Raw genomic sequence first — 70,684 nt, forward strand, 5'->3', positions numbered from 1 at the left:
GCTCAAGAGGTCAGAGCCTTACTGGGAGGAGCAGGATGCTGGAGCAGGCAGGGGAAAGAGGAGCAGCCAACGTTTGTGTCATGCCAAACCTAAGTTAGAGATAAAGCAAGGGGCCGAGGACCGCCTGGCCAAGGTTTGGTGAGCAAGACTCCTGCATCCCCTGAAACAGAGCACTGCGTGTGTCAGCCCGTGCGGCACAGGGCGTGGGGCCAAGTCAGAGAACGTTCACTACAGCAAGAGGAGAAAATAAGCTGTATTAACATGACATGAAGGGCCGTGAGCACAGGGTCTCCTCGGGCAGCACAGTGCGGGTCGTGTTCCAGCGGGGTGGGAAGGGGGAGGAATCGGGAGAAGTTCTTCTCTTGGTGAGCTGAGAAAAGCATCCGCAAGTCCGAACACGACCTCCCGCAGGATCATATGCTCAGGGGGAGCATGCCAGGCGCTGAGGATGGTCGAGAAGCTCCCAGGCCGGGGGGACCTTGATCAAAGCCGTTTACCGCCCTGAAAAACAAGAGACAGGCCGTTAAGCGACGAGCATCCCCAGGAGATGGCACCGCTCACCTCTCCCCACCACCAGCAGCTGGAAGATAGACCAGAGCCCTCTCCTGCCTCCTCGCTGCGGTACAGTGGCTGCTCGAGCAGGGCCAACATATGACCACCTCCAGCTGTGAGGATCGGTGCTCACCCTGAGCTGGGGCCAGGCACAAGCGGGTGCTCAACGCCTTGCCCAGAGCAGGCACGTGCTGGCCGAGGTGACCAGCCTGGGAGGACAAAGGGCTCCTGCGCAGACCCTGAGCCCACGGAGGCTACACAATGGGGGCCGTGCAGCTGAAGGCACCAAGGCACAGCAGTGGCCCAGGCTTGGTCGCCACCGTCAGCTCCCCTTCCCTCTCACTCGCTGCCTGTTCACCCGGCGCGGCCCTTTGCAGATGCCTGCGAGCAGCGCGCAGCCCCCGGCGCCGTGCAGGCAGTGCTGCGGCACCATCACCCAGGGGTCTGCAGTAGGGCCAGGGACGACTTTGTCTGCATCCTCAGGTCCTTCACGGCTGGCTCTACGCACGCTCTGCCCAATAATGGGGACGGACACACCCAGAGCAGTGGTCCACGGGCTCCGCGAGAGCGGGCAGGCACACGTTAAAGCACCAGCAGAGCTGCTCGGTGCTACGCTACCCCCGGCTGAGATGCGGCGGGGGGTCCGTGTGCCTCCGCACCCCCAGGATGCATGGGTTCCCCTCTTCCCAAGGCTGCTGGGAGGGGTGAAGGCGTGGAGAACCTGGCTTCCTGGTGGGCTGGGAGAGGAGCGCGTGGGTCTGACAGCTTTTCCATCTCTACTCTGTTTATGGCTTTGACAGATCTTCTGTCATTAGGCTCAACACACAGCGTCTGCCCAGGCTTGCCATCTGCTGATCGCCATCACCACAGCCTCGACAGCCAGAAACGACAACACCCCTGGATCAGGACAGCATGTCCACCCCCGCTGCTGTCCCAGCCCCAGCCCCCTGCCCTCATGGCCGGCTTTGTAATAGTGAAGGTGGGGGAGACACCCCCCTCCCCCCACCCAGGCCCCTGCAAGGCAGGGCAGGTCCCCGCCTCCATGGCTGCCTGCTCCCAAGAAGTGTCTCTGCAGCACTTCACCAGCTCTGCCCGAACCACCGGCACCCCAGGGGACGCCATTCGGATCTCTCCTGGCGCAGCTGTGCTTCTGAGAAGGGACACTTCAGGAGACAGCCTTTGCTCCTTACAGCCGGGAGCTGCAGGCGGCAAAAGCAAGAGAAAAAGGAGTGTGAGGGCTCCGGTGATGTGGAAAAAAAGCCAAGCCGGGAGCTGGTGGCTCTGGGGTCCCAGGCTGCAGCTGGCGCAAGTGCTCAGAGAGGGGAGCGTGTCCCTGACTAAGGGACCAACGTGCCAGCAGCTCACTCACAGGTGGCTCGCGGCAGCGTCCCCAGGACAGAGCAGGGCTGTTCCCACGCTGCCTCCCGTGTGGCACGCCGTTCCCGTGCGGCTTACGCTCACTGGCGACCTTGCACCTCCTGCATCAGGGATGCAAAACCCTGCCAGCGAACCCCGAAGGCTGCTGCCGGTGCACTGGGCAGCTAAAAAATCCTCCAGGAGAGCAGATGAAGAGAGAAATTCTCAACACTTGCTAGCAAGGACAGATTCCCATGGTAACACGGCTCACTGCCGTACGGAGCCGGCTGCTTCCTTTCCCTCTGTTCAACACCCTCACTAGCACAGCCCGGGTCAAAGCAGGGAGAAACCACCTTTCCCACCTCCTTCCCGTTAAGCTGGAAACTTCAGCTCCCATTCGAGTGTGCCTCCCTGGCTGCAGGTAATAAAAAGCTGCTGGAAGAGGCTTAGGGGCAGATGTATTTCGCTCTTGGCATTTGGATGAAGGGGCATGAAGCCAACCTGATCCCGACATGACTCTGCAAATTAGTTATCAGCTACAAAGCACCTCTGCCAAGTAGGACAGGGGAAAAAACAAACAATCAAGCAGACCAAAACAGGATTAAAATGTGGTAGTTTGCTCCCTTTTGAAAAGGTTAGAGAAATTCAGCATCAGCAGCCTGGAAGCGCTCGTGTTTGATGAGTCACGTTAAAGCCCAGCTCTATGGATTTATCACGTTTCCTGCACTAAATTCAGAGCGGCTCTTTGTGATGGACACCGCGGGACGGCACTTGGTCCCTGCTGCACGCAGGACGTGGCCCAGCCAACACCAGCGCCCTGGACGCGCTGGCCGGGTCCGCAGCTCGGCTGAACGAGCACCGGTCTGCCCCGGGACCTCCCGGCCGTGCTGCCCCCGGCACAGCACGGCAGGACGGGCAGGCTGGGGAGGACAACTGAGCCCTTTCAAGCCCGTAGCAGGTGCCATCGCTCCCCGCGCAGCCTGTGCTCGCAGCCCAGCGCTCCCCCGCAGCTCAAGCTTTGGCGCATCCCTCCCCGCCGCACCACGCCAGCTGCCTTCCCCGCCACCAGGCGCCTCCTCGCCGCCGCCTCTCTGCCTGCCTGACGTGACGTATTTGAATCAAAACCCAACGCGTGGTCTTAGCACATGGCGCTACACCAGGGACAGGCCGAATCAAGCAGCAGAAACTTCTCAAATATTGCAATTTCTGTGGCACCAACTGCTCCCAAACTGGGTTTCCAGCACCCAAGTTCTGCCTGTGGGGAGAACGCCTCCCTGCAGCCGTCACCATTCAACAGACCTGCCTCTGCAGGTAGTTTTTTCTTTTAAATGAAGCAACGCCATGTCTAACCCTCCTCAGCTCCTGCTCAGAGGCACCTTTTCCACCTCCCAGAGGAACACGAAACAAGTCCAGCAGCCAGGCAGCAACGAGGCGCTCAGCACCGATGCCACACGGACATGGCAGCCCTCTGCCGAAATCACCAGTGTTGCAAATGGCCCAGCAACGCGCCCAAGGCAAGAAGGGAGACGAAGCCCCCCCGCAGAGCTGGGGCAGCAAGAGGATGAGCGCCCCAAGTGCTAAGGGTTACAAGTGTCAACCAGCACAAGACGGGGAGCGCTCACAGCACCACAGTGCACAGGGGAGACACGAGCAGGCTTTCTGCTGAAGATGGAAAAGACAGAAACCCCATTTAGAAGCCTTTTGAGGTTTCCCCATTGTTTGCTAATTAAAGAAAAAAAAAAAAGAGAGCAGGAAGGCAGCGCAGAGCGCTTCTTTGTGGCAGCTTCTCCCAGGATCAGCTCCTGGAGTCAGTTACCTGCATTGTTCTTTGCATCCTGCCGGCCCAAACCCGCCCTCGCTGCAGAAACAGAGAGATAAAGCAGCGGTTTTGATTTGCTGAAAGCTGCTTCATGAAGCGGGGCACAGGAAAAGGCTTCAAATAGTAGCAGCAACTGGGGGGGATACTGAAAGCTGGCGTTATGGCTGAGCTTACGGACGTCTTACCCAGCTGTGGATTTCTGTTAGTAACATGAAAATGCACAAAAAAAAAAAAAAAAAAAAAAGGGAAAGAAATCAGCATCACTGCAGTTAGAAACAAAGTGAAAGGAAAATAAATTACATTAAACAGAGCAACTGTAAAAAATAGCAAACAAAATGCGCTGGATGACTCCTGCCTGCCCTCCCAGGAGCAAGCCGGGAAGAGAAGTCCTTGTGCGCGGTCCCCAAGGTCTCAGACAGCACCGGGAGGAGCACACGCATTGCTCCAGCCTCCAGCCTCTCTGGCCAGGCCCAGCACGCGTGCGGGGCTGCTGCACGGAGCTGACACTGCCCAACGGCCCGGAAACCTGCCCGCAGTAATTAATCCCAGCCAGCTCACTTGCCTCCTGCTTCTGCCTGGTTTCCCCGTCCCTCAGACCCGATGTCCTCTGCGGAGCCTGCGCTGTGCCCTTGCTTTGGGCTTCCTGAGAAATTGGGCTCCGGTGCTTCAAAGGGAGCCAAAAAGCACCAGTTCCTGCTGGAAACGTCCCCTGCAGCGGTTTCTGATGGACGTTTCTGCCTGCCTGTTCCTGCAGCGGCGTGGATTTCATGCCCGTTTCCAACTGCTCTCTCTGCCCTGTCATTGCTAAAGATAAGATTTTTTTTTTTTTTCCTACTCCTTAATCTTTATTTCAAGCTGTATTTTATACTTAGCACCTTATCTCCAAGACTCTCTCAACTTTTAAGTACCCAACAAAGTCTCAGGAGAAGATTCTTCTGTAGCTGAGCAGCCCAGCCTGGGGATGTGGTCAAAGCCCCCCCAAGGAAACAAGAGCAAAAGTGAGTTTCCAGGCAGGTCGGTGCTTTGAAACACACCACTCACTCACACAAGCAGCAGTAACGGCACAAGACGGCAGAGGAACACCCAGCACGGAGATGTAAGGAGCAGAACGGGGACAAGGCTGTGGCAGATTAGGCTGGTGGGGACCTGCACTGTTCGACAGCATGGGGAGCCCTCCCCGCTCCCTCGAGAGGTGGATAAACGAGATGAGTCCGACCCCCGGCGCCTGCTGGCTGTTACCTGCACGGAGCCCGGGTGCCGCAGGATCCCCTCCTGCAGAGCCCGCGGCCCCGGTACCTGCGCAGCCTTGCTGGGGTGACCGTGCCACCACGGGTGCTTCCAGCTGGCACGGCAGTGCCAGGCAGGGACGGTGACACCGAGCAGGAGCACCGCTGCCTCCAGCCATGTGCTTCAGACCACGCTGGCCTCTCCCCCTGCTCTGTAACCCTGGCCGGCTCTCAGCACATCCGTGCCTTTGTTTGCTTTCCCATTAGCCAGAACCAGAGCAACCGAGCACCGCCAAGCAGATAGCCAAAAGAGGTTGAAGGAAAAACATGACCGAACACTACCTTTCAAAATTAACTGAATTAACAGCTGCGATACTTCATCCCTTATCTCTGATGTGGCCAATTAAATCAGAAACATGCATGTATTTGAAGAAATATTAGTTAGATCAAGAAAGCAAGCAGCACTCTTATAGTTGCGACAGGTCACAGCACCAGAGAAGTTTATCTAAAGTAAGGAGAAAGAGAGAGATGATTGATAGCCTCAGGCTTTGATCAGGGACTATTAGTTTGTAACGCTAAGAGAACTACCTCATGCAGTTAGCACAACCATCAACTCTGCACCTCCCTCCAAGCACCCAGTTAAAAACGCATGCAGCTTATCATTGCAAATGAATTCATTTACCCATGACCAAGGTGGGGAATATGACCTTTTCACGCCTAGTGGAGAAAAATTGAAACAGGTTATGCACACAACACAGACATAACCCTGGATGCAAGAAATGGGGCAGAGCAAAGGTGTGAAACTAGACCTCACCAGACCTCTGTATAACGAGACTCTGCTCGGCATGGGCAGGTGAGGGGTCCTATTTCAGCGACAACCAGCACTCCCACCACGCTCCACTGCTGCAAGCGCATGACCCAGATAGAAGCCTAGAGCATTGCAAAGCACATTACAGGACATGGGATTACTCACCTGCATCTGAGTTACCTACAGTTCCCTCTTTTCCAGGGAAACTTTTTTATAAGGTGGACTAGGGCAATGGAAAGAAGACCCTGATTTCACAGTCGGAGGCGTTACAATCAGGGCTGTGGATAACGGTGTCCACTGTGTAAATATACCTACATGCTTGACGGGACTGCTAGAAGCGTGCAACCAGAGGCACTTCTCACATTCGAACTTTAGCTGGTTTTATTAAAATAAAGCCCAACAGATTCACAAACACACCCTAGGAATAGACATCAACTGCAAGGACTTTGACATTCAAGAGTGTAGGAAGGGGAACAGTGAACAAGGAGTTAACGCCCCAAGGAACAAACACCCAGTGCTGGCTTAAATGCTGTCTCAGCTCTGCTATTCCAATGCCAGGCCTCTGCGGAGTCCATCAAGGTCAGAGCCATTTTGTTCCCCCAAGTGGATCGAAGTTAATAACCAATTAAGAACATTTACAACAGCAAGAGATGAGTATCCATCCGAGAACATCCTCAGGTGCTGTTCTACCGAGACCTGGCATCTGGACAGAAACAGCACGTTCCTGAAAGAACAAGTCTGCAGGAAGCTAATCTTACAGCAGATTTTGTTGAGCTTTAAAAAATAAATAAAAAAAAAAAGTAGGTAAATCCTGACTCTTCCAATCCTCCAGCAAAGCTTTGGTGCAAGCCCAGCTGTCCTCCAGGCTTCCCCTAAAGCGATGCTCCCCCGTGCCAGCTCCTGCCTATCACTGTCTTCAGCTGCCAGCTCAGCTCCCCTCTGCAAGGAGCGGGTGTTTGATGGGAGACGGAGACTCGTCAAACATTTTAATCAACAAAATGGCAGAGGAAGGAAAGTAAGTGGAACTGTAATGACGTGGCTGAGTTACCTCCGTCCAAATCCACAACAATCCCCAATCCACCCAACAACCGAGCTGTTCTTTAGGCAGTGGCTGCAGAGTGGATTGGATCAACCATCACATGTGGCTGTTTCAGGCTCCAACAACAATTGGGAGCCGGGAGGAGAGTACAGGGGCTGGAGAGAGAGGAGAAGGAGAGGGGAGGAGGAAGGGCATGCCTCAGCATGGCTGGGAGCTCGGGGGCTGCTGCAGTGTGCGAGCACGACGGGGCTCACCTCATTTAGGCAACAGCTTGGTTTAGCTTACATCTGCAGACAAAATTATAGAGGTTTTACACAGCAGCCGTGGAGACGTGCACACAGCAGAGACACTGCGATCACCCCCAGCGCGCGCAGACCTCGACAGGGGCAGCAAAGGCAGAGCAGGAGAGGTGAGCAGCATTCGGGGGTGCAGAGGAGAGGCACAGGACAGCAGGGCCATGCAAGGATCTCTAATAACTTGCGGATAAGCACATCAGTCATTTCCACCCCCTTTTCTAGCCCACTTATAACCTCCAACTCTGCTGGAGAAGTTATCTTTCAGGAGGCTGGGTTTCTGAGCCTTTTTCAGCTCCAACCTGCTCCTAACTCCAGGCAGCCAGCAGAGATAACAAGTGTGATGACAATCTGGATAATTAAAAGTGACCCCCACCCCACAGAGCAATCAGCTTACTCGTCACACCACAACTCAATATAGCCATGCTGCCTCCTAAGATCAGCTCTAATCTCTCCCTAGCAACTACCCTGACAGCTTGCACCCGAAACACAGCCTGCGCACTGCAAGCGGGAGCACGCTGCCGTGATGCACAGACCCCACTTAGCCTTGCAGTATACAGGCAACCTGACACTGACTTCGTTAAGTCTCCCAACTCTTCCTTTCCAAAAGCAGTAAACAAGAGCAGCTCTAGAAACCCTGAGTGCCGTTTTCTAAGATGCAACTTGCCCTGCTACCCACGCAGCAACACGATTCAGCTCAAACGAGGATGACTGTAGGAAGCTCAGCTTGTCTGCGCTCTATATGGTGCTCTTTAGGTTGGTAACAGCTCGTTTAACTCTCTAAAATAAATTCTGTACTGAGGATGTGCTGAATATTAGCATTAAATTGCACTGGCTTGAGGTTTAGCATGGAAGATCACCACCGTGCGGGGAGCATGGAGGGTGTTTTGCCCAACGACGCCAAGCACAGCTCGCAGTACCACTGTGCTAACACTGGAGGAGCGCTGATGCTTTTGGCCCTGCTCCTCAGGGCTGCTCGTACAACCGCGGGGCCCTGCGCTTTGAGGGACTGTGGGGAAAATCCTCCTGCTGAACCACTTCCCAGTATCCGAGAGGAAGCTCTGACCACGGGCAAGTCACAGGAAACACATGGGGTAGTTTTTCTGTGAAAGCAGTTTCTGGCTTCAGGGCTGACGCACGGCACAGCCAGCATGGAGGCAGCTGCCCCCCTCAATCAACCAGAATTACGCCATTAATGGTATTTTATTTTCCCCTAATAGAGGGGGAAGTAGAGCAAACAGGGCACCAGCCTCCAAGTGTGCATTTGCTGCCTGCACTCAGCTGTTCTCACCAAGGGAATCTCCAGATTTGCGGTTAATGTACTTCCCCACGCACGAGTGCACCAGTAGCTATGGCAACTCCATCACTACTTACTTGAGATCCCTTCAAAAGGGCACGTTCACTCCGCCAGCGGGTTTGCTGACTGGGTTTTTGTATTACCCGAGATGCAGCCGCCAAGAGATTAGGCAGCAGAGAGACAGAACAGGCGCTGACATCCTACCAGCTAAGGGACAACCACGCTCTTTTCTCTTTGCTTTACAGAAATCAGCACTGTCACCTTCCCCATCCCCTTGAGACTCTGGCTCCACAAATTATTTGTCCTGTAGGATGAAAGCTGCGGTGGGGTAAAGACAAGCCAAGAAAAACTTCTGCTCCAAGCAGCATCCTGAAACACACTCCCCTTTAGGGCAAAAATATATCCTTACTTACCCTTTGTCAAAGAAAGAAGTATGCGCCGGATGAGGGTATTTTGTGCCATTGCTGTTCATTATGCCACTGTTAACATTCCCTGAAATGTAGGATTTCCGTGATGCCTGGTCCTTTGCAAAATTTCTGCAAGCAGCTAATTTGGATTCTAAGGCCTGTGAAAGGGGGAAGAAAAAAAAAAAAAAAAAGGTCAAAAAAGTAATACCATTAAGAGAAAGCATGCTCGAGTTCAGGCTTTGTCACGACCACACGATCACGATCATCATGACTCCACTTAATCACCTTTGGCAAAAATCTGAACTAAATGGGAACAAAGCTGTCCATTTTCTCTGTCACCCAACCCCAGAGGAAACCCACACAACGAGATGCTGATGCAGACTGCCAGGCATGACTCAGTTCCATTAGGGCTCAGATTTTAGAGTGTATCAACTCTCAATTAATTTCCTAAAATAAGGAAGCCAACGCCTAGCAGAAGTTACCAAAACTTCTTGCTTCAGCAGCTGCAGTAAGGCTGGCATAAGCTAATCAGAAGACTAAAACAGAGCCTAAAGCAGAATCCTCAAGTTTTGGGAGGGGCTGTATATTTGAAAAGTTGATTTTCTTCCCCAGGACAATACCTTCTACCATTTCTTTCTTAATCTTGGCCTGCAAAACAAAGCCAGTTTCTTAAGCCCCACTGATATGCTTCAGAACAAGAGGTGCTACAGCCACAGCATCAGGAGGAGGAATCAAAAGCAGCAGCTAAGCCCATCTCCATGGTCTCTACCGGTGAGATCTTTTACCCCTATACAAGGTGACTGCCTCTGCCTCATCCACTGACTCCTGGCAGGAGAGAGACCAAAATCCCAATTCTCTCCTTCCCTTCAGAACATCACCTGCCCTTTCTGCTGTCGGCCACAATCTGAGGCTTAACTTGAATATCCATCTGGTCTAGCAGAAAGTCCTTGCAACTACCTGTTGCATCCACCCCGTGCATGGGGGCGTGCACACACTCGTGAATGCATGCACTGGAGTCAAAAACTCATCTCCCCAAACACGGGGTTCGGTCCTGTTCCACATAGAAAAATATTCCATTAATAAGGCTAGCACAAGTAAGTGAACACTAGACAGTCTTCTAGAAATCCACGTAAGCTTACCAAGTGACTATAGAGGCAGATACAGATAAACACCTACCTCTTGCTCTCAAAGCACCTATGAGCTGGAAACAGCCTGTGTGATCCTTGCCAAGGGACTCCCTGTCTCAGCCGCAAGCGAGAAAGCGGAGGGGAAACTTCTTGCAGGAGTCTAAGGCATCCTATGAGTAGCCAAACCCAAAAGAAATCCTGAAGATCCTATAATTGTTACTAAACAAATGCATGAGCTGGAATTTTGTACCAGTGGCAGAGCGTGTGCCTAAGAGCAGGCTGGGAAAGAAGCATGCTTATTTGGCATTTCCTGTCCTTGCAGAGTAATCACACAGGATTGTGATTAAGCTCCCTAAATCCCCTGCAGACTCTTACTCACAATGATCCCATTTTAAACATGTCACTCCGTAACCCCGAGTCATCCTGCTGCCCTTTCAAACCAACTACGAGCTCACTGGCTCCAAATGCGACCAACGAGGTAATTTTTAATTTCAAACTTTGCTAGAACAACTGTGTCTACTGCAGCTATTGCCATTCTCAGTGTTAACCACAAGAGACCAAGGAAAGCCAGCACCGGAGGCTAGACACCGAGGCTATCCATGCTTCCATTCAACACACTAACCACTGAGGCACGTCAACAAGCTTCTCATAACTCAAAAGTCTTGTCTTCGTTCAGCTGGAAAGCCTGGCAGCCCCAACAACCCTGTAACAGATGTGTAAACCACTTCTTCCCTGCTTATAGTGGTAATCCCTTTAAAGACTCACGCATTTCACTTCCCCATCGACAACTACAGATGGGAACATTTGGCTTTCTCCTGATTTATTTTCTCACTTTCTGCTCAAAGGTTTCTAGATTATAATTTTTTTTTTCACCCCCTTTTTCAGCACCTGTTGCAAATCTCCCCAGGCACGAGAGGAGACACTGGCAGCGTCATCTCGGCTCCTCTCCCATGACATACAGTAACTGCAGAGCAGGCACCCAGCGTCTGAGGTCCAGTTCTGCATCTTGCTCTCATTAGAGAGGAAGCCACAGGCTCCATCTGAAGTAAGAACAAGTGGCTGACGGTGTCTAAACCCATATACCGAAGTGCTTGAGAAACTTTTTTCCTCCAAATATGAATTTCATCACCCAAAGTTGGCATCAGAACCTTAGTAACGAGCTTTACAAATCAAGATAATTTAAAAAAAAAATAATTACATTGTCACCTACTGAACACTGAATGTGGATGATTTGGAAACTACAGCATGCACTCGGCATGGGCCAAGGCCTTGTGATCGCGCACTAGGATGACAGCTCAGCGAGAGCAGCACAGAGCTAGGAATACTTCAGTTCAGAGCACTCACCCCCACTTTCCGTAACAGATCTCCCACAATGTTGAGTGCAGATATTCTAGCTGAAGGAGTAAGGGGGCTGGTACCAAATCCATTTGGTATAGCTGCAAACACAGACACTTTTTATTATATGCTCCACTCCTCCACAGTTCATGTCTTTTTTTTTAATTTGAATATATCAGCTTCTACATAAAAAGGTAAATCTAAAATCCTACAACAGATTATTCATGCAATCACCCCACAATAACACACAGGCTACACCATCACTAGCCATGGGAAAACGAAAAAGCTTAATTCCTGTCCAGTGCCCTCTTTCCCGTTAGACCTACACACAGAGTTCACGCACTCTCCATCTGCAAGGCAATCCACCTAATCCAGCCAGAGCTTCCTCTGGAATCTACTCTTTCTAATTTGAAAAATAATGTATTAATCCCTGTGATTGTCCAGAGCCTTCCAGATGGGAAAGGGGACTGGACTAACATCCTGCTGCCTCACAGAGAAAACAGGACCCCTGAACAGTACGTGTGGTAACAGAGGCGGTCTGGATTGATTGAATTACTGCCCACCCTTTACCCACCACTGCTACTCCGCATTGAAGCGGAAATATCAGTCACTGTAATTCCAAACATCTTCAGTGCTCTACTGCAGGCACCCACTGCAGAGCGCAAACCCCCACCTCCCCAAAAGCAGTATCTAAGCTTCACTGTCCTTCTTTTCCATGCTATTTACTCATTATACTATTTAAATGCACCTGACGCTACCCCAGGATTTACTTCAAGTCCACTGACAAGCACCTGGTCTGAAACTGTTTCTTAACAAGCTGAACATACTGCTAAACAACTAGACACATTTTCTACGAATTGTACCTTTTGGGGAAGGAAAACTATTCTCTGATCCTTTTCCAACGGGCGTAGCTGGCAAGGAGAGAGATGCCTGGACAGCCGAATCCATCTTCTCGCAGTCTAGAGTCGGAGAACTGGGCGCTGACTTTCGGGTCACTTCTTGTTGCCTCTCCCGTACGGCTAGCTCTTGCCGTAAGTCTGAGGGTTGAAAGAAGAAAAAAAAACCCCACATATCAGTGACTGATTTCTCAAAGAAACACACTCTCTCTATTCATTTGGGAGGGAGCAGGAGGAGACACTTTGCAACAACACCTTTAATTGCCTGCTGTTGGCTTTCTCCAGCAGCGAGGACCCCCACCTCAGAGCAGGCACAGCGCCATACCAGCACCTCCGTTACAGCAAACGGAGCCCTCCCCCGACCAGAGCCCTGCGTGGCCCCAGCGAGCACAGCAGGTGACCCATGCTACAGACATGGAAAAATATGGAGGCAGAGTCCCGTGGAAAGCGTGTTACAGAAACTGCAGCTGGACACAAATGCCTGCTGAATAACCTTCAGCCCCTGCTCAAACAGAGGTTGGGAAAAGGGAGGAACGACCAATTCTCGCATTTCTGATTCCCCACGTTATTCTTCCAGTTAATAATCCACAGGACTCCACGCTAGCCAAAGACAAAGAGTTGTATCCTGTTTCTTGATGCCTCGACAAATAAAAGAGCAGACAGGAGAGGGCCAGGTATTCCAAACGCCAGGGAAAGAGACCTGAGATTAGGAAACCCGTGTTTTATTCTCACCTCCTCTTATTCTCTTAACTACTACCTTGCCCCCTCCCATTTCCACACACATTTGCTATAAAGGGCATCCAGCACAGCTCAGCAATGAATCTATAAAATCCTTTGAAAGGGACTAGATGCAAATAAACAATACATTACAAGAGGGTTGTTCCTTTTTGGGTAGAGCAACTTAACTTTTTACAGACCTCTTATTCCTTGTCTCAATCTGGTACAATGTGCAAAAGAAAATGAACTGTACATTATAGCTTTTAAATTACCATAAATATTTAGAACTGATCTTAAGTAAAACAGCACAGCTGAAATGAAAATCTGTTTGGGCTCCCAGAAGAGGAATCGTGGCTCTTCAATCCAAAATGTTAAATTGGAGTTTTATACCGTATCAGTCCTCTTAGGAGCTAGTGTTTGTGCTTGCTGTCAGGGGGAGTAACATGTAGCTTTGCTACCCTAGCAGATGCTAAGAATTTCCAAACGCCCCATCTAAAACAAGATGTCTTTTTTACCGATTATTCCAGTGTTCAAGACCAGTCCCTAGGTTTTCCTGGGTTTTCCAGTATTATTGCCCTAACCCCAAATTATAACAGATGTATTTCCTCAGAAAATACTTAATCTCCCTTTGCACATTCATTATAAAAATCCTGTCCTTCCAATAGAGGCCTTCAATTTGTGGGGCACAGACTTGGTTCAAAGGGGTTCACAAAGGTGAACAACAACAGAAAACCCCAGCCTGCTGTCAAGTGTGTTGTCTTACACTCAGATCTAGGCCGTAACTGAGGAATTATTTTAGAAAGCTTCACTTGGGAGACAAAGTTGAAAACCACTAATCTCTAAACTACATTAATGGCAGGCAGCGGCTTAGGAGCAGATCATCCCCACTATTAGAGAAATCAGTTTCCACCAACCATTAAAAAAATGCTTCCACAGCATCCTCGATGTGAAATCCATTGGGGAACTCCCAATTTCTAATCATACCCCAGAACGCTATCCCAAACATCTCTGATCCCAAAGGTCTAACCAGGTCTAAGCTCTGAATATCTTAAGTAAACCAGGCAGTTTCCAAGAGGTTTAGAAGGAACACAGGAAACCGGATTTTTAAAGTTACTTAACCGTTTATCATCTCTTCCCCTATCATTTCCCGTGCTTTCCCTTCCTACAAAAGGCACAAAACCACAGCACGTGGTAACTTTTGGAGCACACTTCCTCAACTCTGGTACATGTGTGGAAGACAGTATTTTTGTACTCATCTGGGTTAAAAATCCTGAATGAATCTGGTATTAGTTTTGCCCTGCATGAGGTAATTTTTCCTCTTAGCTACACTGGGCATACAAAGAATAGAGAACATACTGTTAGCGATACCTAACGCTTACATTACACATCCAGTTCAAGTCTCATTATGTGAGGCTTTCTATAAACATGAGCTTTGGTTGCTACACGTCTCTGTTAGCAAGCCAAAAACGTACCAAGACACAGAACTAATCAAGCAAGCCATACCTCTCGCTTCATCCTTTAATCTCTGTACAGAAACTAGCAACGATTCCTTGTCATCCAGTTCACTTTCTAAAAAGGCATTTCTCTCAATAGCCTGGTTCAGCCTTTGTTCAAAGTCTTCCAATGAAACTATTGTTGCCCTAGAAACAAAATCCAGAATATTAGGTTCTTCAGCTCAGCTAACATAAAAGCGTATTCAAAAACATAATGGAGGAAAAATGTTAGCAAGGTCTATATTCAAGTTAGTCATTTGAAAGCTATGGAAATGCTTCTTAGGAAAGACTAATAAGCTCCAAAGAAACAGGGCAACAAGATGAAAAGAACATGATAGCATCTGGCTCTCGGAGATGTACCAAAGAGCTGGGAAAGAGCCGATCCAGCATACCCACCTCCATTTTTCCCAAGCCATGCTCCAAAGCCATATATTTAATCAGTGCATTAGCTCAGGTGGTGCTGTACTCTCCCGAGCTCGGGACAGGCAGCAGCCCAGCAAGTGCAGAAAGCACTTGGGATATTACCTAAGACCCAATTCGTTCCATGATTTCAGTGGGATAACTCATGTGTGTCAGAAGTTAGTCATGAGGTTAACAGCCTTGTGGAAACAGGGCCTCAGCTCTCAGATCTTTCTGCCAGATAGCCAGAGGCTCATTCCTGGTCCCACTGAATCAATGGCAGAATTCCCATTCAGCGAAACGGAAGCATGACCTACTCCTAAACTGGGCGTTTCTAACAGCAGCCTGTTCATTTTGTGCGCTTATACGGGACACATTTGTTCCCCACAGTCATTAAGCTGTTATGCAAGGGAAGAAGAGACTCCTTTGGCCTGTTTTATTTAAAAGGGACTATGTAAAGCATTAGCTGCTTACTTCAAAGGGGCTTTGAGCCACAAAGATCACAAATATAAGAGTCACCTAGCTGGTAGTATCGAAAGCAGCACTCTGGCCTAGCTTGCTCTGACCCTGCTTGTTTCTCACAAGAACACGAAGCCCTTTGGTCCCCCCGCCTCTCTTGCTGTGGCGTAACGCTACCAGCTGACGGAGGTGAACTCCAAGGGTAAACTGCACTCTTTAAAGAATCGAGGGTCTTGAGAGCTGTTTGGGTTTCTTTCAGTGTGCATTATTTTCCCTTTTAAAGAAAAATAAGATGATCAGAGTAGCAAAGAGAACTTTAAGAAAAGGTTTGCAGCCTTCACCTCTTTGCACGTTCCAAGTCGTCGTTGGCCTGTTCCAGCTCCCTCACGTACTTATGCAGCTGATCTTTAACGGCCCGCGTCTGGCTCAGGTCATCCTCTAACAACGACACTTGCTTGTAACTTTGTGCATACTGGTGCTCCAGTTTCTCCTGGAAGAAAGAAGCAGCGAGATAAATATCAGTCACATACGCTCTCCAAGTCATCAGTAGTAAAACGGGACACAGAAAGTCACATACTCGCTGCACTCTGCTGACGTGGGATTGCTGGTAATAAGAGAGCAAAAGCTGAGAGGTAGAAGGAACAGGCTCTGGACGTCAGAGCTGGACACAGTATATAAAAAAAAAAAAAAAAAAAAAAAAAAATCACAAATGCTGCATTGTGCAGAGACATCTCGCCATGACACAGCTGGCTGCTCAGAGACGCATCCCTGCATCTGTTCCCAACAGCCTGCACTGCCAGCTGCTCTGAGGCCTCAAACATTTAGGAAGCCAAGGAGAAGTCTAGCTGCACAGCCTCCCCTTCAGTGCCTCTCCCTTGACAATAGCCACGCTGTTTCCAGAACTTGCCTGACATCTCCATTAGCAGAAGCGAGAGCCACTGAATCTGTTACAAAACCTCCAGGTCCGCAAGCTCATCTTTGAAAGACTGGAAGAATTCATTCCCAAACACACTCTCACCAGCTCTGAGGGTACAGACAGGGGCTCATAGAAAAACTACTGACCTTATAAAACACATACTGACCTGACAGATATAGCTGGGACTGGATACGCAAACAAGTAATTCCATAAACTCTATTTCCACTCGGTAAGTTTCCAACCTTTGCCTTCGCTAAAATAACCTAAAACTACCAAAAATTATGCTTTTCCAAGATTCCAAAAGAGGCAAGGACTTATTAACATAGAGTCATCAATTAAAAGTCACGTTCTGCACATGCAGATCCTTATGCAATTCCTGTTGCCACAGATACGGCCGTTAAGGAAGACTGAAGAGATTTTCTCTGAAAGACAGGCACAAATCTTCAGCTCTCTTTGAGGTCTCATAAAAATCAAGGAGACCTTCTGAGCAACAAAACTAGTACGCAAAGAACGATGATAACACAGTGTTCTGAAAAAACATGCTTGTGTTGTCCACCCTGTTGCTATGCTGACGTTGCCCATGTAACTAATAAAGCTACTACTTGGCAAAGCCCAGAGAATTCAAACAAACGAGCACAAACTCCATGACAAGCGTTTCATGATGTGAACCAGAAAAATTCTGCCAGAAATTTCTGTGGTAAGTTGCTGGCCTTATTTGGAGTACATGCCATACTCAAGTCTGGATCTTAAACAGACAACTCCTTTACTTCATTTGGATATTCAGTGACCAAGAACAGACCAGACAATCTAAAATCAGATCCAAAACGTACCTGTAAGAAGAGTCAATGCTATTACAGAATAGACCTACCTTTAATGTTTCTACTTCATACTTCAGCCTTTGGTTATCTGCTTGCAAATCTCTATTCCTCTGCTCAGCTTGCACTAACTGTGCCTCCAACTCAGCTTCTAATTCTCTGCTTCCCTCCTGAAATTCAGCCAGCTCTTCGCGAGCTTCCTGGAAGCTGTAAAGAGAGGATTTAATCAGTTGAAAATTCATCCATCTCCCAAGTTAAAACCCACAGCATTTTTAAAATAATAAGCTGAAAAAACAAGAGTTTTGCAGTGCTCAAGTGTCACCCACAAACCTCTACGGGGAAAAACGGGGAAATAGAGAAATTACATCATTAAGCTTAGCTATAAAAGGAAATTAATTCTCTTACATCAAACAGCTACATTAAATGCATGTGTGAATACAAATTTGTATCAAAGCTATTTACAGGATTCATGGGAGTCTGACAACCACTTTATTCTCCATTAGAATTTCACTGCTAGGAGGACAGAGTCAATGACTTTAATAAACATTTAACATGGTTTTGGTCAAAAACTGTAAGAGAGAACAAAGGCTTCTGGATCTCTGCACTACCTGGAAATTTAAGGTTCTTGAAAAGCGTGAAGGTTTGAATCTTGGGGTGATTGAGCACTGCGGCAGGAAGCCAGCACATACCAACCTTATATTACTGCAAGTTATTAAATACTAGAAGTAGCCACTCCACATACTTTGCTTATTAAATTTGCATCTGTAGCATATGTAATAGCTCAGCTCTTAGCAAGCAGCAGAGAAAACTAACAAGGTTTTAGGAAACAACATATATCCACTGGTGTCCAAGAGACAGAATTTTCTGACACCTCAAACCAGCTTAACTTTTTGTCACGTGAACAGGCCCCTCCACATGCCCACCCCCCTGCCCCAGAAAAACACCAAAACCAACCAAACAAGCAACTTGCAGCTTGAGCTCTTTGGTCTTGAGAGAGATTTAAATGGCTTCATCTTGATTGCACATGACTAATACTGAATGCAAGGAAAGCTTTCCAAAGAAAGTCAACCGGGAGCCTCCAATGCCCCCCACTCCAGAAAACCCCCAAACAAACCTCACCCACACAAGAAGCACAGCATTACTCAAGACAACAACTTTCTTGTCATTTTTGGTAACCAAAAAGCCCTGTGCCCCCTAGAAGATGCAAACCACTGGTATGGGCTGGACCATGAGGTACAATCCACTTCAATAAATTGCAGCAGACACCAAATCAGCCACTTTTCATACCAGTACTTCAACTACAAGAACCTACAGGGATGTAATGATACATGGCAAGCCCAAAGGCACCTTCTTAGGATAAAACATCAAGATACTACTTAAGGCAGCACTTTAATTATACAAAGATGCACATGATCGCAAAAGAGCTCTGCTCTTGCTTAAACACGCGCGAAACATAGCCTGGAGATCATGGCACGGTAACGCTGTGCAAGAAACACTCAGCTCCCACAAGGCTGGAAATTTTAAAGCTCGATTTAAAGCTGGAAATGCAAAAATTCTTTCTAAAACGTCTACTACCCATCTTGATGTAGCCTTGCAGAGAAACAGATTAAACAATGTTCTGGTCACTAAGAACCAAATCCAGGCTGCAAATCTACGTCAGTACCTTTGTTTGTATTTCAAGGAAAGCTCTTTCCAATATGCAGTTTCCTCCTTTGGACTCGAAAAAGTTGGGATTTCTTCACTGTCCATGATCAATACGACCTGCAGGACACAAACAGAAGAATACACTTAGGATAAACAGACAGGCAGATCGCCCCCGAAACTGCTGCTAAGCACTGGGCTTCATCGCCACAGCCTTTCTGACAGCGGCACCCAGACTTGGCACCCGCCAGCGGGATGTTAACGATCCCTAATGAGCATCATTCAGCACAGAGACCTGCCGCAACAAGCAACATCATTTTATCCAGCTTCTGGAAACGTTCGTGCAGCAGCCTGAAATGAGACAAGAAATTTTGTCTGCATTTTGTACCTGCCACCGAAACAGTAGTTAATGCCACAAGCCCACTTAGGATCAGAGTTGGTAAAGATATTGAAATTTACAGCTATCACAGTTTCCACTTTCCTTTGTAAAATGTTCTTAAAGAGATGTTTGTGTTGCCAACACAGTGATGTACAATACGACTCCTGTTAGAGTTGCAAAGGCATGTAATGAACAAGGACAAACACTCTGAGGTCAACCACTAACACGCTGTGGAGACTAAAATTCAATTTACGCTGCCTGTGTTGAATCCTAGCTAACTCCTGCTTTCCTGTAAAACATGCAGGTAGCCGAAGTTATCCACGTAATGTTGCTCCCTCTGTCCTCTCAAACAGACACAAGACAGATCAGCCTCTCGTAAAATTCCACGGTCACGTCATACAACAGTGCTTCCAGCCTGGAGGTGTGCAGAGGACCAGCTTCCCACGCCAAGGGGAACCACGCTCTTTGGATGAGGACCTCCTTTCTTCACCTGTGTGGACCACTGGATGCCGTCTGCATTGCTGCTCGGCTCTTGGCCAGTGTAAGAAAAACAACCCAACATGTACTTTTTATACCGCTGCTCAGTAACAGAGGAATACACAGCCCAGGGAGACACAAGACATTCGAGGCCTCACCACACACCAGCTCTCAGAAGCTGATGAAGATGAAGAGGTGGTCGTGGTCCTGCAGGACCAGGAGCAGTGTTCAGATAGGCATGGTTCCTGACCACAGCCAGGAGATGTATCATGTACCATTCTCTCTCCACGCAATGCCCCGACCCACTCACTCGCAGGCATTTCCCCCCCCCTCCCCCCCCCAAAAGCCAAGACTCAAATTCTGTTATTAACATCCAGAAAAGAATAAGCTGAAACCAAACTCTTCTGTTTAAAGCAGAGGCTTTAAACAACGCTTGCATCAAGCTCATCAATCAGAAATAGCTGACCTAGAAGCCCTGACTTTCACACTCTAACAGGCATCAACAGCCAACACTGTCCCTTCAGGCCTAAAATTGTCACACTAATATGTCCTGCATCTCAGTGACCCACATTTTAGACACCTAAAAGTAGGACAAAACAATCCCATGCTTTCATCAGAGTGCAGACAGGCTCATTTCAGAGACTGGCACTTATCTCACAAATGAAGTGCGGCAGAACTGGCACATTTGTTCTTCAGCTGAGACTGCAGCTGCCATAGTCCAAGGGTACGAGATCAAATTTATCCCGAGGGTGCTCAAACCCACCCCAACTCTTGCATTGTGTTTATTTAACTTTGCAGCTTTATTATAGAAGCAAATTTGTCATGAATCAGGGCTCCACGCTGCCTGAGAGAACGGATGGTGTTTCATTTTCTGCATGGCCCTGTACTGGGAAAATAAAACATACCTGTGGAGCCATTGTAATTCCCCCAGCACATATATTTTCAGTCCTGCTGTATCTCTTTGGATAACTATTTCTTTGGGTGTACTTGCTTCAGTAGTTGTACCTGTTACCAAGGCTGCTTCATTACAGCATAGGGACAAATCCCAAATCCTATGCAAAAGACTGTTTACAGTGGAGGTAGAGCCCATGACTCACCTCCCGAACTGTCGTGGTTTCGCAGGCGGGTGCACTAAGGCAAGCAGACATCTGCTGCGGCTCCGGCACGCGTCAGGCAGCTCCTGAACCGCGATTCAGATGGCCAGGAAGAGGAAGAGGTGAACAGCTTGGCTCGGCTACCGCTGCGTGCCGTTCATAACATCAGCCCCACACCCACCTTACTGAAACTGCTGCCATAAAAGCCTTCCGACCTTTCCCTCCAAGGCACTCGGCTTTAAACTGGCACACTCCGAGGGGTTTAGATCAGCAAGAAGCACACCTTCCCCGCAATAAATGAGGCATAGCACAGAACAGGGTCAGCTCCCACAGCTCCAGAGGAGCTGATCTCGAAAGGTAAACAGCCAGGAAGCCACCCGTCAGCAAAATTCAGGATGCATTTAGAGAAAACTTTGTAGAAGGAAGCATCTTACATCATTTCCTAGAAGTAGCCAAGATAAGGTACGCCCAGGCCCACGACTCCTTCCTGTCTGCTCTCCCAGGGCACACCCTCGGAAACAAACACCCCGGGAATCCCTGCACACAGGGGTCTGCAGAGGAGGAGGGTGCCTGGGACCACAAGTACTTACAGAGTCACCAGCTGTCCGTGCAGGAGATTTTTATTTTTCTTTTTCCCCATTCCCTTGTCAAAAGGCCCTTTCCTTTGAGACACCAGAGGGAGGACATTCAGCACTGTGGTACTTCAAGCCCCTGAGCAGTAACTCTTCCTTCCCAATCCCGCCCCGTGGGAGCAAGCTGACCTTTTCCAAGTCTGCCATCCCTTTCCTGCCTTGGTTAAACAGGTGATAATTCATGATCGCCCATGCCCCATGTCTTCCATCATGCCTAGCGCTATCAGCATGGATTTTTGATCTAACTGCACCGTATGAACAGCTACATCGGATATGAATGCCAGCGTGCAATACTAAGCTCCAACATGCGTATCCTAGTTTTTGTACACAGTTACATCACTCGTCTTCCCTCGCATGCATGGGGGACAAGAGAAAAGAGATAATAGCACATATACACACTCTGCAAATAAGGTGGTTCAGGGACGAAATACTGGTCTGAGAGCTGGGAGATGCAGACAGTTTCCAAATCTGCCACTACTACATACACAGCCACGAGTAAATCACTTCACTTCTGCCAACCTTTGCCCATTCCTTCTATTTAAGGCATAGAAACAGAGGCCTGTCTAAGCACACGTACATGCTTGGCAGAAAGCGACTCCTAGGCATTATCAGAACATAACTAGACAATTTCAAACATCTCATGTGTGGGAGAGCGGATGCCCACAGAATACCAAGAGTTTAACAAAAACTGCTTTGCTTCAGCCTGTTGTCCGGGCATTATGTGAGGAGCTGAGAACCAGCACAGCGAGCCCTTCCTATTCACGGGCTTCTTTGCATACGTGGCACTTGCAGAATCAAGCCTTTGACAAACAACACTGAGGCTTTCAGGATACAGACAAGACAATGCAGCAGCGTCTTCCAGGGAAAATGAGAGCAGGCTTATGCGGCTGCCCACTCGGAATTCATTACAACAGAGCTTAGCATTCACACAGCACCCTGGGAAAAACTCGGCTACGCGGGCATAACTCCAGGATCCGAAGCAGCTGTCAAACAAGAACGATGTTCAAAATGCGGTGGCTCCTTTCAAGCCCCCCCTTACACAGTCAGCAGGACAGAATAACTCTCCACTGTTAAAATGAAACAGCTTTTCCACGCTGTGATTACTCCAAAAAACTGCAGCTTGTAAATTAAGAACTCCTCTAAATCCAGGGGGTTTTGTACAGGACAAATCTGGTTTCCCACCAAACCTCCAAAAGCATCCTTACAAGTGAGATGCTCAGTATCCTCCGGACATTACAAGGGCCAACAGCTGAATCTAACATGTAGTAGAAGCAATTAAACTAACATGCAGACAGAATTTTTCAAGTACCTTAAAGAACCTTGCATTCAAGGCTGAACTGAAATCTTTATGGAGCCTCCTTTCAGCTAAGTCATGAAAACACAAACACAGCTTGAAGTGTAACACAGTACCTTAAAAAAGCTTCCTGGGCTCACCATGTGGCTGGAGGCTGCTGCAAGGGTTTGGATCACATATCAGACCAAAACACTAAGCTTGAAATATAACACGGTGCTTTGACCCCTACCCATCCCTTCCCACAGTCAGGAATCCACTCCTCCCCACTCTCAAAGTCAACTCAATTCACTGACACATCGCGGGAAGGATGAGCTACAGACGTGCGTCCCAAATGATTCCGAGTACTGCTCGGAGGCAGCTGCAATTCACCCAGGATGTATCTCAGCATCTCAAGTGGCTGGATAAACCATTCTTCCTGATTTTAACCAACCCGCATTCTCCCATTTAAAACTAGCTTCTAAATATTTGCTGTATAAATGGAAAAAATATTGTTTAATGTTCAGTAACAGATCACTTTTCTGCACATAGGCCACCGGCTTTCTTCCCCACAGTCCTGTTTGCCCAGTGTTCTCAGACAGCAAACACAAAGACTTAAGCAGAGGCAAACGAAGGCCACTCGAGTGCAACAAGCCACAGTGCCAAGACTCCCCCATCCACACTTTGCTGCCCCCCCACCGAAGGCAATGCAAATGTCTACTGACCTTTGGAATTAAACAAGTAACCACCTAAAATAGGACTTGATAAAGAAATTCTGCCAAGCTCACATCTGGCCTGCAGCTCTTGAGATAATGACCCATTCTGGCTATCACAGGCCCCAAAACTGCCAAGTGCCACGTAATTGCCGCAGTCATCCCCTTCTCGCAGGGGACAACTCTGCCGCTGAGTGCTGGCACCGTCCAGAGCTGCCACGAAGAGCAGGAAGGATCATCAGCAACCAGGTCTTCTTCCTTTTCCCATTTTATGCTGATTCACAGACAGAAATGCAGAAGAAATCTTGTTTCCACCATTCTTCACGTTCTCAAACCACGAGAACCAACAGGTAAGCCCCCAAGCTCCTGAAGCTCTGGATTTTTTCCCCAAATCCAATCAGGATTCAATGCAAAGGAACCTGAGTGCTCCAGCCAAAAACCAACGCGAATTTGCATTGTCTTTCACTTATTAGAATATGGAAAACAAACAAACAAAAGCCCTGGATGAGATTTCACCAATCAATTTGTGCTTCTTTTTCTCATCCTGAAACAGGAGCTGGAGGCATTTTCATACGCGTTTTGGAAGGCTGCCTGCATCCATCACCGCTTCGGAAAATGAACCTCTGTCTTTTCCTGCAATACTATTTTTGAACTGAATGTTCTCTGGTGAACCACAACAAATGACTCCTTGCCTCTTACAACAGCAGCATATGAGCTTTCACGAAAAAAAGAGTCACAGAGCACAGCGTCAGCACAACACTCCTTCCTCTGCCGTAACAATAAATCCTGCATTTCCAATTTGGACAGCACAGGAGGCAGAAAATAACCAAACCAGGTTCAGGCTAAAAGCCTTTAAGATAACCAAACACCATGCAGTAAAGCCTTGTTATCTCAACAGCCTCTCGTGCCTCTTGAGCCTTGGTAATCAAATAAACCAGGTATGCTTTACACCACATGCCCAAGGCCCCCACACCTTGTGAATATATGATATCCAGTGGGGCAAAAAACCTCTTGATGCCAGTGCTGGGACGCAAACCTTTGGAACCAGAAGGAAGGTACTGACGCAAGAAGACTCTTTTCAGGAATCAAGCTACAACTACCAAAAACATCGGAATTCAGTATTAAAAAACATTTTTCCCTTTTACAAACACGGGAAGTTTAAGATATCTGGCCTCTATTTGTTCCTATGTAACACCATGCCTTACAAAGGAAAATCTGAAGAGGTTGGTGCTCCTGATACAGGTTCAGTATCTGCAGAGATGAGGGAGAGGCCCCTGAAGTCAGCCATGTCCCAGAATAACCTGGGCCCGGCCACGAGAACAGTTTGCTCCCATCTCCACACCCGGGAAGCCCAGAGGGACGAATCCATGCAGAACAGAAAGGTGTGGAGTAAACAGCAAACCAAAAAGGAAATTAAGGCTGTGAAAAAGAGATGCTTCTCCCTGCCTCAGCCTCCGCTCTCTGCAAAGCCACCTCTTCGGAAAGTCGGTGAGATATGGTGAGCACCAGGAGCACTGATGCTGACTCTACACCTGAAGCTGACAGCTGGCACCAGCCGCCACATGCCTGCACACCCCCACCCACCTCTAGAGGTTGTCCACCCAACCTGCATCTTCCCAAACTCCCAGCTGCCTAGTGTCTCTTAAACCTTTAAAAATTACAGAGCATCCTACCCAGAAGCAACCACTTTACCTGAGAGCTTATGACACACACAGCAAAAAGCTTGTGACAAATGACAGCATGCAGGTCCCCTGGGCCTCCCTATTATCTCAGCAATTAAAACCATCCCGATGACGACATTCCCTGGAAAGGTGGTGGCCAGAGGGCTAAGATGCTTCTGAACGCTGCAGAATGACAAGTGACTTAGCACAGGTTTCCTCCAAGAGGAGTGAATTCTATTGCTTTTTAAATCTCTGAAGTTCTACCAGCACCAGGGAGGGGAAAATGTTTTTCAAAAATACTACCCAAAAGCTAGTCACAGGCCAGCCATCAACACTGAGGGCCTTAGGTCTCTTCAGTAAGCACTTAACAAGATGAGAGTTAAAAATAAATCCCCAAGCTCTACGTTGATCAGGAGAGTGAAGCAGCACAATCTGCTACCGAGCTGTATTGACAGAAGAGCCCTCCAGGGACACAACTGCATCAAGAAAAATATGCTTTGATGGGTAAGCCTCATTTTGCCCATGGACGAGCGCAGGACAGAAGTAAAAAGACAGTTAGTTTCCTTGAACACGCTTCACAGTTTATCTTAATTATGTTTGTGGTGTCACAAACATCAAGAAGGACTGCAAAAAGACCATTTCCTTTCTGTAGTCTGACTTCTGCTTCTCAAACGTAACTGTAGTAGACTGAGGGAATAAATAGTACAGAGTCAGGGCGGAAAAAAAAAAAAGGAAAAAGAAGAAAAAAAAAAAATAAAAAAGAGGGCTTTACTCCGAAGAGGGGGGAAGAAAATTAAATCACTATGCCCCTGAACACATACCTTTACCTTTATAACTCCCAATGGCATGCAGGATCAAATCTTCACATGTGCAAACCAAAAGGAGGATGCCTGAGGTCTGGCTCCATGTACACAACATAAACACACAGCCCAGCCGGGTCTGTGCCTGAAAGCAAGACAGAAGAACTCTTCCAGGGCAAACCTAACACTAGTAATCCAAAAAAACACACTACTTATCCACACTTGTCATATCCTGAACAACCGCAGCTAACTGGCACCATCAACCAGCATGCTTGTGCAGTCACATTGCTGACAGATCAAATTTAAATATAAGTAAAAAAAAATATAAAAGCTTCCTAGTCACTTTCCTACCCTAGGACAGCTCCTTCCTCTTAGTCACCAATACCTCCAACAAAACACTGACCTTGACAAGGCCACCTACCCTCTGTGGTGTCCAGGAATTGTTCGGGGGGGGGGGGGGGGGGGGGGGCAGGGCGGAACCAACAAAAAAACCCCAACAAACAAAAAACACAAAAAAAAACCACACACAAAAAAATTTGCTTAAATAGCCCAAGAACTCTTCTTCTGTGGTTTCACATATTTAACCACCCCTCAGTGCAATAAACGCCAAAGGCTCCCAGAAATGCCCTCTGCCTCTTCTCCGCACTCATGAGCAAGCCAAGATAGTTTCAGAGGGAACAGGGCAGCCCTGAGTCACCGAATACTCCCAGCACAAACTGGTCGAGAGCCATAAAGCTGGGCTGCGAGTGGGCAAGGACAGCTCTCCTCACTAGGAAGGAGAGAGAAATGTGTTAATGGGAAGTCATTTAACTGGAAGTCTTAACTCTAGTAATGTATTTCCTCTTGTGTTGGATGTGTTCATCCTTTACGGCATGTCTGCTGCAATTTGGGTCAAACTCGTCCAACTGGGAGCACGAGACAGGGACTGTTCAAGTTTGGTCATGTTTATACGAAATACAACAGGACTTGCTAAGCTGGGAGGAAGGCATTAAAAAAAAAAAATCAGAGAAAAACCTTCACAGAATTACTGAAAAATATTTAATAGAGATGTACACTAAGCATCTGATCTACCAAGTATCTTATGAGAATGGAGGCAAATCATACGCCCAGCATCCTGTCACTGCCTGGGGATGGATGACAGAAAAATAAACACCTTCTGGGACAAAGCCACCTACAAAAGAGGCACTGTGACTGTAAAGGGAGCAGCTGTGCTTCCCGATGACAACCAGGCAAGTCACCAAACTTACTCTGCCGCATGTTCCTGCACACACACACGGCCAAGTCCCTTTGCATCTGAAATCGCTCTGAGGAAGGACTGAAGTCAAAAGCCATTTGCCACCATCACAGCCATCCCGGCTGCCCTCCTCCCGCAGGCAGCGTGGGGACAGACAGGGAGCGCAGCCCACCGCATTTAAGTGGAAAGCAAGGAGGACAGGAGTCCTCTCTATCAGGCATTGCATGAGGGAGGGATTGCCACAGCCCAGGGGACGCCAGACCCAGGAGTGAGTCACCCCGCCGGCCTGCAGACCAGAGAACGCGCCAGGAATAGCTGCGGAGCTGGACGGGCTCCGTAGGCTGGGCGGTCTGGGCTTAACCCATCCAAATTCTGCAATTTCGCTCTGACCCTTGCCACACAAGTGCACCGCTGGGCACCCAGCCACCTTCCTTCCCTCCCCGCCAGCCGCCCTGACCCGGGCTTGCCCCAACCCGCCGTGTTCGCAGGCCGAGGTCCGCGTTCGCAGGCCGAGGTCCGTCTCCGCGACGAGGCGTGACGAGGGGAAGCGAGGCGCGATGGTGCCGTAACAAAACACTCTCCCTTCCGACGGGCCTGGCGACAGCAGGCACCCACAGCCCAGGCACCGCCAGCGCCCAGGAGGGGAGCAGGTAGCTCGGGGCACGGAACCCGAGGTGCGAAGGCAGGAGGGCAGCCCCAGGCCGGACACGGCTCCTTCCCACACGCTCGACTGAAAATACCTTTGAAAACGGGGCTTCTCCCCCGCAGGCCGCGGCTCCCGGGCAGGCACGACCGGCCCCGGCGGGAAGGGCTGCCCGCACCCCGCGGACCCCGGCCCAGGTCCCGCCGGCCCCTCAGGAGGCGGCGGGGGAGGAACAACACCGGCTCGCGTAGGGCGGAGGCCGGGGGGGGCAGGGCCGAGCCGGGCCGGGCCGTGACAGCCACTCCCTTTGACCAATGGGAGGCGGCGGGGCTGCGCCGCTGGCCAACGGCGGGCGGGGGAGGGCGGGACCTGCCCCGTTGTCAGTTTGCAGCCAATCGGCGGAGGGGTGCGGGGCCCGCAGCCCCCGGCACCCCGAGGGGCGACCACCACCACCCCCCCCCTGCTCCGCTCCCCTCCCCTCTTCCCCGCGCCCCCCACCGGGACCGGCCATCCCGGGCCGCCGCCGCCACTTACCGGGGCGCATCCTCTGCCACAGCCGCAGCACCACCCGCCGGCACCGGAGCTGCCTCATCCGGGTACACCGGGGGGCGGGGCCGCGCCGCTGATGCAACAGCGGGGCGGGGGCATCCCGGCGGGCCGTGCCCGTGATCACCGTTCCGGTGCGGCTCTCGGAGCCCACACCGGCCCGGCCCGTCCTTTCCGTCCGCTGCCGGGAAGCACCGCCCCGGCTGGCCGCTCCCGGGGCACGGCGCCGCCCGTCCAACCGCCGCTGCCCCATTTGGGAGCTGCCGCTTTCGGGAGCTGCCCCCTTCCCTGCCCCCCGCAGCTCCGTCCCGCCGGTGCCCCCGAGAGGGGCCGATCCGGGCACCGGCACCGCGGACCTGGGCCGCTGGACACGCGTCCCCGGGGGCGAGCGGCGGCGAGGGGGGGCGGGCTGGCACCGCACCCGCCGTCACCTGCTGCCTTGTCCCCCCCGCACGGCGTTTCTGTCCCAGAAGAGCCCGTGGACCAGGGACACTCACTGCGGGCAGGGGCTTTTTGAACCCCACCCCGCCCGGGGACCCCGCTGGCCCCGAGCCAAGCTTGGGGACAGCCGATGGCCTCCAAGACCGTCCCTGTCCACCCTGCTCTCCCCGTTCTTTGCTTCCCCGGCGCGGCGTTTCCCCCCACCCATCGCCCCGCTTCGCTGCCCTCCTGCCCTCCGCACGTGCCCCCGCAGCCCCCCGGCGCCACCGGCCGAGACGTGCCCCACAGCCGACCTCCTGGCTCCCTTGCGTTGACCTAATACTTAAGCTTCGTTGTCATGCTTAATTTCCTGCTCTCTGTAATTAGCTGGCTGGCCTGTCATTAGCAGCAGGCGGTGCTGTTAGGGTGACCTCGTGCTTCCCTTATTTTGGGCCGATGCTGCTGGCAGCGTGGCGAGGCGGTGGCCGAAACTGCGGCCGTGCCAGCTGCCCTCACCAGGACAGTCCACATCCTCCATGGGCACAGCGCCACCAAAGCCACCTCTGTCCCTGCATGCATCCCCATGGCCTCTCCTCTGCTGCGTCCCATCCACACGTGTGGGGTTATCCAAGGCTGATGCTCTGGTGTTTTCCCACCTTTTCCTGCTGCAGACAGAACAGGTGGTTATGGACAACCTAAGGATGGAGAGCACACACTGCTTGCCATCCAGCCGGGTGTCCAGCCGGCACCATGGATGGCCCGATGCCTGCACAGGACTTTCCAGGTCACCCTGCGTGACCTGGCTATTGCACAAGTCCAGAAATGCTGCTGGGCAGCGTCAGTGCCGAGCCCGGGACGTGCGGCAGAGCGTGGCTCCGAGCTGCATGCTTCACCTGAATTAGAGGCTGTGAGAGGTGGGGAAGCCACAGCGTCCTGTGAGAAGTCATCCCAACAGCAAGTTGTCCTTGGAGCTGTCTCATCCCTTCTGGAAACAGAGCTTTTTCCAGTGTGTATTTGTGCACCTTGTGTATTCCCTGTTCATGGCCACACCCGGCTGATGCAGGTGATGTTCACAACCCTGGTCCACCCCATCCACCTCCCGCCTTCTCGTTTCAACGCACCCCCTCCTTGGCCCTCTCTGGAGGGCAGAGCAGGAGATCGAGGTGGCTGTGAAGAGCTGGCTGGGAGAACGTCTCCTTGCTGAACTTGGCAGGGGATGCTGAGAATAACAAGAAGGACTTCTACAGGCTTGTCAACCAGAAAAGGAAGGTTAAAGAAACACACACCCCACCCCCAATAAGCAAACTAACTGGTAACAACAGATGAGGAGAAGGCTGAGGTTCTCAACAAGTTTTTTGCCTCGGTCTTCACTGCCAGCCTCTCTCCTCACACCTCCTGAGTGGAAGGACCACAAGACGGGGACCTGGGGGACAAAGTCCCTCCCACTGTAAGTGAAGACAAGGTTCGTGACCACCTGAGGAACCTGAGCATATACAAGTCCATGAGGCCTGATGAGATGCATCCCAGAATCCTGAGGGAACTGGCTGATGTACTTACCAAGACACTCTCCATGATATTTGAAAAGTCATGGCAGTCAGGTGAAGTCCCTGGCAACTGGAAAAAGGGAAACATTACACCCATTTTTAAAAAGGGTAGAAAGGAGGACCTCAGGAACTACCAACCCGTCAGCCTCACCTCTGTGCCTGGGAAGATCGTGGAACAGATCCTCCTAGAAGCTATGCTAAGGCATATGGAGGACAAGGAGGTGACTTGAGACAGCCAGCACGGCTTCACCAGGGGCAAGTCCTGCCTGACCAACCTAGTGGCTTTCTACAATGGATCAGTGGACAAGGGAAGAGCAATGGATATCATCTACCTGGACTTCTGCAAGGCCTTTGACACGGTCCCCCACAACATTCTTCTCTCTAAGTTGGAGAGATACGGATTTGATGGGTGGACTGTTCAGTGGATAAGGAACTGGCGGGATGGTTGCATTGCGGGACCACCACGCGGGTGCTGGTCAATGCCTCGATGTCCAGATGGAGAGGGGCGACAAGTGGTGTCCCTCAGGGATCTGTACTGAGACCACTGCTGTTCAACATCTTCATCAATGATATCGACAGTGGGATCGAGTGCACACTCAGAACATTTGCAGATGACACCAAGCTGAGTGGTGTGGTCGACATGCCAGAGGGATGGGATGTCATCCAAAACCTGGACCTGGACAAGCTAGAGAAGTGGGCCCATGCAAATCCCATGAAGTTCACCAAGACCAAGTGCAAAGTCCTACACTTGGGTCGGGACAGCCCTCATTATCAATACAGGCTGGGGGATGATGTGATAGAGAGCAGCCCTGTGGAAAAAGACTTGGGGGTACTTGTGGATGAAAAGCTGGACATGAGCCAACAATGTGCACTTGCAGCCCAGACGGCCAATAGATTCCTGGGTTTCACCCAAAGAACCGTGGCCAGCAAATCTAGAGAGGTGATTCTCCCCCTCTACTCTGCTCTCATGAGACCCCACCTGAAGCACTGTGTCCAGCTTTGGAGTCCTCAGCACAAGAAGGACATGGACCTGTTGGAGCGGGGCCAGAGGAGGCCAAGAAGATGATCCAAGGGCTGGAGCACCTCTGCTGTGAGGACAGGCTGAGAGAGTTGGAAGGGGTTCAGCCTGGAGAAGAGAAGGCTCCAGGGAGACCTTAGAGCAGCCTTCCAGTCCCTGAAGGGGGCCTACAGGAAGGATGGGGAGGGACTCTGGATCAGGGAGTGGAGCGACAGGACGAGGGGTAACAGTTTTAAACTGAAAGAGGGGAGATTTAAGTTGGATATCAGGAAGAAATTCTTCACTATGAGGGTGGTGAGACACTGGCCCAGGTTGCCCAGAGAGGGGGTGGAGACCCCATCCCTGGAGACATTCAAGGCCAGGCTTGGTGAGGCTCTGAGCAACCTGATCTAGTTAAAGATGTCCCTGATGACTGCGGGGGGGTTGGACTAGATGGCCTATAAAGGTCCCTTCCAACCCAACACATTCTATGATTCTCTCTCTTTTACCAGCATCCAGCCCTGTGCTGCTCCGAGCCAACAGCACAGCCCAGCTCTGGTCAGGTGCCCACCATCGTGCTCTGGAGCAGACTGGGTGCCCATCACACTCTGAAGCAGGTCAGATGCTCATCCTTGAGCTTTGGTGAAGGCTGGGTGCCCACTATCATACTCTGGAACACGCTGGGTGCCAACCATGCTCTGGAGCAGATTGGGTGCCCATTTCTGTGCTCTAGAACAAGCTGGGTGCCCACCATTGCATGCTGGAGCAGGCTAGGTGCCCGGTTTCCTCACCGAACTTCAGAAGCCGTGAGGAAGAGCCATGCAGTGTTTGCGTCGTGCGTCACACGTGGGTCAGGTGCGTTTTCTCCCTCACTCTTCATTTACAGAGCGGCCTCGCCAAGGGGATGAAGGTGCAGTACCAGCATCTGTACCGCAGATGGAGCACGGGCCACTGCCTGGAGAAGGTGGAGGCTCTCTGATAGATCAGGCAGCTTGGCCACAGGAAGGAGCAAGTGGCCCAGCTGGAAGCCACCAAGTCGGACCACACAGAGCTGGAGAAGCTGCGGCTGCTTTTCCCGGAGGGAGGTGGGCACCCTGGAGGGGGTGGCAGGTGGATGTTTGGCATGGGGACACCCTGGGTCGGGGGCTCGTGCACTGAGTTTTGCCCCAAGGGTGAGACCCCCTCACTGACAGTGTGTCCCCTTGGACCGTGTCCCTCTAGATGACGAGAGCATCACCCTCCGGGGCTGGGTGTCCTCCCTGCAGGGCCAGGCCAGGGACCTGCAGGATGAGAAGGGGAAGGGGAATTGGCGACAGTCCCCGAGGGGGCTGTGGGGATGCCAGGGGGGGTTTGGGCAAGGAGGGGGCAGACGAAGGACCCCCACGCTGCGATGACACGGGGGGCCGTGCCCTGACTCTGCCACAACTGCCATCCCCAGATCAGGCCACTAGAGGATGCCCGTGGAAAGCCCAGAGTGGCTGGAGCTGACTGGAAATTGCGTGGCAGCGCCCAGATCAGCCTGCAGCTGGGGTAAGAGGTCGGGAAGGGGCTTCCTACCCCAGGGGGCTGCAGGGGAGCTCAACAGGGCTGGGAGTGTCCCGGTTTGTGGGACAAGGGACACCCCCTGAGCCCCAGCCTGCCCGTGCCAACATCTCCCCGGGCCAGGTCCACGCTGCAAAAGTTAAAGCAGGAGCTGGTGGAGCTGGGCGTGCAGGAGAGGACCCAGGCCACACTGAAGCACTTGGTGACCCAACCCACCCGTGGGGCAGCCTGGCGTGGACAGCTAGGGTTAGAAAAGAGATTTTTAAAAAAATTTTTGAATTCATTAGTATTAATGAATTACATTAATTATTATTCTTCAAATAATAAAACCCATTCAAACTGTTCTTTGCTGGGGTTTTCTGTTTGCTTTTTTTTAAGTAAGATCGGTGTAGAAAACTGAACACCACCACAACCCCCAGCTCCCCCCTGGGGAAGTCCAGGCAGGAACCTGGCACAGGCAGCGCCACGGCAGCTCCTCGGCTGCCCCGACAGACAGACCTCCTGCGCTGCCTGTGGCAGGGACGTCTCACAGCAGCCCCTCCGGGGGACAAGGGAGCACCTGAACCCGGGGCATACAAAGGACCCCCGTGCTGGGATGACACGGGGGGCCGTGCCCTGACTCCGCCAACACCCCCGTTCCCAGACCAGGCAGCTGGAGGATACACGTGGAAAGCCCAGGGTGGATGGAGCCAACTGGAAATTGCATGGAAGCGCCCAGATGGGGTAAGAGGATGGGAGGGGGTTTCCTACCCCAGGGGGCTGCAGGGGAGCCCAGGGGGGCTTGGAGCACCCTGGTCTGGGGGGTGACGAACACCCCCGAGCAGCCCAATGGAGGATAAACCTCCCCGTGCCCCCATCTCCCTGGCCAGGTCCATGCTGCAAAAAATGAAGCAGGAGCTGATGGAGATGAAGGACCTGGGCCTGCAGGAGATAGAGCGGGAACTAAAGGAGCTGGGAGAGCATCAGCAGAGGACTGAGGCCAGGCTGAAGCTCCTGGCGATGCAGACGGACGAGCAGCTGAAGGCACAGGTGAGGTAGCGCTCCCTTCACCCACCACCTCGGGGGGGTGGTTCTGGCGAGGTTCCCAGCCACCTCCCTGGGCTGGCTGGGGCCATCGAGCCTCCAGGGCACCTGGGCTCCTTGGCTGCATCCATCCCAGCTCACAGCCCATCCCTTCTCCCATTCCTGCAGAAACACAAGCTGAGGGCGATACAGCACATGGGGCAGGAGGAGGCAGAGGCGCAGGCAGCACGCAACGTCTCCAGCACGGACACCGGAGTGAAGGTGGGGCAGCTTCTCCAGCGCCATGAGAAGCTCCAGGAAATGGTGAACACCTTCATGTCCTGGCAGGTGGTGGGCAAGCTGGTGAGGCAAACCACCGCTGCAAGGGTGCAGTCAGGGTCCCCTCGACCCCAGACCACCACCCTGGGCACAGAGCCACAGTCCCTGGGCACCCAGACCATGATCTGGGGACAAAGCCATGGTTCCTGGCACCCCCGACTACCACCCTTAGGACACAGCCAGGGAACCCTGGGAACCCAGACCACCACCCCAAGGGTTCAGCCATGCTCCCCTCGACCCCAGACCACCACCCTGCGGCCACAGCCAGGGGCAAGGTGGTGAAGCAGCTGCCGAGGAGTAGCCACGTAGGGAGAGGCCGGTGTGGGGGGCTTGGCAGGGGGCTCCTAGGAACCCCGTGGCTGGTTGTGCTTTGCAGTAACGTGGGGGAGCCCCTCACCGCCCCCCAGACTGGCTTGTACAAGTCAGCAGCATGGAAGGAAATTACAGTCTGGTGTAAATGTCCTGCTGGCACTGATAGCCCATGGCCACCAGCCAAGTAACCTGGGTCTGTCCCCACGGGGCAGCCACTCCCCCCTTGCATGGCACTGCCTCCTCATCTTCCTCCCTGAAGCAGGATGAAGAACTGCTGAAGAGCACCCAGGCCACCACGCTGCAGGTACAAGGGGACTGTGAGAAACTCAGCTCCGTCGTGGGGGACGTCCTGGCTGACAGTCACCAGGAGCACAAAGATACCGAGGTAGGTGGCTGAAAGCCCCGTGGGGTCAGAGCATCCTCCAGGCAGAGCCCAGGCTGGGCACCACAAGCCGTTTGTCCCCCTGCCAACCTGCTCGCAGCCCTGCACAGCTTCCAAATGCCTTTCCTGGGGGAGTTTGAGAAGCCGAGGAGGCCAGCGTTCTGGGCTGGCTGGGAGGCAGCTCTGACCCTGCCGTGGCATCATGGGGTGCTGTCTGCATGGGAAGGCTCCGTTCCAGGCCCTGGAGAGGCTGGAGAAGGAGAAAGCGGACAAGGAGGACCCGGTGCTGGGAATTGCTCTGCTACACCCTTGAGGGGCCACAGCACCAGCCAAGGGGGTCCCAGGCAGGGTGACAAACACCCCTGGTCCCTTGGGTGCTCGGTGACAGAACCAGCCGAGGGGAGGGAGGATTTCCAGGATTTCCCTCGCCGGGTCCTGCTCTTTCCCCCCAGGTCCCTTTGGCTGCTGGGACCAAGCCCACGGGGGTGACGGGGCGAGCAGGGCCATGTAGCTGCTTCTCCCTCTCCTCCCGACACGACCTGGCCCTGCCCATCGTACCGCCGTCCTTTCCCCACCGCTCTCCTGCCTTTCCCTCTTGCTAGAAAGCAGAGACAGCCCTGGCCACCAATGTCAACTTCACCGAGTTTAACACAAGCATGAAGCGGCTGAATGACGCGATTGAGGAGCTGCTGAGCCAGGTTATAGGCCAGGAGAAGGTCCAGCAACAGTTCAGTGAAGAGACGGCCTCCAAGGTGAGGGTTGGCTTGTCCCCACCACACAAAACTGGCACCATCGGGCCTTGGGGGCCTATGGCGGCCTGCCTGCAAGGGCCCTCCCCTCCCAGCTGTCCCCCCCGGGGACAATGATGTCCCATCGCGGGGTGGCTGGCTGAGGGTGTGCACCCATCCACAGCTGGACCGCCTGGAGCTGGGGGCTTTCCGGCAGCAGCTGGAGGAGCACGGCAAGAGGATCGTGGGGCAGCTCCAGGAGAAGGCACCGCAGCCAGGGGCTGAGGATGCCGCTGGGATTAAGGAGTGAGTGCGATGGGGTCAGTGGTGGCTGCAGGCACAACGCTCGCCCCGGTCCCTCTGGCTCCCCGACTGGTGCCCACGTGGTCCCTGGCACGGGAACAATTTCCCAGCGATCCGTGGGCATGCTGACAAAGTAGCTGCTGAGCCATGTCCACAGCCTGTCCTGGGACCGGCCCCCCAGCATGCGGCTGCTTGGCCCCGAGTAGGACCCGGCACCGTGGGTGGGACGGGGGAGACGGGTGCTGGCACGGGGGTGCGGGTGTCTGCCTAGGGGGTGCGACCCTGCCAAGCCCCGTCGCAGCCTTGCCCGGCAGCAGGGACCCAGGGAGCCCTCCCCAGGGGGAAGAGCGGGGATGGAGGTGCCATGGGGTACAAGCCTGTGAATTTGAGGACGCTGCCCCGAGCAGGGTGGGGGCGGAGGCTTCCAGGGGGGCTTGGGCAGGGCAGGGGAGCAGAGATGTGCTGCGCAGGGGCAGCTGTGCTTGCCCCCGCTCTGTGGGGTTTTACAGCCTGCCCACACTGCCCCACCTGGCCCAGGTCTCTGTCTCAAGGGTGCTGAAGCCACATGTGACGAGTTCTGTCGGGTCTCAGCCTGAACTTGGGCTTGGGGAGCTGTGGGGAAAGAGCAGATCCAGGATGGCTGGACGGGTGGAGGGTCTCCTGCCGCAGTGGGAGGGGAGACGGAAGGGACAGATACCACCGGGGAGCACCCCCTGGCCCCCTCCCTGCCGTAGCAGGCTGGAGCACGGGCTGCCACAGTACTGGGCACTGAGCATCCCTGTGCCCCGTCCAACAGGGCGCCAGCGGCCGAGGGCAGGGACCCCACCGTGCCACGCAGCTGCGGGGGCTCGCACAAGGACACCACCCCACTGCAGCACATGCACTGCCTCCAGCCCCCCACAGCCTTCCAGCCCCTCCTGCTTCCCGGCAAGGTAGGAATAACAATGGTGGGGATGCAAAAGGGGAGACTGAGGGTGGGAGGGAGATGCTGAGCATCTCGGGGAGCCGTGCCTCAGTTTCCCAGATGCGGAGTTCGGCCCCGGGGCTCAGCCAGCCCGCTCTCTCCTTCCAGCACAACGTGAGGGATCTGCTGGGGAAGGACGGCCACACCTGCAGGGACCGGCTGGACGAGCAGCTGCCTGCTGAGCAGGGGCCCCACGGGACGGACCCAGCACCCAGGCAGCCAGCCAGGAACAGCTGGTGCTATGAACGGGATTTTTCATTTTTTTTTTAAGTTCATCAATCTTAATTAAATAATTAAATTAATAATTCTTCTTTAAATAATAAAACACCTTGTAACTGTTTTTTACTGGGGTCTTGGGTGGGCTGGTTTGTTTCTTGTTTTAAGCAAGGTTGATTTGAAAACTAAACCCCCCCAGCTCCCCTCTTGCCCAGGGAAGGGCCAGGAACGGTGCTCACAGGCTGGGGGGGGCATCACGTTGACAAATCACAGCCCCCACTTCTGCTTCCCCCCTGCCCGGCAGAGGTGCAGAGGGAGGGAGGACGGGGTGAGGGGGTGTTCAGGGGGGTCTGTGCAAGAAGCCGTGCTGAATTTCGGAAGCCAGAGGAGGGGCTTCTACTTAAATATAACAACAAGACCCAGACAATGATTCCCGTGTGTTTCTGGGGGACTCCCCGCTCCCAACACACTGGCCCAGACCCCCCGATTCTCCCCCCTCACCAACCCAGCTTTGTCTCTGGCCGTCCATGGTGTCCAGGGCCTTTGTGGGGGGGGCAGGTGGGGGGCACGGGGGCCAGGTGGGCTGGTGGCCATGGGGCGAGGATGTCCAGAGGGGCTGCAGCTGCCCGTGGGGAGCAGGCCATGGAGGGGATGGGGCTGTTCATGCTCTGCAGGCTCTTCGAGGTCCACAGCTTGGAGAACGTGTCCAGAACACCCGGGAAGTTGGGCAGTGTGGCCGGCGTGTTGCTGGGGGTTGCAGCACCTCCATCTGCCGGGGAGAGGAGAGGGTGGACATCAGGTGGGTCACGGATGCTTTTGGGGTCCCAAGCCACCTGCAAGAGCTGGACCAGTCACCGGGGATCCCAACTGCGTCCCACACCTGCAACCCCTGGCCCCACTGGATGCTCGGAGCCCAGCTGTGGCTGTTGCTCCAGTGCCTGAAAACAGATTTCCCGTATCTTTTAGAAGAGCAACTCTCTGCTCCCTTCCCTGCTTCCTCACCCGCCTCCTTTCCTGGGAACTCTCTTGGAGTGCCTCACCGAAGGAGGGAGATGGCAGTGCCCTCACTGTGGAATGGTCGGGCTTGGAGGACTGTAAGGGAAAAGAAGTTCTTGCTGATTCTTTTCCTACGTACTTGTCTGACGGATCACTCGGATTCAGAGATTTTCCCAGTGTTTGAATCCTTCCTAGGCTTGTCTGGAAACATGTGTTTATCTGTGTTTCTTTTTCCCTGCTTCTGTGGCTCTTTGCTTTGGAGCAAGATGCTAGAAATCAAAGGGAGTTGGTGCTGTCACCAGCAGTCTTTGATGTCTAAGGGAGAAGTTAAAATCTGTCTTGCACTTCGATTCCCCCCCAAAAAAATATTCGTGGTGGCTCCCAGCGGGGCCTGGTCTCCTGCGGGACGTGTCACCGGAGCGGGCTGAGTGACCGGGACAGCCCTGCGAGGGAGCTGCCTCTGCCCGGGCTCGGGCTGCGCTGGCTGCGGCCACAGATCAGCCTGCGCCAGCTGCGCCTCAGGGATGGAGGTGGAAAAGGCAGCCGGGACCCTCGGCCTCTCCCATCCCTGTGGACCTTGAGTGCGACAGGTGTTGAATACCAACTGGTGATGCTGCATTGTCCATTCTCACTGCTCCCACTGCCGCTATGACAACTCTGCTGCGAGGACGCAACACAGGAGGAGGAGGAGGAAGCAGAAGACAAGCACAAGTACTAGGAAGATGATGATGAGGAGGAAGGCTTCGATTGCCCATACCTCCCTGCCACCCATCCTGGTCTCCCCCAGGCAGAAAGCCCCTCTCAGGTCCCCCATGGTTTCAGGCAGGGCAGCAGCCATGCCCCAGCTCAGCCTGGCCCAGCTGCTGGATGTCACCCTCAGGACGACCGAGATCAGGGCCATTGACTTCATGGCGCTGCGCAGCCTGCTGCTGGCCATGCTCTGGCACCTGGGCCTGCAGGACCTCCCTCTGCAGAAGTGGGGACACAGCCCGACCCCCCTCCTGGAGAGGCACCAGCCTGCCAAGGCACCCCCTGTTCTGGAGAAGAAGGGGGACAGGGCCCAGGGCACGCGGCAGCAGCCCCAGGAGCCAGGGGAGCGGCTGCAGGAGACAACGAGCGGCCCCCAGTTCACCTGCGAGACCACCTACGCCCGGAAGATAGAGAAGAAAATCAAAGAGCACGGGAGCTGCATCTTCAACATAGGGGCTTTTGCCAGTCTCCTGGGTGCTCCTGGGTGCAGGAGCAGGACCCAGTGGGACCGCAGGCCCCAGCACCTCCAGCCGCTGCACGTCCCAGGGCTCTGCAGGGGTTTGCTCAGCCCTTCTCTTCCCTGCGCATCCTGCTGGGAGGCAGGACCTTGCACAGGTGCCACATCACCCATCTGCAGCTCCAGACCTCCCCAGGTACACTGTGGCCACCCCCGACCATGCTGCTGCTGTACCCCCGGCTCACCTGGTGCCCCCCTACCGAATCCAAGCTGGAGCAAAATCAGCAGGACGGCCACAGACAGGGGACATGGGGACCCATCCCCGGCCCCTGGAGTGCAGGGTGGCCCTGCCCCGGCGAGGGAGAGCTCTTCCCCAGGTGGGGGCGGAGGGGTCCGGGGGAGCCTGGGCAGGGCAGGGGAGCAGAGGTGTGCTGCGCAGGGGCAGCTGTGCTTGCCCCGGCTCTGTGGGGCTTTACAGCCCCCCCACGCTGCCCAGGTCTCTGTCTCAAGGGTGCTGAAGACACATGTGACGAGTTGTGTGTGGTCTCAGCCTGACCTTGCCCCTGGGGAGCTCAGGTGCCTCCTCTGAAACAAGTTGCCAAAATTAAGTGCTGCAGCTGGCACAGCCCAGTTCCTGCCTCCTGGTGTCCCTGGCATGGGTGCAGGGACCTGCCACAGCCACTGCCAGCTCCGCAGGGCTGCGGGGAAAGAGCTCATCCAGCACGGCTGGATGGGTGGGGGGGTCTCCTGCAGCAGCGGGAGGGGAGCCAGGAGGGACAGACCCCACCGGGGAGCAGCCCCTGGCCCCCTCCCTGCCGTAGCAGGCTGGAGCACGGGGTGCCACAGGCACTAAGCATCCCTGTGCCCCATCCCATAGGGAGCAGGCGCCGAAGGCAGGTACCCCACCGTGCCACGGAGCTGCAGGGGCCGGCACACTGACACCACCCCACTGCGGCGCCTGCAGTGCCTCTGGCCCCCTCTGTGCCTTCCAGCCCCCCCTGCTCCTCAACAAGGCAGGGATGGCAGAGGGAGGGATGACAAAGGGGGCGACTGAAGCTGGGAGGGAAACGCTGAGCATCTGGGGGGGCCATGCCTCAGTTTCCCCAGGGAGAGCTGGGTGTGGGGGGCTTGCCTGGGGATGCTGAGTTCGGCCCCGTGGCTCAGCCAGCCCGCTCTCTCCTTCCAGCACAACGTGAGGGATCTGCTGGGGAAGGACGGCCGCACCTGCAGGGACCGGCTGGACGAGCAGCTGCCTGCACTCGGGGCAAGGAGGGTACGGCCGGGGCCAGCGTGGGGAGAGGAGAGGTTCCCATGGGTGTGATGGGGAAAGCGGGGAGGGCAGGGTGCCTGTACAGTGCAGGCCTTTCCCCAACCCGCGTCCCCATGGCCCCCTCTGGTCTCTCCTGCCAGCCTTGCTGCCTGCCCCGGCCTGGGCTGGCAGAGCTGCCCCCGGGGCTGCAGGGGGCCAAGCCCTGCCCCTCGCCCCAGAGCCCAGCCCCGGGCAGCCCAAGCCAGGGCTGCACAAGGCAGCGGAGCCCACTCGGCCCACGGCTGGGGGCCAGTCTGCCCACGCTGAGCCCCCATTTGGATGGGAACACCCAGTGCGGGGCAAGCTCAGCACTGGGACTACGGGTCCAGGGACACGGCCTGTGCAAGGGACCCGCAAGCGGACTGCAGGGACACAGCCTGGCTCCCGGGGGACACAACTGGGGACACAGAGGGCACCAGTGACCCCCGAGAAGTGGGGAGGGGCTCCTTCCAGTGGAGGACTTTAGATGCCCTGGCGGCCACCACTGCCGTTCCCCTTCTGGCAGCACCCAGATCAGCCTGAACCTGGGGTAAAAGAACAGGAGGGGGTTTCCTACCCCAGGGCAGGGGGGCCTGGGGGGGGCTGGGAGCATCCCGGTTTGGGGGGCGAGGGACACCCTCTGAGCAGCCCCGTGGAGGCTAAGCCTGCCTGTGCCCCCATCTCGCTGGCCAGGTCCGTGCTGCAGGAGATAAAGCAGGAGCTGATGGAGCTGAAGGACCTGGGACTACAGGAGACAGAGCAGGAGCTGAAGGAGCTGGATGTGGCACCTCCCCGGGCTGGCTGGGGCCATCGACCCTCCACGGCACCTGGGCTCCTTGGCTGCAGAGTTATATATTGAAAAAAACAATAAAATGGAGGAAGAAAAGACCAGCTAGAGGCTCTCATGCGCCAGGGAAGGCTTAGATTGGAAATTAGGAAATATTCATTCACAGACAGGGTTGCCAAGAATTGGAAGAGGTTGGGAAGGACATTTTGAACCATCCAGGGTGCTCAAAGTGCTGGGAGGCAGGAGCTTTGGGGAGGGGGACACTGCTCTGATGCCAGCTGCCCTGTGGTCTTACTTTTGGCCATCCATGGTGGCCATGGCTTTCTATGGAGGGGCAGGAGGCCAGGAGGACTGCGGGTGGTGCAGGTGGTGGTGGTGGTGGTTTTGGAGGCCCCCTCCTCAGGGGTCCACACTACTGGGATGACACGGGGCACCGTGCCCTGACTCTGCCACCACCGCCGTTCCCAGACAAGGCAACTGCAACATGCCTGTGGAAAGGTGGAGGTGGCTGGAACTGACTGGAAAGAGGATGGCAGCTCCCAGATCAGCCTGCGGCTGGGGAAAAGGATGGGAGAGGGTTTCCTAGCAGGGCTGGGAGCATCCTGGTTTGAGGAGTGAGGGACACTCACGAGCAGTGCCATGGAAGCTAACCCTGCCCATGCTCCCGTCTCGCTGGCCAGGTCCACACTGCAGGAGATAAAACAGGAGCTGATGGAGCTGGGCGTGGCACGTCCCCTGGCTGGATGGGGCCATGGAGCCTCCACGGCACCTGGGCTCCTTGGCTGCATCCATCCCGGCTCAGAGCCCATTCCTTCTCCCCTTCCTGCAGCAGCGCAAGCAGCACAACTGCTGCTTTGTACTCACTGGATTTATAGATGTTAGAAATATTTATTCATATTTATCTTATGTATTTCATAAAGAAAAAAAGGGGAGTGGGAGAAAAGACCAGCTAGAAGCTCTCATGGGACAGTGCCTTCCATGGGCCAGTGCTGCTCCGGCTGCCCTTGGTCCTCCCCATAGTGCCATCAGTGAGTCCTGGTAGGTCCGATACAGCCCCTGCTGCCCTTGGCCCCACTAGCTGGAGGCTCAGCAGCCCTGGAGGTGCTGAAGGACCTGGGACCGCAGGAGACAGTGTGTTACCAAAGACAGGCCTCTGCTTTGTTTCTAAAATACTTGGTTCTTACTAACCTTCCTACTGTGTGACAAAATAGCTCGTTAGTGACTTTCTTACCCTGTGAGAAAATGGTTAGTCACTGAGCTGATGTTACAGATAGTGATAATGGGGAGACCACCGCAAGTAGTCAATCACTTCAAGGTTCTTCTATACGTCACGTATGTACACCTATACCAATTAGGACAGAGTTATGGCTGCTTCCAGGAACACCCTTATTATCTTCAAGAAGTTGGCAAACTCACAGTAAACTTTTACTGTCCTGACATGAGTCAATACTGTAAAGGGATGATGTGAGGAAGGGTCTCCTTACCCAAACGACCACCGAGACACTCACGCTTGCGCAGAAGTGTTTTGCCGATGCAGCAAAATTTGGCATGCATGTGCAAAAGGGCTATTGGGTCATCCTAATGAATGTGTAAGCCTAGGTGGAGTTAGGGATTAGGTAGGTGGAAAAATGAGAATATTTTGTGTATAAATAATGGGTGAATATCCACGGTAAGCTGTGCTAGATTTGTGGGTTTTCCCCCTAGCGCTCAACGTCGAATAAAGCAATGTCACCTCTTTAAACTACTTTTGGTTTCGAGGGCTTTTATTTCAGGTAACAAGAGCAGGAGCTGAAGGAGCTGGATGTGGCACCTCCCCGGGCTGGCTGGGGCCATCGACCCTCCACGGCACCTGGGCTCCTTGGCTGCAGAGTTATATATTGAAAAAAACAATAAAATGGAGGAAGAAAAGACCAGCTAGAGGCACCCATGCGCCACTGCCCTCCCCAGCAGCATTCCCCCCTTCCTCAATTAACAATAAAACTTAGAAAAACATTTCAGTACGTTTCTGGGGGAGCCCCCGTTCCCAGTGCTCTACCCCACGCCTCTACCAACCCCCCCAACTCCAAAACCACCCCCCCACACCAATTTCTGCACGATCTGGGTTTATTTGACGTCACTATGGTATGGAGAACACTGAAAGTTGCAGAATTTGACACCAAAAACTGTAGAATCGTGCTCCTCTTCTGTTGGGGAAGATACTCAACTTCCCACCCTCAATACTCTTCAGGCTGCAGCGGGGCACGGATGTGAATCTCGGCGGGGGAACTGTCTCATGGATTTATACAACTCTGGCGTTCTATTCTTTGAAGCCTTCTCGACACGCATAGAGCATATTGCCCTTCTGCGTTATTTCCAAGCAAACAGTGATGATGTTAAGATGTCTGCCTACAGCGTTTGTTAGATGTCGGTTCCTTCTCTTGCCACAGTTCTCAAGTCTTTGCAGGTACAAAGGTTTTCAAACAATCCCTAACGGAACCACCTGAAAAAGCCTGTGGACCCAGTTTTCTGACACCTTCTGCCCAAGTCAGGAGCCCAAAGAGCAGCACCTGGGAATGGGCAGCGGGGGCAGGAGGAACGGCTGCCCTGGGGAACGTGCAAAATGATGGCAACAAGTGAGGCCAGAAAGTCACCATGTGGCCCTTTCCACGCCTCATCTTTCAAAAATCTTATGTTCCTTCTTATTTCACACATGCCTTCACTGAGCACCCTGGAAACCCCTGCCCCAAGAGCCAAAACTGGTGGTGATTAGCTTGGAGAGAAAACCAACCTTGAATGAGAAACTCCTTCTGTGGGGGTCTGTGTCCTCTAACTCCCACCCGGGGTCACAAGGAATGATGGCAAAGGAGGCTGCACGGAGAAAACAGGAGCGCAAGGACACAAACAGGCTCAGTGCAGGCGGACAGCATTGGAGAATTCTAGGAGGTTGACTGCTAAGCAGTTTTTAAAGTGACTACATGCTTCCTTGGTCGACAGCAGACACTCCAGTCGAGCCTGCCATGTTCTCTGGGATTGTCTCCTTTGGTATGGAAAACCAGAGCGGGAGGAAGAATCCTCCTGACGAGCAAGCAGGTGGCTGAGCGGGCAGCGGCCGAGCCCTGTCCCATCCGCATAGCCCGGCTGGGGAATCCTAGAAATGCCTAGGTTGGAAGGAATCTTTCAGGTCATTGAGTCCAACCATCAACCTAACACCGACAAAACCACCACTAACCCATGTCCCTCAGCACCACGTCTGCCCAGCTTTTTAATAGCTCCAGGGACGGTGATGCCACCACTTCCCTGGGAAGCCTGTTCCAATGCTTCGTAAGCCTTTCTGTGAAGAAATTTTTCCTAATAACCACCCTAAACTTCCCCTGGTGCAACGTGAGGCCATTTTCTCTCATCCTATCGCTTCTTACTCGTGTGAAATGTGCTTAACTGATTCGTGTCAGTGTGGAACAGTGTTAGGGCCACAGGGTGAAGTGTGACCTTTGATTGTTTTGTCTGTATGGCCGCAGACGAGACAGTGTGTCTATCGTGTCTGTGTTTTGCAGGAGCCACCTGACGAACATTCTAGAATACCAACTTAGACCGGTCCTGTTGGTATCTGCATAGTGACCTGTAAGAGGGGGGATACACCCATTTTTGGCAAGGGCCAACCATTTTAGAGGCAGTTATGAATATGTATTAGTACAGGAGATATAAACCAAAAATGGGGTCTGTAAGGTGTGTGTCTTGGTTGGGCAGAGACCCCCGGCACACCCAGCGCTGTTTGCTTGCCTTTATTCCTTTAATAAATTATAAATTCTAATTGGAATCCTGTTTGCGATTAAATCATTTATCACAATTTGGGGGCTCGTCCGGGATGGTCTTAGTTCCTGAATTCTGACTTGATCTAGGAGGGGCGCCCCACCATTAGGTGGCTCCTGATCAGGTCAGGTCGGGACTAACGCCATCCTGAACCTGAGTAAAGGCAAGCAAAGAAAAGATTTTGATTTTTATTTTTATGAGCTCCCTTGCCGGCTGCAGCAGTTTATTTTACCCGTAATTCTGCGCGTGAAGATCCGAACGAAGATGACGGAGTCGTAAGTATTTAAAGTGTATACCGTTCGGTTGGGTGGGATTTGGTTGCCTGTGTGTAAGAGTGTGATTGAGACGGAACCTGGTTCCGAAGTGATTGTGGAGGTCTTCTAACCGCGGTTCCAATCTCCCGCGAGGGACTTGCCGGTGAAGGACCGAAGCAATTCCTATAGGATTCGTGGGTGGGTGATAGGTCCTAAACACCCTGCAAGACACTCTTACTGGTAACCAAGGGCTGTAGGAATTGCCACAGTATAATTCCTAGATGGGTCAGACAAAATCGAAGACCCAGGACCAGAGGAAAGGGAGCAAATTACCAGATATACCATTGGAAAGTCCATTAGGAATAATGATTAGGAATTGGAATGAAAGGGGCCCCAGAAAAGGAAAAAGTAAATTAAAATTAGTTCACTATTGTATGATTGAATGGCCGAAGAAACCTTTAAAACCACATGTCTTTTGGCCTGGTTTTGGATCCTTTGAAGACTGGATTTGCCAGGCCTTAAATCTGTATGTTAATTCAAAGGAACCTTTTAGTCAGGAGGAAAGAGATTATGCAGGATTATGGATCAGGACTTCACGTCCTTTTCCGGCTTCAATACTTACATTAAAAATGGATGAAAAGTCTGAGAAAGAAGAAGGAAACAAAGACGAAAAAGGGAAGGAAAAAATGATAAAGGGGAACCACTGGATAACTTACCACCTCCATATCCTAACAATCCTCCTCCGATGGCGGCTCTCCCTCCAGGGGCCGCAGTACCCCCACCAGTGCCACCGTTACCCCTGCCTCCACCACCGACAGCACCGGAATTAGATCGACCTCCGGCTGCATGTACGAGAAGTAGAACTGCCACATCTGGGGGAGCTTCTCTATATCCCTTACGAGAAGTACCCCTCGGAGGCAATCAGGGAGGCATCGGGTTTGTGGCAGTTCCATTAAATACCACAGATGTAAGGAATTTCAAGAAAGAAATGGGGACCCTATTAGATGATTCCCTTGGAGTAGCAGAAAAACCAGACCAATTTTTAGGACCTAATACTTATACCTAGGAAGAAATACAATCTTTTTTAGGGATCTTATTTACTGCTGAGGAAAAGGGACAAAAATTTTTGTAGCAGCAGTAAAAGAAAGTCAGAAAAATCAGAATCCGTTTAGAGAGAAAAGGGAAAAAAGAATAGAGCAGACACCCAGAGGACAGCCTCATAGGGAGAGATTCACAATTCCTGTCTGTTAACTATTGTAACAAGAGGGGACACGTTTAGAGGAACTGTTGTAAGCGAGAACAAGATGAGAAAATGTTCAAAGAAGAATAGGGGTGTCAGGGGCTATATCTTTTGGGGACTTCAACATCAACAGAGCCCTTGATAAAATTATTAATAGGTCCCCGTAAGGAGGAGGTTTTCTTTTTAGTGGATACAGGAGCTGAAAAATCAACCATTCAGAAACTTCCAAAAGGAATAGAGATAGGGAAGAATTATATGTCAGTAGTTGGGGCAAAAGGAGAACCTTTTAAAGTCCCTGTCTTGAAAGATGTAGAAGTAGAAACAGAAAAGAAAATTTGTCTTAATGATTTACTTTTGCTCCCTGAAGCGGAATACAATTTACTAGGAAGGGATCTGATTTTACAGTTAAACTTGAGCATTCAGAGTCAGGGGAACAAACTGCAGATCAAATTATATACTTTAACACAGGAGGATGAAGAAGCTATTAACCCCTCGGTGTGGTATAAAGAAGGGGAAACTGGAAAAATAAAAATGGACCCCATAAGCGTTCAAATAATAGATCCACATCGTTTGATTAGAATCAAGCAATACCCTATACCCATGGAGGGTCGAAAGGGATTAAAACCTGTAGTTGACAGACTTTTGGAAAAAGGAACCTTGGAACCATGTATGTCACCTCATAACACACCCATCCTCCCTGTAAAGAAACCGGACGGGTCATACAGAATGGTACAGGATTTAAGAGCTGTAAATCAGCGAATGATTACTAAATTCCCTGTAGTGGCAAATCCCTATACTTTATTAAGTCCTATTTCTCCCAGACATACTTGGTATAGTGTGATAGATTTGAAAGATGCTTTTTGGGCCTGTCCTCTGGACGAGGGATGTAGAGATTATTTTGCTTTCGAATGGGAGGACCCCGAAACGGGATGGAAACAGCAATTAAGATGGACGGTATTACCACAGGGGTTTACGGAGTCACCAAATTTATTTGGGCGAACTTTAGAGAAAATCTTACAGGATTTTACATTACCCCAGGAGATAAAATTATTGCAATATGTAGATGATTTATTAGTAGCAGGAGAAACTGAAGAGGGGACCCGAGAAGCTACTATTAAATTGTTAAATTTTCTAGGGGAGAAGGGATTGAAAGTGTCCCGATCAAAACTACAGTTTGTAGAACAGGAAGTAAAATACTTAGGACATTGGCTAAGTAAGGGAAAGAAGAAACTAGATTCTGATAGGATATCTGGGATTCTATCTTTAAGACCCCCACAAACTAAAAAGGAGGTTTGGCAAATATTGGGATTATTAGGATATTGTAGATCATGGCTTGAAAATTATAGTGACAAGGTAAAATTTCTATATGAAAAATTAACTAGTAACCAACTGAAGTGGTTTACAGAAGATGACCAGAAATTCGAGGAAATAAAAAAGGCATTAATGCAAGCACCTGTATTGAGCCTCCCAGATTTAGAAAAACCTTTCCATCTTTTTGTGAATACATCAAATCAGACAGCATATGGAGTTCTTACTCAAGACGGGGCAGGAATAAAAAAACCTGTGGGGTACTGTTCTAAATTACTTGATCCAGTAAGTAGAGGATGGCCTGCTTGTCTCCAAGCTTTGGTAGCTACCGCATTATTAATAGAGGAAGTTTGGAAAATTACCTTTAGTGCTCCTTTAAAAGTGTATACCCCACACAATGTCAGGAGTGTTTTACAACAAAAGGCAGAAAAATGGTTAACGGACAGCCGGATCTTGAAATATGAAGCAATATTAATAGACTCCCCCGATTTAGAACTGAGGGTGACTTCTGCTCAGAGTCCAGCACAGTTTTTGTTTGGAGAGCCATCAAAGGAAGTACAACATAATTGTTTAGAGGTAATTGAGACCCAGACTACGGTGAGGCCGGACTTAAGAGATACTGAGTTAGAAAATGCAGAAGTGTTATTTGTAGATGGCTCCTCCCGTGTGGTGGAAGGGAGGAGAAAATCAGGATATGCCATAATTAATAAAAATTTAGAACTTATAGAATCAGGACCTCTGAGTCCATCATGGTCAGCTCAAGCTTGTGAGCTGTATGCCCTTTGTAGAGCCCTGGAATTATTACAAGGAAAAAGCGGGACCATATTTACGGATTCTAAATATGCGTATGGAGTAGTCCACACTTTTGGAAAAATTTTGGAGGAAAGAGGTTTAATTAATACCCAAGGAAGGTATCTAATACATCAAGAACTAACAGTGAAAATTTTAAAGGCGTTAAGAAAACCAAAGGAGATAGCAGTGGTACACGTGAGAGGACACCAAAAGGGATTAGATTATCGAACCAGAGGGAATAACCTAGCCGATAGAGAGGCCCAGGAAGCAGCCCTGAGGACTCAGGTCGCTAAAATTAATGTAGTACAAGTACAAGGAGACATTAGTGAAAAAAAACTAGAGGAGAAAGAAAAGAAATTTACCCCTGAGGAACAGGCAAAATTAGAGAAAATAGGAGCTAAGTTAGAACAGGGAAAATGGATGCTGCCCGACGGGTGAGAGATGTTGCCAAAAGCTTATGCCAGGCAAATATTAGAACGATTGCACACACAAAGACATTGGGGTACAAAGGCGGTAAGTGATCATTTCCTTAAACCATTTGGCTGTATTGGGATTTTTGAAATAGCAAAGCAAATCACGCGAGGATGTTTAACTTGTCAAAAAGTAAACAAGAAAGTGTTTCGACAAGCAGCCACGGGAGGAAGGAAAACAGCTTACAGACCTTTTGAAAGAATACAAGTCGATTTTAGTGAATTGCCTAAGGTAGGGAGAATAAAATACTTACTAGTAATAGTAGATCATTTAACACAGTGGGTAGAAGCTTACCCTGTAGCACGAGCTACGGCACAGATGGTAGTAAAAATCTTATTAGAACACTTAATACCTAGATATGGGATAATCCAGTATATTGATTCTGATCAGGGCACACATTTTACTTCTAAAATAATAAAATAATTATGTCAGTCGCTAGGTATTCAATGGGAATACCACACTCCGTGGCACCCACAAAGCTCAGGGAAAGTAGAAAGAATGAATCAAACAATAAAACAGCAATTGGCTAAATTAATGATTGAGACACAGATGTCCTGGACGAAATGCCTACCATTGGCACTATTAAACGTAAGAACTAAGCCACACAGTGAGACTGGATTATCGCCGTATGAAATGTTATATGGAATGCCTTACTCCCAAGGGATGCCCCTGGGGAACAATGTAGTTGAAGATTATAGTATCCAAAAATATATAATGTCCATTGGAAAAAGGTTAAAAGAACTACGAGAGATTGGGATGATGGCTCAAACACCACCATTAGGATTTGACACATGTGTCGCGAGTGAAAGGTCCAGTGAAGGAGTGGAGAGTCACATCTGAGCCCGGAGAAGCCAAGCTAACCATCAGACGAACTTAAGAGAGACCTTCATCAAGAAGCATAAGCTAAGTTGCTGTGGGAATTTCATTGTAACTACTCCTGTAGAATTAGTGGACAGGGATAAATACCTATTAGGAAAAGTAATTTAGTCCATTGTGTAAACGGTGTTGTTTATTTTTAAGGGCAAAGTGTTCTACATGTTTTAAAATATATCGTTTTCCAAAAAAGAAGTCAAGGATCTAGGAAACAGTTTAGAATTTTTGTGCATTCGCTGTGGGGCCACCACTCCCCTATATAACCTACCATGGGTTAGGCTTTATTGTTGTCAATTTAATCAAAGAGTGTTTCTTGACTAAAGGTTACCCCTTAAAAGATTAAGGAAGAGGGCAAGACCGGAGGGGAACGAGTGGTGCGGCTTGAAAGGTCTGCCAAGGGCTGCAACCCCTTCGGGCTGTGACCGCCGATCACTACGGCCCTGACCAGACCTCTTCTGGTCCTCTTTGGGGTAAGCTCCTTGACTCTGGTTATGGCAAACAACTGCAGCCAGTGCGTAGGAACTACTAGGAGGGGACAGGTAAGTTCCCAGACTTTGGTTTATAATATCGAAATAAAAGAAAGAATAAGGGAATCGGTACAGCACAGACTATTTAACTCATTTTATCATGAAATAGAAACAGGAGTGGAATATGAAATTCCCACAGTCGCTAAAAATCTATTTGTAAATCTTGCTGAAAACATTGCTAAATCATTAAATGTAACTAATTGTTATGTTTGTGGTGGAACAAACCAAGGTGAACGATGGCCATGGGAGGCTATGGAGAGCAACATTAGTAATCCTCAAATATGGAAAACAATAGGAAAGGGTAACAGGAAACAACAGTGGGTACTTCAAACGAGTATAATTGGAAGGAGTTGTTGGCAAAATTTAAAAGAGAATGGAAAACAAGGAGGTAATCTAGAGCGTGAAGGAGGTTACCTATGGAACGAAACTCAGAATAAATGGGATAAGTGGGGGAGTCCATGGGAAATGAGTGATCAATTTAAAAATTGGACCAATGGAACAAACATACCAAATGGATGGCCCACTCCTGAAGGACATTATTGGATTTGTGGTAAACTAGCTTATGCGTTTTTGCCACAAAATTGGACGGGATCCTGTGTATTGGGAATGATAAGGCCCAGTTTTTTCCTGTTACCTATAAATTGAGGAGAGCGATTGGGAGTCCAAGTGTATGCTGAAGCTGGTGAATTAAGAAAAAGGCACTATAAACGGAGTCTACAAATTGGACATTGGAAAGATCAAGATTGGCCTCCCGAAAGAGTCATTGCCTACTATGGTCCAGCCACATGGGCAGAAGATGGATCCTGGGGCTATAGAACTCCAATATATATGCTAAATAGAATAATTAGATTACAAGCTGTATTAGAAATAATTGTAAATACAACTGGAGATGCCCTTGGACGAATTGCGAGACAAAATACCAAGATGAGAACTGCTTTGTATCAAAATCGCTTAGCCTTGGATTATTTGCTAGCACAAGAGGGAGGTGTTTGTGGGAAGTTTAACCTTAGTAATTGTTGTTTAGAAATTGATGATGAAGGGGAAGCTGTAAATGAACTTGTAAAAGAAATGAAGAAAATTGCACATGTCCCAGTTCAGACTTGGACTGGAGTCGACCTAGAAGAATTCTGGGAAAACTTTACGGGAGGTGATTGGCTTACTAAAATTGGGATTGTTATATTGGGGGCATTTGCAGGATTGTTAATAATTCCATGTTTTATACCTTGTTTTATTAGACTAATACACTCAGTTATACAAGGAATGCAGATAGCTACAGTACCTGTTGATCCAGAACCAGGGAAAGAGAAAACTCTTTCCCTGATGATACTAAAGACAAAAGAAGATTCGAAACTAATACCCATTCGTCAAGTATTAACTCGGTTGGAAACAAAAACACGAATCAATGCCATAGAAAAAGAAAATGGGGGATTGTGAAATGTGCTTAACTGATTCGTGTCAGTGTGGAACAGTGTTAGGGCCACAGGGTGAAGTGTGACCTTTGATTGTTTTGTCTGTATGGCCGCAGACGAGACGGTGTGTCTATCGTGTCTGTGTTTTGCAGGAGCCACCTGGCGAACATTCTAGAATACCAACTTAGACCGGTCCTGTTGGTATCTGCATAGTGACCTGTAAGAGGGGGGATACACCCATTTTTGGCAAGGGCCAACCATTTTAGAGGCAGTTATGAATATGTATTAGTACAGGAGATATAAATCAAAAATGGGGCCTGTAAGGTGCGTGTCTTGGTTGGGCAGAGACCCTCAGCACACCCAGCGCTGTTTGCTTGCCTTTATTCCTTTAATAAATTATAAATTCTAATTGGAATCCTGTTTGCGATTAAATCATTTATCACAAGTCCAACCATCAACCTAACACTGACAAAACCACCACTAACCCATGTCCCTCAGCACCACGTCTGCCCAGCTTTTTAATAGCTCCAGGGACGGTGATGCCACCACTTCCCTGGGAAGCCTGTTCCAATGCTTCGTAAGCCTTTCTGTGAAGAAATTTTTCCTAATAACCACCCTAAACTTCCCCTGGTGCAACGTGAGGCCATCTTCTCTCATCCTATCGCTTCTTACTTGGGAGAAGAAACCAACCCCCAACTCTCTACGCCCTCCTTTCAGGCAGCTGGACAGAGCGAGAAGGTCTCCCCTCAGCCTCCTTTTCTCCAGGCTGAACAACCCCAGCTCCCTCAGCCACTCCTCACAGGACTTGTTCTCTATAATAAAGTACAGTGTGCCAAGTCCCGTGGGCGAGCACTGAAGAAATGGCCGCCTCTGCCCCCTGCCGCTCCCGCCGGCTCCCCGCTCCCCGCTTCTCCCTCAGACCGCAGCGCACGAGTCCCCTCAACTCGCGGAAAAAGGGCGGGAAGCGGCGCGCGCCAGACGGGGCGGGGGGGGAAAGGGCGGGAAGGGGCGCGCGCCAGACGGGGCGGGGGGGAAAGGGCGGGAAGGGGCGCGCGCCAGACGGGACGTGGCGTCCTGTCGCGCGGGGAGGGCGTGGTCAGTCGGGGCCGTCCCCGCGCGGCAGCAGCTCGGCCCTGGCCGGCCCGCCGCGGCGCCGTGTGGTGTCCGCCCGGGCGGCGGGAGGGAGGCGGCGGCCCGGCCAGCGCTGGGGCTGCAGAGAGCGCCAGAGCCCGTCCCCGAGAGGGCTGGCAGCCGAGAGGGCAGCGGCGCGGCGGGGGGGAACGGGAGACGATCTGCTCAGGCTGGCGGCAGGGCTGCGAGGGCCGTGAGAAGGGCTGAGGAGCGCCAGGGAGCCTGAGGCGGGGAGAGGCAGGTGGAACCGTGTTCTGCCCTCCCCGAGACAGGAACGGGAATGGCCGCTAGAAAATGCCCAGTGTGGAGGGGATCCTGTATCCTGCCGCGGCCAGGCTGAGGAGGTGCTGGCAGAGGCAGAAAGGCCTGCCCCACGTATCATGGCCACCTCGTGGAAGAAAAGAGGGGTTAAAGTCGTAGGCGATTCCTTTCTGAGGGCAACAGAGGGTCCCCTATGGCAACATTTCGATGGTGGGATGGCCGGCACGGCACCAGGCTTCCTGGCGTCAGATGGGGTTCACCTTTGTCAAAGGGGGAAGAGGGTCTTTGCTCACGAGCTGGCGGGGCTGATTGACAGAGCTTTAAACTAGGCCTGAAGGGAGAGGGGGACAGTATCAGGCTTGCCCGTGACAAGCTGTGGGACGACACGCCAAGGTTGGAGGAGCAGGGTGCCAGCGAGGGCCCGCAGCCTGTTGCTCTGAGACGCTTTGGTGACGCTGCCGCACACTTGCAGTCATAGAGAGATGAGGCAGGGGCTGCCGAGGTCCCAGGAGCCAAGAGGGAAACACCAGTGCCAATACCCCAAAGGAACCTAGGGGCGTTCCTCGAAGAAGTTGACATGGCCGACAGCCCAGCTGAAGTGCCGCTCCACCAACACCTGCAGCACGGGCACCAAACAGGAGAGGCTGGAAGCCACTGTGCTGCCAGAATGCTAAACCTAGTTGCCATTATTGAAACTTGGCAGGATGAATCCCATGGCTGGAGTGTGGCTGTTGAAGGTTACAGGCTGTTCAGGAGGAGGGACAGGCAAGGAGGGAGAGGCGTTGGGGTAGCGCTGTATGTTAGGGAGGGTTTGGATTGTCTGGAGTTTAATGATGGTTGGGGGTTTATTGGTAAGAATCGGGGAAGGCCAACAAGGCAGATACCCTGGGGGGAGTCTGTGCCAGGCCAGCCAAGCAGGATGACAAGGCAGATGAAATAGTCTAGAAGTGGGTGGGAGAAGTCTCACAATGGCTAGTCCTTGATCTTGGGGGCCTTCAACTTGTCAGATGGCTGCTGGAAACAGCAGCAGAGAGGAACCAGTCTAGGGGGTTCCTGGAGTGTGTGGAAGAGACCTTCCTGACACTGCTGCTGAGGGAGCCAACTGGGGAAGGTGCCCTGCTGGACCAGTCATTTGTCAGCAGGCGAGGAGTGGTGGGCAATGTGACGGTTGGAGGCTCTTGGGCATAGCGACCCCAAAATGGCAGAGTTTTTGTTCCTTGGGGAGGGAAGGAGGGGGGTCAGCAGAACTCGCTGATCAAAGCGAATGAGAGCAGCATCTAGAGGTAGAGGCTCTTGCCCATCCCCTAGGTGCTTCCAGAGACACACTCCCTCTTCAGGGGTCCACACTGCTTGGACAATACGGGGGGCTGCTCCCGGAGTCTGCCAGCACCACCCTTCCCAGACCAGGTAACTGGACGAAGCCCTTGGAAAGGTGGGGGTGGCTGGAACTGATGGGAAGGTGGGTGTCAGCGCCCAGATCCTCCTGCAGCTGGGGTAGAAGGACCCGAGGGGGTTGCAGGGGAGCCAGAGGGGCTGGGAGCATTAGGGCTTGAGGGACAAGGGACATCCCCTGAGTGGCCCTGTGGAGGCTAAGCCTGCCCGTGCCCCTGCTGGCCAGGCCAATGCTGCAGGAGATAAATCAGCAGGATTTATCCATCAGCAGGAGCTGATGGAGCTGAAGGCCCTGGGACTGCAGGAAACAGAGCACAACCTGAAGGAGCTGGATGTGGCGCCTCCCCGGACTGGCTGGGGCCATCAAGCCTCCATGGCACCTGGGCTCCTTGGCTGCATCCATCCCAGCTCAGAGCCCATTCCTTCTCCCATTCCTGCAGAAACACAAGCTGAGGGCGATACAGCACATGGGGCAGGAGGAGGCAGAGGCGCAGGCAGAACGCCCCGTCTCCAGCACGGACACCGGAGTGAAGGTGGGGCAGCTCCTCCAGCGCCATGAGAAGCTCCAGGAAAAGGTGAACACCTTCATGTCCTGGCAGGCAGTGGGCAAGCTGGTGAGGCAAACCACCGCTGCAAGGGTGCAGTCAGGGTCCCCTTGACCCCAGACCACCACCCTGGGGACAGAGCCACGGTCCCTGGGCACCCAGACCATGATCTGGGGACAAAGCCATGGTTCCTGGCACCCCCGACTACCACCCTTAGGACACAGCCAGGGAACCCTGGGAACCCAGACCACCACCCCAAGGGTTCAGCCATGCTCCCCTCGACCCCAGACCACCACACTGCGGCCACAGCCAGGGGCAAGGTGGTGAAGCAGCTGCCGAGGAGGAGCCTCGTAGGGAGATGCCGGTGTGGGGGGCTTGGCAGGGGGCTGCTAGGAACCCCCTGGCTGGTTGTGCTTCGCTGTAACGTGGGGGAGCCCCTCACCGCCCCCCAGACTGGCTTGTACAAGTCAGCAGCATGGAAGGAAATTACAGTCTGGTGTAAATGTCCTGCTGGCACTGATAGCCCATGGCCACCAGCCAAGTAACCTGGGTCTGTCCCCACGGGGCAGCCACTGCCCCCTTGCATGGCACTGCCTCGTCACCTTCCTCCCTGAAGCAGGATGAAGAACTGCTGAAGAGCACCCAGGCCACCACGCTGCAGGTACAAGGGGACTGTGAGAAACTCAGCTCCGTCGTGGGGGACGTCCTGGCTGACAGTCACCAGGAGCACAAAGATACCGAGGTAGGTGGCTGAAAGCCCCGTGGGGTCAGAGCATCCTCCAGGCAGAGCCCAGGCTGGGCACCACAAGGCGTTTGTCCCCCTGCCAACCTGCTCGCAGCCCTGCACAGCTTCCAAATGCCTTTCCTGGGGGAGTTTGAGAAGCCGAGGAGGCCAGTGTTCTGGGCTGGCTGGGAGGCAGCTCTGACCCTGCCGTGGCATCATGGGGTGCTGTCTGCATGGGAAGGCTCCGTTCCAGGCCCTGGAGAGGCTGGAGAAGGAGAAAGCGGACAAGGAGGACCCGGTGCTGGGAGTTGCTGTGCTACACCCTTGAGGGGCCACAGCACCAGCCAAGGGGGTCCCAGGCAGGGTGACAAACACCCCTGGTCCCTTGGGTGCTCGGTGACAGAACCAGCCGAGGGGAGGGAGGATTTCCAGGATTTCCCTCGCCGGGTCCTGCTCTTTCCCCCCAGGTCCCTTTGGCTGCTGGGACCAAGCCCACGGGGGTGACGGGGCGAGCAGGGCCATGTAGCTGCTTCTCCCTCTCCTCCCGACACGACCTGGCCCTGCCCATCGTACCGCCGTCCTTTCCCCACCGCTCTCCTGCCTTTCCCTCTTGCTAGAAAGCAGAGACAGCCCTGGCCACCAATGTCAACTTCACCGAGTTTAACACAAGCATGAAGCGGCTGAATGACGCGATTGAGGAGCTGCTGAGCCAGGTTATAGGCCAGGAGAAGGTCCAGCAACAGTTCAGTGAAGAGACGGCCTCCAAGGTGAGGGTTGGCTTGTCCCCACCACACAAAACTGGCACCATCGGGCCTTGGGGGCCTATGGCGGCCTGCCTGCAAGGGCCCTCCCCTCCCAGCTGTCCCCCCCGGGGACAATGATGTCCCATCGCGGGGCGGCTGGCTGAGGGTGTGCACCCATCCACAGCTGGACCGCCTGGAGCTGGGGGCTTTCCGGCAGCAGCTGGAGGAGCACGGCAAGAGGATCGTGGGGCAGCTCCAGGAGAAGGCGCCGCAGCCAGGGGCTGAGGATGCCGCTGGGATTAAGGAGTGAGTGCGATGGGGTCAGTGGTGGCTGCAGGCACAACGCTCGCCCCGGTCCCTCTGGCTCCCCGACTGGTGCCCACGTGGTCCCTGGCACGGGAACAATTTCCCAGCGATCCGTGGGCATGCTGACAAAGTAGCTGCTGAGCCATGTCCACAGCCTGTCCTGGGACCGGCCCCCCAGCATGCGGCTGCTTGGCCCCGAGTAGGACCCGGCACCATGGGTGGGACGGGGGAGACGGGTGCTGGCACGGGGGTGCGGGTGTCTGCCTAGGGGGTGCGACCCTGCCAAGCCCCGTCGCAGCCTTGCCCGGCAGCAGGGACCCAGGGAGCCCTCCCCAGGGGGAAGAGCGGGGATGGAGGTGCCATGGGGTACAAGCCTGTGAATTTGAGGACGCTGCCCCGAGCAGGGTGGGGGCGGAGGCTTCCAGGGGGGCTTGGGCAGGGCAGGGGAGCAGAGATGTGCTGCGCAGGGGCAGCTGTGCTTGCCCCCGCTCTGTGGGGTTTTACAGCCTGCCCACACTGCCCCACCTGGCCCAGGTCTCTGTCTCAAGGGTGCTGAAGCCACATGTGACGAGTTCTGTCGGGTCTCAGCCTGAACTTGGGCTTGGGGAGCTGTGGGGAAAGAGCAGATCCAGGATGGCTGGGCGGGTGGAGGGTCTCCTGCCGCAGTGGGAGGGGAGACGGAAGGGACAGATACCACCGGGGAGCACCCCCTGGCCCCCTCCCTGCCGTAGCAGGCTGGAGCACGGGCTGCCACAGTACTGGGCACTGAGCATCCCTGTGCCCCGTCCAACAGGGCGCCAGCGGCCGAGGGCAGGGACCCCACCGTGCCACGCAGCTGCGGGAGCTCGCACAAGGACACCACCCCACTGCAGCACACGCACTGCCTCCAGCCCCCCACAGCCTTCCAGCCCCTCCTGCTCCCCGGCAAGGTAGGAATAACAATGGTGGGGATGCAAAAGGGGCGACTGAGGCTGGGAGGGAGATGCTGAGCATCTCGGGGAGCCGTGCCTCAGTTTCCCCAGATGCGGAGTTCGGCCCCGGGGCTCAGCCAGCCCGCTCTCTCCTTCCAGCACAACGTGAGGGATCTGCTGGGGAAGGACGGCCACACCTGCAGGGACCGGCTGGACGAGCAGCTGCCTGCTGAGCAGGGGCCCCACGGGACGGACAAGCACCCAGGCAGCCAGCCAGGAACAGCTGGTGTTATGAACGGGATTTTTCATTTTTTTTAAGTTCATGAATCTTAATTAAATAATTAAATTAATAATTCTTCTTTAATTAATAAAAAACCTTGTAACTGTTTTTTACTGGGGTCTTGGGTGGGTTGTTTTTTTTCTTGTTTTAAGCAAGGTTGATTTGAAAACTAAACCCCCCCAGCTCCCCTCTTTCCCAGGGAAGGGCCAGGAACGGTGCTCACAGGCTGGGGGGGGCATCACGTTGACAAATCACAGCCCCCACTTCTGCTTCCCCCCTGCCCTGCAGAGGTGCAGAGGGAGGGAGGACAGGGTGAGGGGGTGTTCAGGGGGGTCTGTGCAAGAAGCCGTGCTGAATTTTGGAAGCCAGAGGAGAGGCTTCTACTTAAATATAACAACAAGACCCAGACAATGATTTCCGTGTGTTTCTGGGGGACTCCCCGCTCCCAACACACTGGCCCAGACCCCCCGATTCTCCCCCCTCACCAACCCAGCTTTGTCTCTGGCCGTCCATGGTGGCCAGGGCCTTTGCGGGGGGGGCAGGTGGGGGGCACGGGGGCCAGGTGGGCTGGCGGCCATGGGGCGAGGATGTCCAGAGGGGCTGCAGCTGCCCGTGGGGAGCAGGCCATGGAGGGGCTGGGGCTGTTCATGCTCTGCAGGCTCTTCGAGGTCCACAGCTTGGAGAACGTGTCCAGAGCACCCGGGAAGTTGGGCAGTGTGGCCGGCGTGTTGCTGGGGGTTGCAGCACCTCCATCTGCCGGGGAGAGGAGAGGGTGGGCATCAGGTGGGTCACGGATGCTTCTGGGGCCCCAAGCCACCTGCAAGAGCTGGACCAGTCACCGGGGATCCCAACTGCGTCCCACACCTGCAACCCCTGTCCCCACTGGATGCTCGGAGCCCAGCTGTGGCTGTTGCTCCAGTGCCTGAAAACAGATTTCCCGTATCTCTTAGAAGAGCAACTTTCTGCTCCCTTTCCTGCTTCCTCACCCGCCTCCTTTCCTGGGAACTCTCTTGGAGTGCCTCACCGAAGGAGGGAGATGGCAGTGCCCTCACTGTGGAATGGTCGGGCTTGGAGGGCTGTAAGGGAAAAGAAGTTCTTGCTGATTCTTTTCCTACGTACTTGTCTGACGGATCACTCGGATTCAGAGATTTTCCCAGTGTTTGAATGCTTCCTAGGCTTGTCTGGCAGCTCATGTTTATTTGCGTTTCTTTTTCCCTGCTTCTGTGGCTCTTTGCTTTGGAGCAAGATGCTAGAAATCAAAGGGAGTTGGTGCTGTCACCAGCAGTCTTTGATGTCTAAGGGAGAAGGTAAAATCTGTCTTGCACTTCGATTCCTCAAAAAAAAAATATTTGTGGTGGTTCCCAGCGGGGCCTGGTCTCCTGCGGGACGTGTCACCGGAGCGGGCTGAGTGACCAGGACAGCCCTGCGAGGGAGCTTCCTCTGCCCGGGCTCGGGCTGCGCTGGCTGCGGCCACAGATCAGCCTGCGCCAGCTGCGCCTCAGGGATGGAGGTGGAAAAGGCAGCCGGGACCCTCGGCCTCTCCCATGCCTGTGGATAACCCCATCCCAAGGACCGGCCGGGAGCGGGGCATCGCCCAGCAACGGGGGACGCTGCATTGTCCCTTGTCACCCGTCCCACCGCTGTGACCACTCTGCTGCTAGGAGGCAACAGAGGAGGAGGAGGAGGAGGAGAAGCACGAGGACAAGGAGGACGCGCACAGGGAGGAGGACGAGGACGAGGGGAGGAGGAGGAAGCCTTTGACTGCCCATCCCTCCCACCCATCCCAGTCTCCCCCAGGCAGAAAGGCCCCCCTGGGCAGCTCTTTCTCCCACTCCCCCAGGAGCTCAGGTCCCGCTCAGGTCCCTCTGTCGCTTCAGGCACGGCAGCAGCCATGGCCCAGCTCAGCCTGGCCCAGCTGCTGGATGTCGCCATCGGGACGACCAAGGTCAGGGCCATCGACTTCGTGGCCCTGCGCAGACTGCTGCTGGCCATGCTCTGGCACCTGGGCCTGCAGGACCTCCCTGTGGAGGATCTGTTCAGGCTGGTGGCAAATAAAGCAGTATTTCCTCTCTAAACTACTTTTGATTTCGAGAGCTTTTATTTCAGGTAACAGCACCATCACACCCAGGGACCCTCACTCCACACTCCTGCTAGCTAATTTACATCATTGGCATTGTTATTTCCAACATCAAAACGGGCTCTGCAGAAACTAAAGTGCTTTAACTGCCTCTTTTGAGAACCCTTGACATATTTTCCCCAAAAAAGTGGTTAGAAAGTACACAGAATTACAGAATGTGTTGGGTAGGAAGGGACCTCTCAAGGCCATCTAGTCCAACCCCCCTGCAGTCAGCAGGGACATCTTCAACTGGATCAGGTTGCTCAGAGCTTCATGCAGCCTGGCCTTGAATGTCTCCAGGGATGGGGCCTCCCCCACCTCTCTGGGCAACCTGGGCCAGGGTCTCCCCACCCACCTCCAAGGGGGAAGAGGGTCTTTGCTCAGGAGGTAGCGGGGCTCATTGACAGAGCTTTAAACAAGGCTTGAAGGGAGAGGGGGACAATATCGGGCTGTCCCTGTGGGATGAGATGCCAAGGTTGGAGGGACGGGGTGCCAGCGAGGGCCTGTTGCTCTGAGATGCGCTGGTGACGCTGCCTCACACTTGAAGTCTTGGAGAGATGAGCCGTGGTCTCCTGAGGTCACAGGAGCCAGGAGGGAAACACCGGTGCAATACCCCAAAGGAATCAAGGGGTGTTCCTGCAAGAAGGTGGTATTTGAAAAGTCATGGCATCAGGTGAAGTCCCCGGGGACTGGAAAAAGGGAAACATTGCACCCATTTTTAAAAAGGGTGGAAAGGAGGGTACCGACCTGTCGGCGTCACCTCTGTGGCTGGGAAGGTCATGGGGCAGATCCTCCTAAAAGCCACGCTAAGGCCCATGGAGGACAAGGAGGTGATTCGAGACATGGCTTCACCCTGTGCTTTTTCCACATCAGACTCCAAAGGAGGAGGACACGACATTTTTCACCTAAAATCACAGACTGAATGGGTAGGAATGAATCCCCGTGGGTGGATTTACTCTTAGTTGCATCCAGGATATTTTCAGTTACTTTCTGGCACGCCGTGAAAGAGCAGTGGAAAGAGAAAAACCAAAGGGAAAAAAAAAATACTCCTGCTAGACTATGTGACATGCAAAGCGATAATTTAATTTCTACCCAGGCTTCCATCAGGAAGTGGAAAGTTAATCATGTACTATTTAAAGCATATAGAGAAAACTGATAACTCCGGTAAGGGATGCCGTGGGGTGGGCTGAGCCCAGCCTAGATGGGACCCAGCAGCCGCGCGGTGCTGGGAAAGGTCTTGCGCATCGCCATGCACTTCTCCTCATCGATGAACAGGGAGTTGGCTTTGACGGCCAGGTCGTGCTGCAGGACCGCCTTGGCACGAACCAGCATTTGCAAGGTGTCCTGGCTGTCTCTCAGCTGCTGCTGAAGAGTCTGCACCGTCTCATGGATGTCACGGACCTCGTTGACAAGGCTGGAAAACAGCAAGGAGCCCTCATTAGAAGTCCCGTCACGTGAGTGGTTTCTAGCATGGCGTTGCTGATGGGCCCCTGGGGCATGGGTTTCCCCCTTCAGCGCGCTCAGTGAACATCTGCTCGAAGGCTTCGGCAACGCGCAGCCGCGTCTGCCAGAGCAGGTGGTGCCACCAAGCAGAGGGACGAGCAGCTGTGGTTTCCTGTTCCTGTTTGGTTTTGTGGGTTTCTTGGCTCCCCCTCCTGGATTTCCCCGGGCAAGGGTCCTCCCCACACCCACGGGTGCACACGCAGCGAAAGAGGACAGCTGGGAGAGGCTAAAAGCGAAGGTGAAACAAGTGGAGGATGGAAGAAAGGATGGCGTGAGAGATGCTAAACCGGCTCTGGGGCTGGGTTTAAATTGCTTTGAAAAGGCTTCCCAGGGAGCCTCACCCAGCGGGCTGCCAGGAGGAGGTGTGAAGTTCAGGGTGCCTGATCCTCCACAGCCCCTCGGGGTGCAATGCCAAAGAGCTCCCTCTGTCCTTGACAGGATTTCCAGTGTCCCCAGGGGAGGTGAGCACAGCCCTCACTGCTTCTCCATGTGGTGCACAGAATCCCAGGCTGGCGGGGGTTGGCAGGGACCTCTGGAGATCACCCAGTCCAACCCCCTGCCAGAGCAGGGTCACCCAGAGCAGGTGGCACAGGAACGCCTCCAGGCGGGTTTGGGATGTCTCCAGAGACGGAGACTCCCCCACCTCTCGGGGCAGCCTGGGCCAGGGCTCTGCCACCCTCACAGCAAAGAAGTTCCTCCTCGTGTTTAGGTGGAACTCCCTATGCTCAAGTTTGTGCCCGTTACCCCTTGTCCTGTCCCCGGGCACCACTGAAAAGAGCCTGGCCCCATCCTCCTGACACCCCCCCTTTCAGTATTGATAAGCGTTGAGAAGGTCCCCCCTCAGGCGTCTTTTTTCCAGCCTGAAGAGACCCAAATCCCTCAGCCTTTCTTCACAAGAGAGGTGTTCCAGTCCCCTCATCCTCTTGGTAGCCATTTGCTGTCCCCTCTCCAGCAGTTCCCTGTCCTTCTGGAACCGGGGAGCCCAGCACTGGACACAGCACCTTGCACAGCAGCTGCACCCTTGCGGTTACCCAAAAGGAAGGACCTAAGAGCTCTCAGCATGTGCCTGTTGGAGAGTAAAGGGCTTGTCCTTCAAACCTGAGCCCATCCAGCCGCCGGGAAGCAGGCAGGAGAGAAGACGGGGTTGACGCAAGTAGGAAAAATCCAGCACCTCATGGGGTGGCATCAGGCCGCCCCCGGCCATGGGGTACAGCCTCCGTTGTGGGCGCAGAGCTCTCCCAGCACCCAAAGGCTGGGATACCCGCTCATTGCTTTTGATTATGTCGGTGCACTTCTGGAAGGACTCTTTAGGAAAAAGAACCAACCCCCCATGGTTAATTTTGTCATCCAGTGATGCTCCCGAGTGCTACCACCCGTGAGCCCTCGAGGTCCCCGCTGGCCCCGCGCTCCTGCCTTACCGCAGCTGGGCAGTGTCCCGGCACAGCTCCATGTTTGGCCTCCGAGTGCGCTGGTCCAGCCGGGTCTGAGCCACCTTTAATGGAGGCCCCTGGTCCCTAATGGCCTTTTGGATGGCTTCTATATTCCTCTCCGTCTGGAATATTTCCTGCACTGTCTGGCGTAAGAAAGAAACACATGCATAAATTTAAAAAATGTATTCTCCAGCGGCAACGGGATTTCCCTTTTCTGCCATCCATCTGCAGAAAAAAACCAAGTTCAATTAGCAGACCCCGGGCTCAGACTGCTCTCACTCTGCCATAGATGGAGGCACAGATCCAGCAGCCATTTCTCTGCGGGGAAAAGCCTCTCTTTGCTCTTGCTGTCACATCAGAGGAGGTTTTGGAGCAGTGATGGATCTACTGAATTACCCGCTCCCCAAAATTACTGCTTGCAGGAACTGATCGTCCATCACTAGCAACTAACAGAGGGCAGGTTTTTGGTGGATGCTGCTCGCTGAAGGATGTGGCACCAGCCCGCGATGCTGCAAGCCCAGTTTCTGCTCGGTTAATCTGTGCCGAGCACTTTTCAGGAAGCTTTCCATGAGAGCCAGTGGTGCGAGCCTGCTGCCCATGGCTGATCTCCACTTCATCTGCTTGGCGGAGCAAACACACCCATACCTGTGCAGCAACCACAGAGTGCTGAGACCAAAAACACGTCCTTGGAGGAGCAGCAAAGCTGCAAACCCCACAGCAGACACCCCAGCAGAGTCCCAGTAAAGCCCTTCTGCAGGGCAGCCAGCGCCTCTGAAGTAACTAGCGCTGATGCAAGTAGCGCTGGCATTTTCTGCTGGAAATCCCTGTGCTAGCAGGCTGTCAGCTGGGATGAGCAACGGGCAGTATCCCTTGGGATGAAATTACACTGCCAACTCATCCTGCTCCAAGAAGAAAGTCCCCAAGAAAGCTGGGCAGGGGCTGTTTGCAAGGGCATGTAGCGAGAGGACGAGGGGCAATGGTTTCAACTAGAGCAGGGCGGGTTTAGATGAGACATTAGGCAGAAGTTCTTTGCACTGAGGGTGGTGAGACACTGGCCCAGGTTGCCCAGAGAGGTGGGGGAGGCCCCACCCCTGGAGACATTCAAGGCCAGGCTGCACGAGGCTCTGAGCAACCTGATCCAGTTGAAGATGTCCCTGCTGACTGCAGGGGGTTGGACTAGGTGGCCTTGAGAGGTCCCTTCACACCCAACACATCCTATGGCTCTATGATTCTAAATGATGCTATAACCAGGTTCTTGAGGTGACCGTTCCTCTGCTGGGGCCAGGTCTGCGTGGAGGGTCGCGCTTTGGAGGTGTCACCGAGAAGTGACAGTGTCACACCAAAAGGGAGGGGTTCAGGCTACCTTGGCCAGGTGGGTCTGAATCTTTCTCTTGGCATCGGCTGTCTCGGCGATGCGGTTGGTGAAGGCGACGTTCACGGCGTTGAACTGCTTCCACATCTGGCTGTCCGTCACCGCCAGCAGGTTCTCGATGTCGTCCCGCAGCTTGGCGGAGGCCGCCCGCTGGCTCTGGGAGCGGAGGATGTTGTCGTTGGTGAACTTGGCCCAGGACTGCGGCACCGAGATCCTGGCGGGGAAAAGGAGAGGCCCCCGGTAAGCTGGATGTGGGCAGGCATGGACCCTGCCAGGGAGCAGCGTGGATTCACTATAGCTTAAATCTACACTTTTAATTGGACTGTATGTCATAGTTTAACCCCAGCCAGCAGCCAGGACCACGCATGCGCTGGTGCAGTTCTCCCCCTTCCCCCCAGAAGGGAGAAGAGGGAGAAAAGGAGGGGAAAGGGAAAGGGAAAAACTCGTGGGTGGAGATAAGGACAGTTTAATAGAACAATAACAGAAACGAACAATAATAGTAATAGTAATAATAATAATAATAATAATAATGAGAGAAGTCACTCTCACCACCCAGTGAACTGGCACCTTCCCGAGCCCCGACCGCATATTCCCACCCCGCACCAACCCCCATTTATATCCTGAGCATGGCATCTATGGTACGGAATATTCCGTTGGCCTTTCCCTTGTTCTGCCTATGCTCCTCCTCACTTCTATGGGAAGTTGAAAAGAGTCCTTGAAAAGTATAAACATCGCCTAGCATCATCTAAGACACATCTTTGAAAATATGCATTAACTTAGTGAGCTGTTTCAGCAGAGGTGCTCCGCTGAATTAATTGGCAGGCTGATCTCTCAACCCCTGGTAGAATGTTTAATGGGGTGGGACTGGCTTTCACCCTCTGGATGTTTGGCATCCAACTGTCAGCAGAGGGTTGTGCTCCCTTTCCGGGGAGCAGAGAGAAATGACCGCTCTGAGGGAGGTGTCTCCAGGTGGGATGGATCTGGGTTGGGGACAAGCAGCTCCCGGCCAGGGAGAGGCACCGCGTATCCCGGGGACAGCTTGCTGCTGGGGACCGACAGCGTGCACTCACGTGGCATCGACCTGCTCCACCCCTCGGTAGTAACTGATGCCGTGGGAGGTGTTCATCAGGTGGTGGCACCTGTCGTCGATCCGGTGGGCCACCTGCTTGTTGGCCAGATCCTTCTCCAGATTCTGCTGGGCCGCCCGGTTGGACCTTCAACATGCAAACAGCAGCCATCGGTGGGGACGTACGGGTGGAATGGCTTCCTCCCCGTTCCACTCCCCACAGCAGCTCCCGGCCCCCCGCGCAGCTCTGTCCTCCCACGAGCATCACCGCCCGCATGCCATGGAGCCTCCATGGGCTTTACGCCTGCGGGGTGTGGGGAGAGACAGGCTTCTTCTGGGGGTTCACATCTGCTGGGGTTCTGCTGGGCTTCTGCTGTGACCACAAATGCACATCAGCCCTACGACATGAGAGAAGGAGCTCCTCCTTACGTGATCTGGGCTTTGGCCTTGTCCAGGACCTGCTGCATCTTCTCCTGGCACGACCTGATGACATCGACTTCCTGGGCAAAGGCAAAAGAGGACCCCATCAGCGTCCATACTCACTCGTCCTGGTCACACTCCTCCCCTTGGACCTCTCCAGCCCTGCACACAGCAAGAACTTGCCTGCTTGTCTTCCTGCCCAAAGCAAACAGGCAGGAAAACTCGCAGCTGAGCCTGCGCCCAGCGCCCTGGAGGGGACAGAAGGGTGCTGTGGCTGCAGCCACGGCCTTTGCGTTCCCTTTCAGGGTGGGTCAATAAGGATTTTTTCACCTTGACCTCAGTGTCAAGCGGTGGTTAGTCCCACTACACGGACAGGGACACATCCTGGTGTGGAGAGGCAGAGCGGTTCCCTGGACCACTACACACCTCCGTCCCCAGATCAGCACCTGCCCTTTTTGCTCCCAAAATGTTTTCCTCCCCAGGAGGAATCCCATCCGTACGGGACAAGAGGAGATGGACTTGACTGCGGTGTAAATGCCCAGGCTGAATTTCTGAGACACATTCAGCTCCACCGGAGGAAGTGTGTTGCTCTCAGCTCACTTGACTTCAGCACAAACCCATTGCCTTTGTGAAGCTCCGGCTGCTGGAGGCAGGTGATCAGTGCTCCAAATCCCATAACTTTGAAATCCGGTAAAAATAGCTTCAACGCATGATCTGAGTTGCCCAACTTACTGTTAAGAGCTGTTCCTCCACGTTGTCGTGGACCAGGTCAATGCCCATCCTCTTCTCCCGGTGAAGTAAGCACTCCTGAGCGACCTGTTGGGGACACGCCATCACCGCTGGCTGCAGGGGCAGGGCTCTCTATGGGGACTGTCCCCATCTCCAGTAATGTGAGAAAAGAAATTCTAGGTGGGCACGGAGATGCAAGAGGGGGAAAAAAGTGGCCCGGGGCAGCTGGTCTAGCTGACAAGGAGCAGGCGAGCTGCAACATCAGCATTAAACCATCATGAGGGAGCAGATGTGTCCCTGGCGCAGCCACAGCTGAAATGGGGGACCTGTGTCAGCCTTGACGCCCACCTCGCCAGAGCCTCGTGGTAAGACACGGGCTTTTGTCTCCCAAATCAGGACTCTGGATGTCCCGCGTCTAAAAATATTGAGTTAAGCAAACGCTGCTCTGACGTGCTCAGCCTGTGCTGATAGGGGATCCAGCAGATGGCAAGGGGGGTTTGGTTACTACTAACTTAACTAATGGCCTCTTAATAAAAGCTTTCTAGACGTTCCGGAGCTGCAGTGAAACTTAATGAGACGTTTGAAGGGCTGCAGATGTTTCAGCAGTAGGCTACAGCTTGCAGCGCGCCGGGACGGGTGCTTACCCGGAGAGGGGCGTCCGCCTCGGCCAAGGCTCTCTCCAGCCTGGTCTTCACCTCTGTGAGCGCGTTGGTCTCCCCGATCACCTCATCTAGCTCGTGGCAGAGCTCCGATTTCCAAAACGCGATGTCATTGGCGCGCACTCCCAGGTTTTTGGTGCTTTCTACTTGCGTTTTCTTGGTCTGCTGGTATTTGTGGTCAATGATGCGGGAGGTATCGGCTCTCAGGCGCTCCGCGTTCTTCTGGGAGGTCTCCGACTCCCTGTAATTGGTCACGTTGGACTTGTACCAGTCTTCAGGGGTGTACTGGGTGAAGACAGTGGTTCTGGTGGAAACAGATGGAAGCTTCTCGCCAGCAGTTATCCCCTGGGAACTCTTGGAAAAGGCAGCCAAAGTTGGTTTGCTGGCAGCCGTTTTGTAGTAGGTGCTGGGCATCCAGGGGAGGCTGTAGCTCTGAGGCAAGGGGCGGTAAGGAAATCGGTTCTTATAGCTTGACGCCATGGTGTGGATGGCAGGGAGAAACCTGGTGGGTATGGCTCTGGGATGGGCGAACTTTGCTGGTAAGGGAGAGCCGACAGACTCCATGCTCGACCGCTGCTATTCGTGTGTCCCGTCCGTGTCCTGCACAGAGGAGGAGAGAGAGGACAACCTCAGCAACCTCCTGCACTTGCCTTACTTCTTACAGCAACACCCGCAACTGCAAACACAAACAGCGACGCACAGAGCGCCCTCACAGCGCCCTCACAGGCCTAAACCCCTTGACAACAAATCCCTCCTGACAGCATCCCAAACATTTGTATATAAAAGCGTTTGACTTGGTTGTTAGTATCTAGCATCAGGTCTTGGAAGGCGGAGAAAAACAAATCACAGCCGTAAGGAGAATGACAGATACCGTGCCTTCCTTTTCCTTAAATCTGTCAATCCAGTCAAACTGGAGTTGCTCCTTCTCTGCTGTTCCTTTGTTTCTTTTGGCTGGCGTATCTGCTGATCTTCTGATACTCCAGAGGTCATTTACTCTGTAAAAGTTCCATTCCCAGCCCCGAGAGCTGCGTCCCTTTTGGACACACATCTGCTACCGGCCCAGCGCCATTTGTGGGTGGGTGAGGGACTCCATCCTCACCCCCTCTATCTTCCCTTGCCTTAAATGCTGGAGTGAGGAGCCTGCAGGTGAGCTGAGCTTTGCAGGACTATATCCAAATTTGAGCCCCCCACACCCCTATTTCAGCCTCAAAAGAGGGGCCGCCTCTTGCCTTGCAAAGGAGGAAAGGTGTCGATGGCTCACCTGGTGTAAGATCAGTGTGCGTGGGAAGGAGATGGCCCACAGTCTTTTCAGAGCGCTTGGGAAACACCAGCCTTGCAGTAGCCCTAGGAGGAATGGCCACACATGAAGATTTTGCTACCAAGAATTGCATATTGTCCTCTCCAGCTTGAGGCTGTCAATCGATGGTTATCAGCAAGATAAGGCAGGGGGCCACCAAACACACCTCATCTGAGGACAAACACTCCGGAGGGGTACGTGGTGCTCGGTACGAAGCTCTTGTGAGGTTACGAGTGTCACCCAGGGGCAGGAATAAGTCCCTCAATACGGCTGTTGTAGCCAGCCTGACGTGTCCTTCCCCTAACACCGTCCCGTCCCCACTGCTCCCAGCCTGGCTCGGAGCCTCAGGGGAAGATGAGGACACGGGTGTGCTACAGCAAGATCCCTGATGGGAGTGGCTGTGGCACAGGCAGCGGGAAACTCACACCCTCAAATTTAGCAGAAAAAGAAGCTTTCGCAAACACGACCCTCCGAGGCAGTTTGGCAGAACCGAGGACGAAATGTCTGCGCTCAGGTCCAACAGAAACCACCGTGTGTGCCGCTTCCCACAAACCGCTCCCTTCAGCCCTTTTGTCCCGGCTAGGGATAAATGACGGCGCTTTCCCTAGCTCCGTGCCGCTTTATACCTGAGAAACAGCCTTGGGAGGGTGGGAGGCAGCTTCCCTGGCTCCCACCCCCACAAATAAACTCTGCCCTTTCAGACACTGACAGACACACGTTTAGGAAAGGGAGGGAAAAACCCACTTTGTGCCATCCCTGAACACGGACACACGACAGGAGCCCCGACCACCTCATCTGGGTACATTTAGAGGACAGAAGAGATATGGAGGGGGATTAGGAGAATGACCTGTTTTTTTCCCTCCCAGTTCAGGGACATACTCACCCTGCAGAGGCTTGGGGGTGTGCGGGGGGGGCTGCTACTCAGTGCTGTGCTGTCAGGTTGGGTGGCAGCACTGCCAGACACTGCAGCATCCCCAGTGCCCTCTGTGTCACAGAACCAGGGCAGCGTTGCCGCTGGCGCAGGGTGCTCAGTAACCGGGTTCTACGCGGGCAACTCCCTGCAGCCGCTCTGGCAACCCGATGCAGCCGCTGGGCAACGCATTGCTGTGGATGGGCAAGCCGGGGCCAGCCCTGGGCAAGAAAATACCCTCACATGGCATCCTAGATCCTGCCCTGGACAACCTACTGCCCTCCATGGGCAGGTTTTGCAGCCCCTGGGCAACCAGGTGCAGCTTTTGGGCAACTGTTGAGCGCCTTAGTCATATCATTTAGTTTTAGGGAAGTGCAATAATTACTAAATTGGCCAAGAATACAAAAATACAGCGTTGTTCACACAGTAAGGAAATCATAAAATCCAGAGGCTTCTGAGGTAGAATACAGCCGCAGCTGGCACGCGAAGAATGCAACATCTGTGATTCCCTGTACTAGGTTGTTTGCGAAACTACACGAGGGATGGAATGGAACTGTGTGGAGTTTTGCAGGACACAAAAAAGGATTAGACACAGTTAAATTGGGCCTGTTAGAAACTTCTCTACCTTTGCCTCCCTCTAAAATTACCAACGTCCGACAGTACCCACTGCCTGCAGCTGCACTTGCAGGAGCAGACGGGGTGGCATCAGATTTAGAAAAAAGAAACATCATTAAGAGCACTCACTCGCCTTATAATTCACCGGTGTGGCCAGTAAAGCAACCAACCGGGCAATGGCATTTCACAGTAGTTTACCGAAACTGCCAACACTGCACCCCTGACCGCTGGGGTTCCGAATATCGCGGAAATTGTGACAATGATAAAAGGAGCTGCCCGTCTTTGGATGGCTGCCTTAGATGTAAAAGACAGGTTTTTTATGATTCCCCTCCTTGAGCAGGACAAAGCGCGGTTTGCATTCCCGTGGAAAGGAGCCCAATATATTTTAACCGACTTCCACAAGGATACGAGCATTCCCCCACCATTGCTCCTAATGCTTTAGCTAAAGTGCCATCAGAGATTCCTGTTTCACAGGGATGTACGATATACCAATATATTGATGACATCCTAATAGGGGGAGAGAGCCAAGAAAGTGCACAAGAC

At 53.0% G+C, this 70,684-nt stretch overlaps 1 protein-coding gene across 4 annotated transcripts; it reads right to left on the minus strand.

The window, feature by feature from the left end:
• Positions 1-235: 235 nt before the first annotated feature.
• NDEL1 (nudE neurodevelopment protein 1 like 1) lies at positions 236-28,191 on the minus strand. 4 transcript variants are annotated; one of them, XM_063352031.1, is made up of 10 exons: positions 28,033-28,184; positions 18,618-18,715; positions 17,008-17,161; positions 15,565-15,713; positions 14,376-14,512; positions 12,123-12,296; positions 11,269-11,360; positions 8,804-8,955; positions 5,636-5,670; positions 236-501 (listed from the first exon to the last, which is right to left on the minus strand). In XM_063352031.1, the coding sequence occupies exons 2-10, from the start codon at positions 18,701-18,703 to the stop codon at positions 494-496; spliced, it is 987 nt and encodes a 328-aa protein (XP_063208101.1). In that variant the 5' UTR covers positions 18,704-18,715; positions 28,033-28,184; the 3' UTR covers positions 236-493. The 4 variants fall into 4 exon arrangements, with proteins under 4 accessions (XP_063208101.1, XP_063208100.1, XP_063208099.1 ...); XM_063352029.1 differs by lacking the exons at positions 236-501; positions 28,033-28,184 and adding exons at positions 3,973-4,531; positions 27,596-27,757; XM_063352028.1 differs by lacking the exon at positions 236-501 and adding an exon at positions 3,974-4,531 and having other exon boundaries at positions 28,033-28,191.
• Between the last annotated feature and the right edge of the window lie 42,493 nt (positions 28,192-70,684).

The sequence above is a fragment of the Chroicocephalus ridibundus genome, chromosome 14, assembly GCF_963924245.1.
Source record: "Chroicocephalus ridibundus chromosome 14, bChrRid1.1, whole genome shotgun sequence".
Lineage (NCBI taxonomy): Eukaryota > Metazoa > Chordata > Aves > Charadriiformes > Laridae > Chroicocephalus > Chroicocephalus ridibundus.

Excerpts from the sequence above, each read along its gene's own strand:
- NDEL1 (XM_063352029.1), bottom strand. The coding sequence starts at position 18,703 with ATGGACAGTGAAGAAATCCCAACTTTTTCGAGTCCAAAGGAGGAAACT. Across the intron at positions 17,162-18,617 it reads TCCTTGAAATACAAACAAAG|CTTCCAGGAAGCTCGCGAAG; the intron begins GTACTGACGTAG and ends CTCTCTTTACAG. Across the intron at positions 12,297-14,375 it reads ATTAAAGGATGAAGCGAGAG|ACTTACGGCAAGAGCTAGCC; the intron begins GTATGGCTTGCT and ends TTCAACCCTCAG.